General features: G+C 33.2%; 8 protein-coding genes across 11 annotated transcripts; 3 read left to right on the top strand and 5 right to left on the bottom strand.

Annotated features, from left to right (window-relative positions):
* The first annotated feature begins 6,061 nt into the window (after positions 1–6,061).
* PDE329 (calcium homeostasis regulator) lies at positions 6,062–8,215 on the top strand. Its single transcript, XM_078312773.1, has 3 exons — positions 6,062–6,499; positions 7,128–7,292; positions 7,703–8,215. The coding sequence occupies exons 1-3, from the start codon at positions 6,167–6,169 to the stop codon at positions 8,030–8,032; spliced, it is 828 nt and encodes a 275-aa protein (XP_078168899.1). The 5' UTR covers positions 6,062–6,166; the 3' UTR covers positions 8,033–8,215.
* A 302-nt stretch (positions 8,216–8,517) lies between these two features.
* Positions 8,518–10,639, bottom strand: LOC144563073 (protein NUCLEAR FUSION DEFECTIVE 6, mitochondrial-like). Of its 2 annotated transcripts, XR_013514254.1 has the most exons (4): positions 10,399–10,583; positions 9,610–9,728; positions 9,070–9,140; positions 8,518–8,817 (listed from the first exon to the last, which is right to left on the bottom strand). XR_013514254.1 is itself a non-coding variant. In XM_078312445.1 (3 exons), exons 1-3 carry the CDS (start codon positions 10,533–10,535, stop codon positions 8,798–8,800), a joined length of 276 nt encoding a protein of 91 aa, XP_078168571.1. In that variant the 5' UTR covers positions 10,536–10,639; the 3' UTR covers positions 8,518–8,797. The 2 variants fall into 2 exon arrangements, 1 of the variants encoding a protein (XP_078168571.1); XM_078312445.1 differs by lacking the exon at positions 9,070–9,140 and having other exon boundaries at positions 10,399–10,639.
* A 3,942-nt stretch (positions 10,640–14,581) lies between these two features.
* Positions 14,582–17,542, top strand: LOC144563412 (large ribosomal subunit protein eL20z-like). 2 transcript variants are annotated; one of them, XR_013514341.1, is made up of 5 exons: positions 14,582–14,919; positions 15,473–15,563; positions 15,924–16,038; positions 17,126–17,264; positions 17,300–17,542. XR_013514341.1 is itself a non-coding variant. In XM_078312888.1 (4 exons), exons 1-4 carry the CDS (start codon positions 14,679–14,681, stop codon positions 17,183–17,185), a joined length of 507 nt encoding a protein of 168 aa, XP_078169014.1. In that variant the 5' UTR covers positions 14,583–14,678; the 3' UTR covers positions 17,186–17,542. The 2 variants fall into 2 exon arrangements, 1 of the variants encoding a protein (XP_078169014.1); XM_078312888.1 differs by having other exon boundaries at positions 14,583–14,919; positions 17,126–17,542.
* A 1,151-nt stretch (positions 17,543–18,693) lies between these two features.
* GLY3 (glyoxalase II 3) lies at positions 18,694–22,842 on the bottom strand. The gene is made up of 9 exons (XM_078312585.1): positions 22,542–22,842; positions 22,065–22,193; positions 21,376–21,483; positions 20,147–20,281; positions 19,924–19,965; positions 19,771–19,830; positions 19,300–19,353; positions 19,177–19,201; positions 18,694–19,083 (listed from the first exon to the last, which is right to left on the bottom strand). Exons 1-9 carry the CDS (start codon positions 22,782–22,784, stop codon positions 18,998–19,000), a joined length of 882 nt encoding a protein of 293 aa, XP_078168711.1. The 5' UTR covers positions 22,785–22,842; the 3' UTR covers positions 18,694–18,997.
* A 3,828-nt stretch (positions 22,843–26,670) lies between these two features.
* On the bottom strand, positions 26,671–32,580 carry LOC144563664 (pentatricopeptide repeat-containing protein At4g18975, chloroplastic-like). Of its 2 annotated transcripts, none has more exons than XM_078313138.1 (8): positions 32,294–32,580; positions 32,018–32,039; positions 31,808–31,906; positions 31,610–31,720; positions 31,115–31,258; positions 28,718–28,930; positions 27,254–27,449; positions 26,671–26,912 (listed from the first exon to the last, which is right to left on the bottom strand). In XM_078313138.1, exons 1-8 carry the CDS (start codon positions 32,371–32,373, stop codon positions 26,812–26,814), a joined length of 966 nt encoding a protein of 321 aa, XP_078169264.1. In that variant the 5' UTR covers positions 32,374–32,580; the 3' UTR covers positions 26,671–26,811. The 2 variants fall into 2 exon arrangements, with proteins under 2 accessions (XP_078169264.1, XP_078169266.1); XM_078313140.1 differs by having other exon boundaries at positions 31,610–31,661; positions 31,809–31,906.
* A 469-nt stretch (positions 32,581–33,049) lies between these two features.
* On the bottom strand, positions 33,050–36,295 carry LOC144563198 (Peroxidase superfamily protein). Its single transcript, XM_078312618.1, has 3 exons — positions 35,942–36,295; positions 35,660–35,860; positions 33,050–33,780 (listed from the first exon to the last, which is right to left on the bottom strand). The coding sequence occupies exons 1-3, from the start codon at positions 36,221–36,223 to the stop codon at positions 33,199–33,201; spliced, it is 1,065 nt and encodes a 354-aa protein (XP_078168744.1). The 5' UTR covers positions 36,224–36,295; the 3' UTR covers positions 33,050–33,198.
* A 6,522-nt stretch (positions 36,296–42,817) lies between these two features.
* On the bottom strand, positions 42,818–44,292 carry LOC144563334 (putative disease resistance protein At1g50180). Its single transcript, XM_078312804.1, has 2 exons — positions 43,947–44,292; positions 42,818–43,123 (listed from the first exon to the last, which is right to left on the bottom strand). Exons 1-2 carry the CDS (start codon positions 44,235–44,237, stop codon positions 43,109–43,111), a joined length of 306 nt encoding a protein of 101 aa, XP_078168930.1. The 5' UTR covers positions 44,238–44,292; the 3' UTR covers positions 42,818–43,108.
* Positions 44,293–51,473: 7,181 nt separating this feature from the next.
* On the top strand, positions 51,474–52,310 carry LOC144563639 (uncharacterized). Its single transcript, XM_078313121.1, has one exon. It carries the CDS (start codon positions 51,474–51,476, stop codon positions 52,308–52,310), a length of 837 nt encoding a protein of 278 aa, XP_078169247.1.
* The last annotated feature ends 1,237 nt before the right edge of the window (positions 52,311–53,547 follow it).

The raw sequence follows: 53,547 nt of genomic DNA, 5'->3' as shown, positions 1-53,547 counted from the left end.
CGCCAAAGATTTTAATAGGTCTACCTAAAATTGATTCGGGTTCGCCTAAATTCTTAACGGGTCCGCTAGTGACAAAGCTACTCCCAGTGGTGGTTTGAGTGTTATTTCTGAATCCAATTCCAGTCAGACCCACTAGCCCATTAAACTCATTCCCTTCATTAGAAACAACATAACTTTTGTTTCTTTCGTTGTTTTTCTCCCAATTTCGATTCTGATCATTGATTTTTAATTTTTTTGGTCTAAGATAAGGGTAGAGATGCGAACACATATCCTGAGTGTGACCATCCTTTTTACAGTGGTTACACTTCTCATTTTTTGATTGATTTGGGCAATTGTGAAAGCTAGAGTTTTGATTAAAATTGAAATATTTTACAGCTAAGCCACGGGTCTCGTGTCCCTCATGGCTTGTATTTTGTGAACCATTCATGGAAAATCTCCTACTTTTCTTTTGTTGGATTAAACTTTTAATTTGAGAATAAGAATGAAGAGGTATCGTGGTCATGATCGATTTGAGATCTTACGGCTTCATAGCTCTGGTTTAGACCCGCAAGGTACTGAAAAATATCATCTTCCTCAACTCGCTTCTGAAGTGTGTTGTTATTGGTCGGTAGGATCGGAGCTCATTGTGTTTTTTCTCAAGAGCACTAAGGTACTCAGTATGGCTTCTCTACCCTTGTTTTTCTTGTTGAATCTCCTGCATAAGTTGATAAATATGTGAGAAATTATTTTGTGTACATAGCTTTTATCGTTTCTAACAACTCATGTGCTGTTTCGTCCATCATAAAGAGGTCGGATACAACTAGCTCCATGGAGTTTAGTAGTGAAGTGATGATTCTATCGTTTGTTGTTCTCTATTGTTTTGTTGGTTTGTTTCATTAGGAGTTAGATTGTTTGCATCTGCAACTTCTGATACCAGTGATGTATTCTAACATCTCTCGACTAGTCAGGGCCCTGGATGTTGCCCTTGCCCATGAAGCGTAGTTTTTGCCATTAAGCATAGTATTTGTTAGCTTCGAAAAGTTCATTGCTTCTTCTTAAGCCATTTTCTTTTGCTAAAATTTGTTGCAGTTTTTTTCAATTTTTCGGTCACAGAGTCTATCGCTCTGATACCATGTTATTTTTATAAGATGAGAAGAGATACTAAGAAAATAACTTATTATTGCAATCTTATTTTCATCTTTACATGTATCCCTATTTATAGTTACAATAATTCAAAAACTAGCTATTAGAATGCACTATTCCCTATTCTTATTAATTACATAACACTATTTCCTACGTGGCACTATTTGCTATTCTATTAAATAAACTAGCCGTTATATACAAATTTGAATTCTATTTTATATTTTAACAATAAATAAAGAAAATTCTTAAATTACATATATGAATAAATGAAATTTAATTTTTACGATTATAGAATATAAATGCTCTAATACTCATTAATAAAATACCCTTCTCTCATTTTTACGATTATAGAATATAAGAAAAGAGAGACAAAATTACGGGCGCTTATGCTCGACGTGGCAGTCTTAATGGTTAAATCTTATGAAAGAAAATTTAATATACTTTAACATGAATCTCGACATAATTCCATCCATCCGTCTATATATATGTATTCCGTAAATTTTAATTTTGTCAATACTATCAAGAATCTCAATAAGAATCTTACTTAATTTTTCCAACATAATTCAAGAGTATTAGAGTAAGCTTGTAAGTTGTTTTGAATTAGTCAAAATATGTAGCGGTTATCGATAATTGTGTTTTTTTTTTCTCTAAAACAGCACAAGTTGGTCAATAGCCAGCTTAGTTTAGTTTGTTAGTGATTCATCAGTCAACTAACAATCTGTTAGAGTGTTTGTTAGCACTGATATTGTTGTAACAGAAGGAATTATGAGACTAGCAAAGTCTATATATACCATGTAACAGTTACATTTGGAATTAATGAAAAATCAATTCTCCTTTTACATTCTAATCTCTTCTCTGTATTTCGTTATTCTCGAACTGATGACATTTACATAATAAATAAGTGTGCATGTTCGTTGCGTACCTACATCAATTGGGGATATTTGGAGAACCGGATCACTTGCTCTCCGGATGTATATGTCCAGTTTGTCATTTCTAAGGGTGCATGTATATGTCCAGTTCTTAACTCATTTTTAATTCTTAAATTCTCTATTAAGTCCAAGGACTACGTAAATTTTTAAATCAAATTTCCTAAATTAATTACATCCGAGGCAGAGTAAAAAAAAAATACACTTAACTCATTTTTAATTTTTTTAATTTTCTCATTTTTATAAATTGTAGGGATTTAATTGTAAAAGTTGGAATATTTATAATAATCTGTTCATTTTTAGGCCGAATTGTAACTTGGTCGGTACCAAATCAGTGTACTGGTATGATATTGACAGGGACCAAAGCTCAACATCACACATTTAGATAGCAAGCAAATCAAGCAATTCTACTAAGGGGTACGTTTGGATGACACGGGAATAGCTCTAACTCAGGAATAGCAGCTATTCCTAGCGAGCTATTATTTGTTTTTCACGTTTGGATGAAAAAAAAGCTATTCTCAATACAAGGAATAGCTCGGGTTAGCTGCTATTCCGCTATTCCTTAGAAATGTCGGGTTAGTAGCTATTCTGAAATGTCGGGTTAGCAGCTATTCCGAGCTATTCGAGTACAAACATGTACCATGTTTCCAAGTTAACAAGCAATTCACAAAAATTAATTTGTGTGCCAGAGCAGTCTGCAGCATAGACCAAGATGGTCTTGGATATTGGGCCTCAGGGAGACTATCATGGCCAAGATTAATCGTAAATCTCTGCACTTACACTTGATAATTAACTAAAAAAGCAAAATAAAAAAAAAAATTCACTGGACGTGATTGTTAATCACGTCCAGCCACAGCCTATGCATGATTTCATTTTCATTCAAATTGGCATGATTTCAATGGGCCAAAGCATTGTTGGACGTGATAATGAAGAACGTCCAGCAATTTTTTTTTAGTTAATTAATAAATTCGGTAATTAATTTATTGTTATTACTGACTATTATAGTCTATAACGTCCAGATCACGTTTTCTTGCATCGCGAAAAAACTCAGATTCTTTGGATATTTATTTAATTGATTTCCAATTAATAAAAATTTCGGGCCGTGATACAATAAAAGAAAATTATTCCAAATGATATAATATTTGTTTGCGTGTATCTGGGACCACAGTATCAATATTTAAGCAGTGCACGCACTTGTATTGTATACCTAGAGGAACTCCACCTCTCCTCTCAGTCTCATCCCAAGCTCAAAGCTATATATCAATAATGATAGAAATACCTCTCTAATAAAAACAAAATTAAAATTTCTCCTATCCTTCTCTCCGACCATAGCTGAGATTGCCGGCTTAGCCGGCTATGATTATGTGGTCATCGACATGGAACATGACCCAGGTAGCATCTCTGAAGCACTTCAATGCCTCAGATAGAGTACTTGCAACTACTCATCACACGCCGGTGATACTTTGTGTGCTAGATCGAGCAGTCTACAGCATGGACCAAGAAGGCCTTGGATATTGGGCCTCAGGGAGTCTTGTTCCCGGCCCTCGATTGAGAGCGTAAGTGTTGCCGATCGAGATGGCAGTGTCTTATTATTGTCGGTTCCGGTTACGTGGTGTGCATGTTCTCTCCTGTAGTTTTCTTGCCTTCATTTATCACGTAGTAATATTTTTCTATTTTTTTCTCTGGTCTTTGGTGGTTGTGAATGAAGCATGGTTAATTTACTCTCAAATTTCTTAGTATATGTGATAATATGGTATAGATTGTAGATTGTGAATTTTTTTTTTTCGTGATTGGTTCAAAAATCATGAAAATACCGAGTGATAATTTAGATGATATTAATTAAGGATATATAAGAGACTAGTCAAGTGTCCAAGGTGTCCAATGGTTGCCATGAAGATTGACACCCTGTTTGGATGGAGAGTAGAGGAAGGAATGGGAGGTAAAGAATAGAAGGTAATGGAATGGAATAGAAATAAAGATTAACATATTTAACTTCTTCGTGTTTCAATGATTAATGAGAGAAAATAAATTTAGTTTTTCTTTCGGTCTTATTAATTTCTTGTTTGGTTGATTAAAATTTTTGAGGTTAATAAGAAATTCTGTGACTATTGTAGGTTTGAGAAAAAAAATCTTGTATGAGAAAGATATAAGGTTGGGCATTTGTGTCATTTTTTCTAAAAATATTTATAAAAAAATTTCTTTCCATCCGTTACACTCCAATTTGAAAGAGAAACCGATTCTATTAATTATAATAATACAAGGTTAAACTCTTCACCTCCTGTACCCTTTACCTCCGACATAATTTTATCAACCAAACACGATTCAACGAAAAGTTTTTGTTCCTTTCCATTCCCTCCCTTCCTCTACTCTCCATCCAAACAAGGTGTGAAAGTCTGTTTTGATCACTCTTTTAAAATATGATTAATTTAAAACAAAAGGAAGACAAACCAAAAAGCACAATTCCAGCCGGGAGAACAAATTAAAAAATCCCGTATAACCTGCTATTTGCTCATTAATAAGTAATTACTAAACCACCAAGCAAAAGTAAAGGGAACAAATTAATATCAATACAAACTCTTTTTTTAAAAACTTTCACAGAAGCTGCAAAGTCGTGAGGGGGAATCGAACTCTCCACCTTTAAGTATAATAACCATAAGACTTTTCCTAGCCAATTGTGCTACCTCCTCTTTTAAACCTCTCCCGAAAGGGCTCGAGTAATACAAACAGAGGCAGAGGCACATCAAGGGAATGGGGTCAATTGACCCCCATTTATTTTCAAAAAATTTGTATTTGTACATGATTTTCTATATAATTTAGATTGAAATGCTATGGATACTGTAAATTGACTCCCATTCATAGCACAAAAAAATTATATTAACCCCCATAGTTTGAAAGTCTAGCTCCGCCCCTGTATACAAACAGTTCACAACAAATCCAAACTATTTTTAAACCGAAGCACAACACCAAAATAAGTTCAGTTATGACTTATGAGCCCATCTACTACTATTTGGAACAAGTAAAAATTCTTGCACACTTAAAAAAGGGGGGGGTGGAGTTTTTGTTCAAAGGGCTTTGGACAAAACCTCATCCAATGTCAGGTGTAAACCATCCGATCTGTGTTAAAATGGTTTAGATTTACAGAGCCATTTAGAGTTATTTAGTTTTAAATATACTGGCACGAATCTTAAAGCAAATCAAATGATAAGGCACGACTTTAGATAAGATTATTTCCAATTAAAGCCCTCTGGACAAAATTCAATTCCAAAAAAGGGAGAGCATCAGTAATTTTAAAAGTGCATTACAATACATGGCTTGAAAATGAAGATGTAGTACTTGATTAGGATGCATTTAAGAAGGAAGCTCCTTTTTATTTTGCTCATGTATTGAGAAGATAAAGATTCTAAGATTTCTAAATATCTGTATAGATCAGCCGCAATAAACAGTTCTATCAATCTCCTGTGGTATATATGGATTTTATTTCAGTCCCTAGTTCTTTCTCAATACAATATATACCTGTGATAGTTTCAAAAAAGAAAAAAAAATATTAGTTAAACAAAATAAAACACATATTTGAAAACCCAAAAGTAAATTAAAAGAAAAGAAAAGAAAATAAAATAAAATCAGATTAAGTTTTTTCAACTATACTCAAGGTTACTGAATTCAACCTGAAGATACACTGTTCCTCGTTAAAATATCAACTCAAGGTAATTAATCACGCAAGAAACATTAATTCATTAATTTAACTTGGCAACATTTTTTTTTTTTTTTTTTTTTTTTTGGTATCTGGCAACATTAATTTGAGATTATATTTCACTAGAGTTACCAAATCGTCATGTACCAGTGCATCCAAGAAAGGTACCAACTCCCAAAGAACCAAAGATGTTTTCATTTTATAAATAAATAATAGAGTTTAAACTGAAAAATTATATGAATGATACTCTATCAGCGCTGTCAATATCTTTATGCACGCGGTGGACCGTGGACCTATCTAATATCTATCTATCTATCTATCTATCTATCTATCACTTGCTCTTTTCTCTTTGCTAAATGCTAATACAAGGGATAACCTTCAAACTGCCAGTGCTCCTCTCTCTCTCCCTCGCCACCTAGTGGCGCCAATGGCTACTCTCTCTCTCTCCTCCGCCTCCGCCTCCGCCTCCATCTCTTTCCTCCCGCGCCTCTCCTCCTCCTCCTCCTCCTCCTCACGGCACCCCCGCCGCACTATTAAAATCCTGGCATACATGGAGAGGAACCCGAACTCCCCGACCGCAATTGCCTCCAAGCTCATCGGAGCTCTCCCCGTCGTCGGCCTCTTCGCCCGGATTTTCAGCGATGAAGGCGGAGTCGGCGGAGACATCCTTGATTTTGCCGAGTTTAGGCGGCGCGTTGGCAAGAAGTGTGGTATCACAGACTCCCAGGCCTTGTACCAGTTCAAAGAGCGACGTGGCCGGGTACATCTTCTTTCTTTCTTACTTTCTTTCTTTTGTTTTTGTTAATTAATTAGATTAGAGCCAGCTAGAACCAGTCCTTTACTGATCTGCACTAGTGCCAGTACAATTTACCAGTTTCTCTAATTAAGAAAATAGTCCCAACTGTACTATTTACCAGTTCCTTTACCAGTTTACCAGTACGATTGAGCAGTTTCTCTGATTAAGAAAATAATCCCAACTGTACTATTTACCAGTTCCTTTACCAGTTTGCCAGTACAATTGAGCAGTTTCTCTAATTAAGAAAATAATCCCAACTGTACTATTTACCAGTTCCTTTACCAGTTTGCCAGTACAATTGAGCAGTTTCTCTTATTAAGAAAATAATCCCAACTGTACTATTTACCAGTTCCTTTAATTAGGCTATGGTACGAGTAAAATTGAGTTAGGTCAAAATAATATTTGTTTAATTGATTTGCTAGATGTTACAAACTAAGATCTAGGTGAGCAAAATTTTATCTATCTGTAGTAACATGGAGTGACGATGATGCTATTTAACTTTTGTAATTACTATTTTTCATGAGTTATACTTTTTCTAATACTAGTAGCCACTGTGTTGTCTAATGGTTCTCCTCGCATTGTGTCTGGTCAGGCGGGTGACCCGTTTTACGTTCTTTTGTGTTGTTGGTTGGCTGCAGTTGGTGCGGGGCTTTTAAAGACCGAAGAAATATATGAAGGAGTTGCAAGGCTTCGTATCTCAAATGATATTGAGTTTGAAGAGGAAACTTTTCTTGCCATGATGAATACTGCCAGAGAGGTATTATCCCCTAATTTTCACCAAAGCCGTCTATTCTAGGAGCTACTTTTTGTGTGTGTGTGTGTGTTTTTTCAATTTTTGGTTGCAAAAATCTGATTGTTGATACTGTTTTGGTTAAAATGACCATTGTCAATGCAATTCAGGTTGATAACTTCAAATTTGCACATACTGATAGGGTTTCTTCATGGTATCGTACGAGCATGAACTGCCATACCAACTTTTCAGACTGTTAGAGAGAGTTAAATGGCTAATTGTTATTCTTTAATCAGGAAATGAGTTTTCATATACTCTTTAATCAATTGTAAGACAAGAAAGGATAAACAGGAATGTAAATAGAATATACCACCGTAAAAAATGCTGTAATTTCCTTGGATTTCTTGCTCAAGCAATCGAAACATTGTACGTTACAGAAAAGAGCAAAGTCGAAGAACCCTGTGCCACAAATCCCTATGGAGATCAGAGCAGAAAAGGCTCTAGAGGCGATCTATGTCTGCTCTTACGGCAAGGACCCAATAGAAGAAGAGGATGAAAGGCTACTTTGCACCATACTCAATGCTGTTTTCCCTACTGTCGGAAGAAAGGAGATTGAAAGGATAGTTGCTTCCCTTGCCAGAAAAGTGGCAGCAGGTGAGAGCAATTTCCCTGGTCAGAAAAAGGTTTCAAAGGAAGTCATGCAGAGGCAGCTTAAAGATCTCGAGTTTTTGCAGCAGAAAGGGAAATCTCAAGTTGATGGATACTGATTAGTTTTTCAATGAACTTGGTTGGTTCTTTAACCGTGAAATCGTTGGTTTGAGTAGCGGAGAGAGAATTACTAGGGGATTTTGTGAAGCATAGATGTTCATAAAAGTTCTTATGAAATGTCATGGCTAATTTTATTTGTACATATGTTTTGTTCTTTTTGCATTGATAAGTTGTTGGTACAAGTTTATTAATTTGTTCCGGAGGTGGAACTTCGGGCTTAGTGCAGTTGCAAGAGATCTAAAAAATACTAGTGTATCGAGCCCTTTATTTGAAAAAATATATAAAATTGTTCAAAAGGTGGTTGGCTACTTTTGTTTGATATAGAAATGTTATGATGTATTAAGAAACATAGTTACTGTGCAAATATGAATCCTTTAGAACCAAACCCATAATCAACAAAGTGATTTAGGCGCCTACATATGAACTTTCTCATCTCAACAATTTTCATGAAAATCCGAACCAAACAAAACAAACTTGAAGAGAGAAATGTTTCTTCATAGCAATATAACTACTTAGCTTACTCCTTGGAGATAAAATGATAAACAATATATCTAGCACGTTTTCTTAACATTCATTAAAGAAAAAGCAAAGATTGAAATGAGATGAAGCATCTGTCAGGTACCATCAGTTAGCTTAAGCACCAGAGAATGACAAAAAAAATTTAGTATAATCTACCACAAAACTGCTTATTTAAGGCATTACATCACTAAAAAAACAAAATTAAATAAAAGGTGTTTTCTTTCATGCTCTGAGTTTCCACTGTGCTATAGAGTTGCTGCAAATCCTGTAAAAATGTTATTGAAAAAAAAAATCACTGTAAAATTGATAAAAGGAAACATTTTTATAACTTGGCAGTTGGCACTATGAATTATATTTAATCTCATAAACTTAATCTGACGTAATCAGGCTGTCTAAATTCTACAAGATTTTCATCTGATAAAGATATATTAGCCCATGAAAGGGTGCATACGAAGTGCATTACATTTTTATTACAAATATATATTAGCCCACAAAAAAGACAAGAAGACAAGCTCACCTCAAAATCTCTCTAAAGTCTCTTTTGGAATTTTGTATAATGTAATGCAAGCATCAGTCAATTATCATCTCCTGTTAATGCCAGCCATACAATAGATGAGGATTCTAAAACACTGACCAGCATATTCTCCTCCCCCCCCCCCCCCCCCGCTCCATTCATGTCTACCCGAATCATAACTGAGTCCTATTTGAATCAGTGAAACCAATTGTTCAAACTAGGAAACCCCAACTTCAACCCAAATGAGGATATATACATTTACAATTTTACATTCAAAAAACACAGATGCCATGGTGGTATATTGTTTACCAAAAAGATATCCTCTACAAAAAAAAAAAACAGTATAATTCATCCAACAAAATGGAACCCATGGTGGTATAAAATATATCCTCGACAAAAAAAACAGTATAATTCATCCAACAAAACTGTTTTAAGAAGGAAACATATACTATTTACAGAAAATTCAAACCTTGTGACATTTTGGCAATTAAATCTTAGTAAAAAAATAAAAAAATAGAATACAACAGAAAAAAACAGGATTACCTTCAGAAAGCCAGGCCCAAGTTCCAGGCTTCTGAGATAGCATTGAAGTGAGCAATGCTGTAGCTGTAGCACTGTGAAGTGGCATCAACGACTGAGCGCAACCCAACTCTACAGGCAGTCTGAAAATTTAATGCAACAAGGTTCCATTAGCAATCAGTAACTAGGGAATTTAGTCATAATAGTGGATTTGAAAATTCAATAGCAAGACCAAAGACAACCTCAACAAACCACTAAGAATTGATGTTTTAGTGCTCTCTTAATCGGAAAAAAGGTGCTTGTATTAGACCCTGCTAGCCAGGTACTGGTACGAGAAAATTATTTGCCCTTGCTATTTTTTTAAGGTACAGGAATGAGGTATATATAATTGTTAACAGAGTTTTGTTATCAGTTTAAATTGAAAAAAGAAGAAGAAACAAATAGTGCTAGACTCAAATGCTTGCATTCACCGATTTAATCGGTTAATTATTTGTTTATTCAGAAATAATTGTAAGAGAAATCAATAAAGAGGAAAATTTACATCATGCAACTGTTAATATCTAAGTCTTTGTTCCATTTAACTTAAACTCTCTATTAATATCTTGATCAACGCTGCTTGGTATCTAGATTAATTAGAATTCTGGTACTGGTACTGATAAGTGATAAGACTTCCACTGAACCTCTGGAGCGGTAACCACTGGTACTGGTAAGATTGGGTTAATTTGGCCTACTTGAGAGTTCATGGAGCAGTGAATTGTACATACAGCTACGAAGAACTAATGCAATGCAATTGTAGCTGAAGAAAAGAAATACCTGGAGAATGGAGAGGAAAGCATGGGACGAGAAACCCTAGAAGGAGGAGCGGATGATCTAGCGCCACCAATGGAGAAGCTTCTAGAAGAAGAGCGGAGGCCTTGAAGAACCCTGCGAGCGCCGCTCATTGACGCCATTCTCTCTCTCTCTCTCTTTCTCTCTTTCTCTCTTTCTCTAAACCTCAGCTCAGCGGCTCAGCCCAAGTAATAACATGGGAAATATATTCACTTATACCCTCCAATAAATTTGGCTTTTCAGAATTTCTAAACCGTAATTTCTCCAACTTCGTATTAAGCCTCTGATCAATATAATTTAATAGAGGAGGGTTCAAATGTCTTCATTTTTTGTGCCTTTATTTTTAAGAACTTTAATAACTCAAAATTTAAAACATAAAAGTCAAAATAAAACCGTTGGATATGCTCTACATCATTTTATCTATGCACATGTACAAAATTATGACATTTCAACTTTGTTTTGATTGTCATTGAAATTTTGATAATTTCTAGACGTACTAATGTGGATAGTTTTTAGAAGTTGATTTTTTAATAATTGATTCACATAAAAACAAAATCGAAATGTAATATTTTTTTTATGAGCACATAGAGAAAATAACATAGATTACATTCTAATGGTTTTATTTTGATGTTTATGATTTAGATTTTGACTTATTAACACTTTTAAAAATAGAGGCATAGTTGAGGTACAAAAAATAAAGGCATTTCAACCCTCAATTTTTAATAACATTGATTTCAAAATATTTGATTAAAATTTTAAAATTAGAAGGAATAAGATATATAAAGAGAGTAAGGATATGGATTCATATTGTGTAGCGATTCGTACTATGAATTTATATTTTTACTTTTAAAGTTTAAATAGTAGATTCAAATTACTCAGCATGATCTTCTTATGAAAATTACTTGGAAGACCCAATTTTATATTTTTGTAGTTTCTTAATATTGTTATTTTTAGATGGTTCATATTCTTTTAGATAAGTGATTTTCTATCTATTTAAAAAATAATGAAAAAGTTTCTTAAAAGAATGTAAAATTTTATTTCTAAATAAATTTTCATATGAATTATCATATTGAGCAGTTTAAATTGACTGTTTGAACTTTTAAAATAAAAATACAGATCCATAAAACTAATCAATATGTAATATGCATATCATCTATCATCGTAGTCTCACTCTCTAAATAATTCAATATCAGCCAGATTTTAATAATCTAAAAGTTTCATATAATTCACTGTTTATGTAATTTCATGTAGGATTTTTACTTTAGTTAAAAGTACAAGCAAAAATCACAAAGACAAAAAGAACAACAATTTATGCAAGAAATTACATGAAGAAAATATCTGTGAGTTTGCCCCGAAGACCGAAATTTTTATTTTTATCATCTTAATAAAAAATAATCAAATAACTATATAGTCAGAATTTTATTTTTAATACGGCTGTAATTTGAAATTGCAGATAGAAATTAGGTGTCTGTAATTTTAAGTTGAGAATACATTTCATGGTTAATTAGTGCTGGAAATCAAAGTTTTGAGAAAATAAAGTAAATGTGTCCTCGACTTGAAATTGCAGACACCCAGTTTCTGTCTGTAATTTCAAATTATGGCTGTGTGAAGAATGAAATTCTGATCAAATTCTGATTATATGTTTAACTTTTTTTTTAAGATGATAAAAGACTAAAAGTAAAACGAAGGGATGAGTTTGTTTTTCTCATTTTGACAGCAAAATATATTCTCTGACAAGTAAAGAATAAAAAGGAGAAGCAAGAATATTCACAATTCCACATCACTTTAATACGATTCTTGTCACAAGTTGGAGAAAAAAATGTATTTCCGATTCTCATTTACCAAAACAAATAATGTAGAATCTTGATAGACATGATTTTAGAAAAAAAAAATGCTTGGAAATTAATTTTCAATTTTCAATCAATATATAAAAATCGTCATCAATACTCTTAAAACTAAGATTTTAGGTAGCACATAGAATAAACGAGAGCGAAATCAAATAAAAAGTAAATTCTCGACGTAGAATATGATGGGTGTGTTCCACAATTTGTAGAATCTAGCTACTCTAAATTTTAAAGAGAGTATTTAAATACATCATGTCTTTCATATCTCATCATAATAAATGTCTTTTATAATTTGAATCGATTTTATAAACTTTAAAAACAAAGTTAACAAGTATGAAACACGATGAGACACAAAAAAACACATCTTTGTCATGTCTTCCTAGTTCAGATCATTTCTCATGTCTCATATTCCTAAAATAATATTAATTATCGGATTAGACACATCTTTTTAGTATTATATACTTTTTTTTCAATTGCTTGTCAGGGGTTATATTTTTTGTAAAATATTAATTTTTAATGATGAATATAATAAAATAGTAAGATTAGCTAAACGAGTCTTGTCATTGTCAATTGTTAGATTTTTTTTTTTGTTTAGTTCAGTTTTATGATGTTCTGTTTTAAGTTATTTCTTCTTAGGCTGTGTTTCAGAAACTGTGAGCAAAGGGGAATAGAAAGAAACAGGGAGGAAGATAATCAGTGCATCGTCACCTCCGAATAATATTTCGTACACTCCAATTTGGAAGTAACAAATCTCAGCGAAATGCACACCGTGTCCACCTCCGAACAGTGTCAATTCCCTTTGGCTCCCCTCCGCTCCCACTTCACTGCCCCGCTTTTGGTGCAGGTGATGGAGTCCGAACTGGTTACGGTCTGGTCGCTCTTCACCTCCTCTTCCTTTCCTTTCCTTTAATGAAGGTCACTTCTCCTCTATTGGAGCACGGCCTTAGGGTTTTTGGATGTTTTATTTACTATTGGATTGCTTGTGTGTTTTAGTACTATGTGCCAACTTAAATATTTTAGACATAATAGGATGAAGACAATATTTATGGAGCAAAACTATGGTGTGATGTGCTCACTAAGAGGGGTTAGTGTGAGCATACATCCAAAAAACTATTGAATTGACTTCGAACTACGAATTCAAATCATTGAAATCTATATACTTCGTGAGTGATGTATGTTCATGCATGCAAAAAAAAAATTAAGTTTTGAATTTATTTAGTACACAGTCAAGTGGTCAAAACAATAAACATTTTATAAGTTATTTTTTTAATTGTTTTATATATTAATTTTTCATCATTTTTTTTTACCACTTAACCATGTACTAAATGAATACAAAACTTTAAATTTTTTGCATGTACATGCATCACTCATGAAGTACTTGGATTTCAACGGTTTAGATTTGTAGTTCAAAGTCAATCCGATAGTTTTTTAGAAGTGTGCTTAACAACCCCTCTTAGTGATTACACCCTAATTTTGCTGTTAAATTTATGTGCTTAACAATTCTGTTGTTAAATTGATATTTTATTAACTATCTAAAAGATCAAACTTCAGACATCACAGACATAGCAACTTCGGCTAAGACATAGCAACTTCGGTCGTCTGATATTAAATTGAGCCAATCCGGCCACATCTTATAATTCAGGGGCCCTTTAATATTAGTGTGGATCTAGTTCACACGGATTTCAAAGCAAATTGAACGGTCCAGATTCATTAACTCAAAAGATTATTTTTTGAGTTAATGCAGAGGATACGAACTCCCCCAGAAAGGGTATACGTCGGTTACGCAAAAAATGAGATATCTTACGTCGGTCACGACATGTCCGGTGCCTATTCGGGGATAGTACAGGGGCCAGTATTGTTCGAGCTTTGAGATTCGTGCATAACGTTATTGAACGGTTAAAAGTTTCCGAAAAGTCACGAAAAATATGAGATATCTCAGATGATGTGAATTCCTCCCTTTCTCCGTTCACGCGGTCTCTTGACTGTTTCCTATGCATTACAGGATGCGCACTGCACAGTACACGGACGACACAAAATTCTTGGAGATTGCGTTACACGAATCTTGAAAAGATCAAACGGTCATCTGAAAGATGTATATCACACTTTTGCGAGACAAGTACTTGAATTCGTATCCTCTGAGATATCTCAAACTTTGCGTGACTTTATGGAAAATCCCAACCGTTACAATACGTTCTACGCGAATCTCAAAGCTCAAATAATACTAGCCCCCGCGTCACCCCCCCGAATAGGCACCGGACACGTCGGTCACGCAAAATATGAGATATCTCATTTTACTTGCCATCTACAAACACTAGATCCCATTATTTCGCTTGCTTCTTAGCTGACCGCTCCTGTATCCTCATCGCCTATCCAATTTCTCCATTTCCATCACTGAAAAGTTAAAGAAAATTATACTCTTGAATGGAAGCCCAGAAAAAAACCGGAGGTGAGGAGAAATCCCAGGGAGGGCCCACCTTGGCAGAATCAAGCCAATACCAGCAGTACACGTATCAGTTTCAGTCCCAGTACCCGCCACATCAGCAGCAGCACTACGGCACGTTCCAGCCAAGCGGACCACCGGCCATCGGCTTCCCTCAGCCTTCTCCTCCCCCTGGATTGGCCGGACCGGGTTACTATCCCCAAGGGTTCCAACCCGTTTCAGGTACTTACATTTTACCTTTTTTTCTGGAGAGATTAGAAACTCTGTGTGGCTAATGATGTAGATGTAATAATTGGCATATAACCATAGTGACGAATGAATTATTCGGGTTCGGTTCGGCTAGGTAAAAAATTCGTGATTCGGGAATAATTCGGGAATGATTCGGAATTATCCAGACCAGAGATTTCAGTCCTGCGAGAGAGCAAAAAAAAAAATTGTTATGGAAAAATTTTGGGAAAAAATCGGGAATAATTTGTAAAATTCGCAAATTATTGGGGTTTGATTCGGTCAAAGTTTGGTCAACTGAATAATTTGGCGTTCGGTTCGGTATCACCAAAAAAACGAATTATTTGGGTTTAATTCGCGAATCTTGTGACTTTGCATATAACTGCATTGAAATAAAATCAGTACCAGTTGGCTATCCCTGATTTCATTTCCCATTATGATTCTGCCCAATTATAGTACCAACTGAATTCAATTGTTTCTTAATTGAAGTAAGAATCAACTGAAATTCAATTATCTGAATGGCAAGTGTCTTTGCTTTGTGATTATAAAGGCTATGCTGTTGTTAGTGAAGGACGACCCATAAGATTGCACCGCAACTCTGTATGTACTTCCTGTTGCGGCATTGGAATTGGTTGGCTTTTGTAAGATCCTTTCTCTAGTGCATTTTTATGTACTTCTTTTTGTATACCAGAAAATATGTTATTTTAAGCCAGTAAGCCCATATACCCATATCAACTTGGTAATATTTCAATAAATTTCCTTTTTATGAATACCTTTTCTTCAAATTTTATCCTCTCCATGAGTCAATGAGAAATTTAGGGTAATTTGCACTTTTTCGAAAGAAACCAGTGAAAGGAGTGGTACCAACCCATATAGCTTACATTTTGTAGGAGGAATAATTTTTTATTCTCTCCTTTTTCAAGGATGTGCAGTATAAATAGAAATTTACGAGTTTTGCCCTTCAATGTGTCTTATGGAAATTTGCATTGTTGTGATGAAAGGTTTATTGCCGGTTTCTTCTTTGCGGCAATTCCATGGTATGTCGGTGCATTTGTTTTTCTCTGTGTTGGAGTCGACGATAAAGAGAAACCAGGTCTAATTGCTTGCACAATTGCGGTAAGTAGCACTTGCTATGGCAATCCTTTATAAATACATCACATATTTTTTGCAAGTATATTATGTTGAGTAACTAAGAGAGCCGCTTTAAAGAAACCTGGTAATTATATGACAATATTTTTTAATTCCTCCTTTAGAAGTCCTCTTTGTCTTTTGAGGCATCCCTTTGCCCATCATTATGAAATATATATATATGCTAATTAAGCATCTAAGACTTGTACCATTATAAAACATGAAATTTATTTAGTTATCTGAGGTACCAACAGAAGGTTGTCACCATTAATTATTTGGGTTTTCTGTTATAATTCTATTTTTTTTTCCCCTTTTTTTGGAATTTTGTACAATTTAGTTAGGGTTGCTCGGTTTTTGTCAAAATTTGTCAATTTAGTTTGGTCATGAGTTACTTAATTCGGTGAATTGGGTTATTTGAGGAAATTCTGGGGGATTCGGTGTAGCATGGAAGATCTAGATTAGAGAAGATATACACTGGGTAAAAAAAGAAAGTATACTTCGTAGTAGTATTTACTCTGCAAGTTTTATCTAGCTTTAATTTGAATGACAAACCATATAAATAAAAACCTCTGCCCTTCTCTTGTTTGATGAAAGCCTGTTTGAAAGGTGTTTAAATAACTCATCCACTGGTAAAAGGCGCTAATAGAAAGTATTGTGCCCTTGCTATTTCCTCCCATTTGCAAAGAAGCACATTGTATAACATGTTAATTATTTAAGGAAACCTGAATAGTCTGTGCACATTGTATAACATGATAGAGAACCTTACCTGTAATGTGCCATTAAAATAAATTTTATTGTTATTCATCATATTTTAATGCCTAAATTGAATATTAGCAAAGCTGGAATTACTGCTAAAGTTTCGTAGATAACAAAAAGGGCAAAACAAACAATTAAATTAATTGTAATACCTGTATGGTGCAGATAAAAAAAATTAAAGTCCACTTTCTGTTGTTGTTTGGGGGTGGGGAGGAGAATTTTTTTTCATGTTATACATCATTTTGCTCCTGTTTGTTTCTTTTATAATATCATACATGAAATAATTTAATTTAAGGGAGGTTTGATTTATACCATACAGGCCCTTATTGCTGCGGTTGCACTTCTTCTAGGCCTAACAAACGGTTCTGCTATCTGGTGAATGGTTTCTTTGGCATGTATATTTATTGTTTCCGTTGTTGTTGAAGTTAAATCATACCTAGGCCGCATTTGTAAATTCTGTAATGTATTTGTTCAATTAATATGTACGTAGAAGTTGGTATTTTTGTTTTGTTCTATGTTTATTGATATTTTAATTCCCTTTTAAACTATTATGATCCATCTTGCCTTGTCCATGGAATTGGAATTCTTATCATTTGCTTCGATTCGATTACACTTGGTTGCAACTGGGTGTTGCCCCTAGTGTGGTTATGTATGTAGTATGTATCATAAACAAGAATGGCTAATTTTGTAAGTTCAGTTTTGACCGGTACCAATGTGGGTCGGAATTGGCATTGCTAACATCTTTTGTTTTGTAATTGTATGCTCTCTTCTCCTTTTTAGCCCCTTCCTCTCTTCTCATTTCGAGTCTTGAGGTAGAAACATATATAAAGAAGTACAAAGGGTTCTATGTAGTTTGGGAAATTGAATGTGGGGCTGGTCTGGAGAAAGTTTTGGAATTTGGTTTTGATCTGATTGTGTTTGTTGGGGACTGTAATATGTGAAATGAAATTCCTTTTTTTTTTTTGTGATAGGCAACAATATTGTCATTTGCTGGAACATGACCATTTTAGTATATGTCAAGGATATATCTACAGTAGAAAATATCAAATTAACAGAATTATTAAGAGCTCAAACAAAGGATTTAAGTTGGTACAGGGTAGTACAGCACACAGCAATCCAGTATTAAATATAACATCCACAAAAACTAAGAAGATATAACTTAAAACAGAAACAAGTCCAGCAGTAACAAGAGTTTTACAGCTTAAGTTGAACTAATTTTATAACTAGAGCACTTCATAATTATCTGCTACATATTTCAATTATTGAAGGCAAGCGTTGCAACAGTACCGAAATTTTTATTAATAGGAAAATAAATATCTGACAATGGGAAAGAAACTGGCAGAATTTTGACATCTAGGAAAAACGTGATAGTTTATAACGTCCAGAGGATGTTATAAACAGTCATGGCCTACTTAGCAAAATTTAATTACTCAACTAAATAGCGGAAAAAAAAATTCTGGACTTCATAGTCCATCACAGTCAAAGAATACTGGACTTGATGTATTCTCTGGACTTCGAAGCCACAGAGGTATGAAGTATTCTCTAACCATAATGGACTATGAAGTCCATAATCTTTTTTTTTTTGCCGTTTAGTTAGAGAGTAATTAAATTTCGTTAAGCTGATTGTTATTATTTATAATGACCTCTGAACGTTATAATCTATCACATTTTTTCTAGATGTCAAATTTATGTCATTTCCTTCTCCATTGTCGATATTTATTTATTTATTTATTTTTCTATTAATAAAAATTTCGGTGGCAACAGTATGTCCAGCTTTGATACAGTACTGTTCTCCAATGCCCATGTGACCCATCAGCAGCCATACATGCGTGAGAAGCTCTCCTCCCTGGCTCAATTCCACACGTTAACACAATTTTGTTGCAACAATTTGTGTGCTTAGATTTTGCAATACAAAGACTTGACTAAAACAATCAACACAATTTTAAAGCTGGTTTCCTAAAATAATCAACACACTTAACAAGATATAATATAACCATTACTAAAACAAAACACCAACCAACGCAGTGCTGCTTATTTCTCAGAAGGAAAAAAAGGTCCTGAAAAGGAATTTACAATGAAGAAGAGGGGCACACATACTGGTCCGACCGCATGGCCTTCTTTACATACCAGTCAAATTTATTCATCGTTTCTTAATATGCAATCACTTCTCGATGGTTGTTTTCTTTGCTGTTCATATCTTGGGCACATCTTGCAATCCACAAACCATATTTGCTGGCACTGCCACATCTATCATCTTTGGATAAGCTAAGTTCAAATCTGTGAACAGATAAAGATCGAAACAAAAAACAGTTGTAATTTTTTCTTAAAAACAACTTGAACTAGAAAATATATAGCAGCTAAAGTACTTACTTGCCATGATGTTCTTGAATGTATCCTACAGAAGAAATTGGCAACAGTGAAAAAGCAACAACAAAAATCCTGACTTAAGATACCATAAAAATCAACAGAGGATAGAATTTTGATATAATTTACCTTATCCTTTGTCAACCTAGGATTATAAAGCAACTCCTCTCCTACAGTAGTGACCTAAAAAGAGTGATAAATATTGTTTTTAAAGCAAGAAAGTCGAGGAAATGCTCAGGCTTAGAGCATGTACATCTCAATTGCAAATCAATCACAATGGCTGATGTGGCAATCTTGCTAAAATAGGTCCTACAAGCGGATGCGGCAATTACAAGACCTATTAAAAAAGAGATGTGCAATCGAAAATGGCAAATGCTAATATTATAATGTAATAAAATATTTTATGGGTTCCACCAATTGAAATCAGAGAAGATAGCAGGGATAAAGATGGTATACATGCTGAAGTTGGAATTTGTGCATGGATAGAAATAGAGAATAGTCCTTCCTACTAGCCACAAAGTGGTAGTATACATCTCATGTAAACAACTTAAGCTGAAGTTAAAAGAAAGTAAAGCACCAAGTACTAAAGACTTTATGTACCGAGAAACCCTTGTAGTCATGAGCAGGATAGAGTAGAGTATCCTTGGGCAAGCTCAATATCTGTTTTACACCAAAAGTTATACAATAATTAATTGGCAAAACACAGCTTTGTACTTTCAATAGAGCATTGCTTGGGATTTATTATCAACTTGCCTGTGAATGCACTGAATTATATAACTGCTCAGCACTTCCTCCCTGTAAAGGAAATAAGTTAAAAAAAATATCAAGATAAATTCAGATCAAAGTGGTAAACTGGTAATTTACTATGTTAACAAAATCTAAGATGTCAATTTCGTCTTAAGGCAATGCTTGTTTAGGTAGAGTTTCAAGAGACATGAGAAAAAAAAAATAATAATAAAAGAGAAAAAGAGATAACCTGGAAATCGGTTCTACCACAACCACGAATTAGTAGTGCATCACCGGTGAAAGCAATCCTAGGGTTTGGTTGATCAGGTCCATCTCCTGTCACATAGGTTAGACATCCTGCTGTATGCCCTGGCGTAGCACGCACCTGTATGGAATTTAAACTTCTACCGATAATATGGATTTTTTGAATATATGACATACATCACAATCCAAAGTTGCTTCAAAATAATAACAACCCTTAACCAAAAAAAGGAAGACCAGTAACACACAGTATTTTTTTTTTAGAACTGCAGGTTCTAAGAGAACCATGCAAACCCATAAAATCAGAAGCAATACTGTATATGTCTCTTTAAAATATGAAAAATATATATATATTCCATATATATATATATAGAGGTTGGCTAAGATCAAAGTGGTAGTTCCTGAGCTTTGGTGCTACCAATTCGTTTTTCAATTTTCAAAGTTCAAAACGTCGATCCGAACCGTTGAAGTCAATTTCTATATTAAAATATGCTTGGAGACCAAATTTTACATTTTTCTGAATTTTTTTACTATTTATTAAGCCACTTTGAAAATCGCTGATTCAACGGTGGCTTAACAAAATAGTAAAATCAGAAGCCACCGTTGGATCAGCGATTTTCAAAGTGGCTTAATAAATAGTAAAAAAATTCAGAAGAATGTAAAATTTGGTCTCCAAGCATATTTTAATATAGAGATTGACTTGAACGGTTCGGATCGACGTTTCGAACTTTGAAAATTGAAAAACGAATTGGTAGCACCAAAGCTCAGGAACTATCACTTTGATCTTAGCCAACCTCTATATATATATATATATATATATATATATATATTTGTACCCCTACTTTCAACTACTGAAAAAGATGATTGAAAATGCCTCCATTTCGATAGTTTCACTGTTCATAATCATGACAAAAATAGGTGAATTTGAGCATCTAGAGGAAAATTCAAAGAGGGGAGATTAAAACGGATGAGTCCCAATCTGCTGTAACAGTTGGTAATGACACTGGTGGCATTGGTCACTGACATGCGGGACTCACGGTGTGGCTCTTTAGAGGGGACTTTTACGGCCCACCTGTCAGATACTCAATGGCACCGGGTGCCGTTACAAACTATGGCAGCGGATGTGAACTCAAAAGTGATGTTTACTTTCTTTCGGGGCACCAGGTATTCTCATACTGCAGGGTTATACATTATCCTTAAAATTATTGACAAACTTACCTCAAGAAAAAGATCACCAAAATACACTTTGTCCCCATGCTCTACAAAATGATCGGCCTTTGCATTGCTAGCTTTAGAAATTAAAGACTTCGCACCAGGTACCTTTTGCTGGAAATAGTTTCATTTTTATTAGTAAGATATATATCCAAAAAAAAAAAAAACAACAACAGAAGGATTAGGTCAAAAAAGAAAATGAAAAGAAACTTCTTCAAGCTTTATAGAATATCTCATTTGCAGAGTTATACATTTATATCTTTCATGTTTTTCAAGGCCAATAAACTGGAAATTCTAAGAAAGAACCAATTTAAAATTATTGAAAAATCTTGTAACCCAATTATGCTCTCCATCAAGTTAGCTTCATTTTGTAACCTAATTATGCTCATCATTGCAATTAAGGCTTAATGAAGGTTCAATTGTGGCAATCAACTCAAATTAGCCTAGTTTACAGTTAGCTGTGCATTCAAAAACCAGCAGGAGAGGATACTGAAAACATGATTTAATTATAACATTTGGGGCCAACGGCCAAAATTGCAAACCATTATCCCACTGGCGCCGTTTCTATATTTTTGTTCTTCAATATTTTGATTTTTTTGGAATCAATTGTTCTTCAAAATTTCAAAAATTCACCAGATTGATTGCAGTTTCATAAAAAAATAGGTAAAATTTTACCGAGAGAGAGAGATGGTAACCTTTATGATGCCTGTACCAGTGACATGATCAGCATGCACATGAGTGTTCATGGCATAGATGAGCTTCAATCCCAACTCTTTAACAAGTGTCATGTCTCTCTCAACAGTTCTATCAACTGGGTCTATCAACTATTGTACAACAATTAGAAGACACAAAGGTACAGTGAAATTACACTAAACTAACATTACTAACATGCTTTTGCAACAACCAAATAAGCATTTCAAATGAAGACAACTGAAATAAACTTACCAGTAAGACACACACACACACACATCCTCTGAGGTAACTGAAAATTTTCAATTTATCTAAAGCCAGGCATATTTAATTCAGTATTACTGTTGCTATAATATTCGTGCAGAAAGGATTTGAATGGTTCAGATTTTTCACAGATCAATTCAAAATTTGAGATATCTCAGGGGATGCGAATTGCCCCAATTAAACACAAAACAGAATAAGAACATTGTAAGGAATCTCACCACAGCGGGTTTTTCAGGGTGAGCAAGATCTGCCAATAGATAAGTGTAGGTACTAGATTCCTTCTCGAACAATTGCCTGAACAAAAACCTCTTGGAATCGCCAGTAGCGGTGGCCATTGCTCTGTATATCACTCTACTACGGTTTGTTGAGAGGAGGGGAGAGAAGGAAATGGAGGAGGTTCTTTTGAGGCCAACGTGAAAATGCGAAAGAGAGGAACGGAGAAGTAGTCGAAAATTGAGCATTTGAAGAAGAAATTTGATCAGAACTCAGAAGGAGAAAGTAAAAAAAATAGTTTATAAAAAAAACACGAAGATCAGTACGGGTAAATATTTTAACAGAGTAGTTTTGTCTTCATGCAGCGCACGGCCCATAGAATCAAAACAGTGCTGCGGCTGCCCATAGAATTGAAATCATTAGTTGTATGTGCTCCTGTCTTTTATTCTGGTGGTATCTAATGGAGTAATTACCTTGCTCTCTCTATTAATATTATGATATCTTCTTTCATTCAATTTGACTTCTCATATTTTAATTTATGGCTATGCCTTTGTATATGGTGCGGCTTATGAGATGGGACAAAAGAGTTACTTTCATATATATGTTAAATGTTTAAATATTTTTTTATTCAAATAAATAATTTGATATGTTATATTTTTTATTTATTATTGTTAAAATTTAATTCCTTTGTTATTATAGTTCCGTACATATTAAGTCATTTTCTTTTATAGTTGATCTAATACGTGGCACTCGAAATTTAACAAATAATCTTCATTAAAAGTAGATATATAAAATATTGATATATTAAAAGTTAACAAATAATTTTTATTAAAAATTGATATAATCTTCATTTCTCATTTTTAGAGGAAAATATTGAGATCTCTCTAAAAAAAATTTACTGACCGCCTCGCCTCTGGGTGATTTGGTCAAAAAAAAAAAGTTGTCCGCCTCAACGCGGGGGGCGGTCTGGTAGAAAAACCTGGCAGCCTCACGTTTGGACGGATATGACATATTTGAAAAAAAAAAATTCGAGGGCAAATTTGATATTATCTTTATTATTTAGGATATTAATAAAAAAATCGGCTGCAAATGGTTAGTGCTCTGCATGAAGTAAAAACTACTCTCTTAAAATCTTTACCCGATCAGTACGTAGGCCGGGCCCTTTACAAATTTTAAAGGGCGGATTTTATGTATACCCCTCAAAAATCTTGAAATTACGTATTCACATCTAAAACTCATAATATCATACTCATCCTTTTAAATTTTAAAATCACATATTTACTCAACTTTTCTATTAAAATAATTTTAAATTTATAAAGTAATAATTTACTATTAAAAAGCAATTTCCCAAGAAAACAGGGAACTTGTACAAATTTCTCAAATGCAGAACTACAGAAGCAGATTGTGACCAATTTTATTTTATCTAGTTCCATTATTAGCAGCTCGTTAGTTACCTTTGCATAGCGCCATTTTTTTTTTTTTCTCTTCCACCAATTTTTTCCTTTGTTACAAATGTTTCATTTGTCGATAATTGACAGCAATACTTGAAATATTACTCAACACATGCACACATGTAAACATAGAGCAGTTTTGATCGAATACATCATTTTTTACGGAAATAAAATCTATAATGCATTTATAGAAAATTACATGCATATAAGATATTTTTATTTTTATTTTAGGACACATTTAAAGTGATTAACTCACCAAAAACAGACATTTATGCTTCAAACAATATATAAACATGAAAAAAATTTAATATTAGAGCAATTTTGAAGGCATAAACTAATTTTTACGCAACTGTAATGTAGCACTTGTAGCAATTTGCATGCGTAATATATATTTTTGATTCATTTTTAGACATTAAAAGTGATTAAATAATCAAAGTTGACAGTTATACTTCAAATGTTATTTTGTTTGTCGACAAAAAAAATATTTGAGCAATTTCGAAAGAATACATGAATTATAATGCAACATGAGAAATAATAATTGATCAATAGCAAATTGCATGCATATTAGATAGTTTTGTTTAATTCTGCACACATAAATCGTCAAAAACCTGCATAAATTATTATTAGAGTAATTTCGAAAGCATATATCAGTTTTCTTTATGAAAAATAAGCAGCTGCAATATATCATTTACAACAATTGCAGGCGTGATAGATATTTTGGATTATTTATGGAGCCATTTCTGCTGATCAAATCATAAAAATGATTGTTATATTTCAAATATTATCTAATGCTTCAACAAATAATTGCTAGAGCAATTTCAAAATAATATATCAATATTTATGCGAACAATGTTGGCTTGTGCCGTAATCTATTTGTATGTTTGATTAGATTTGCAAAACATATATAAATTGCATTTTACAGTTTTTCTTCTTAAGATATTGTGCAGGTTTATGGCAACAGAAGATTCAATAATTACACATCAATGATGAATTAATAAACTGCTATACAACATCAAGGGTGTAGTTATGCAGTACAAGACATTGGACGACAAAAGCATCATCTTAAGATTATGATATTTAATATGTAAAATTGGTAAAATAAGTTTGAGAATGAACTATGTGAGGTCTACCGTTGCAATGGTCCAGGAACCGTTGCAATGGAATAAATAAATCCTTAGCCAGTCTGTGATGGTTTAAATCGATCAGAACTGTCACTTGAGGGTCAGCATTCCAGGGGATTTCCGTTGAGGGAACCGTTGCAACAGTCCTTGACCGTTATACATAAAATCCACCGCTATGGTTCCCTCAGTCCAAACCTGTGCAAATTGACCTACTGTTGTAACGGTCCATGAACCGTTGCAACGGTCGGAGCAACTTACCTCGTTTTTATCAGCTCTCTATTCCAAGATTTGGACAAGAACTCTAGCCGCCCCCAACTTTAATATTTTGAATTCCTAGATCTAGAGAAAGCCGTTGTTGCTTGTGCACTTAAACTTCAATAATCATAATCAATCTCAAGCTTATTCAATCAATACAACAACTCTTAGAGTGATCCTGCGAAATCAACCACTCACCATTGAGCCTTAGTTGCTCACTTTGTTACCTTTGAGCCTTAGTTGCCCACTTTGTTATCTTTGAGGCTTTAGTGCTCGTGAGCAGATTCTGTGCTCGGGCCGTGTGACTTCCCAGAAGAATGTAAGGGCTCATCGGTTCTACCTTGTACTCCTTTCTTATTAGGTAAAGAAAGACACGCCATCTTGAAGGTCGCGGGTCTCAGAGACGTAGGCGTTAGTGCCGAACTCCGTAAACAACTCTTATGTCAAGTGCCTCTAAACTCTACTCTTTATTTTATTATTTATTGTTTTTAGTTTAGAACCAAGTTATTCGAGTTTCCGCCGAGAATAGCTCTAAGACACACTAGGAGAACTTATAACTTAGATTAAAAGGTTTAAAAATGCTCTATTCACCTCCTCTAAGTGTCTTTGGAACCAACAAACAAAAAATAGTAATGCATTTAAAGAAAATTACATGCATATCAGATGTTTTCGTTAAATTCTAAGAAACAATTATTATCCAAATAATATAGAAAACATGCACAAATTATTATTAGAGCAACTGTGAAAGCATATATATATAAGTTTTTATGGTAAGATAGACCCAGTAACAATTGACATTATATATATATTTTTGATTAATTACAGAGTCATTTCTAATAATTAAACTATCAAAATCGAAGTTTATATTTTAAAATAATCTAATACGCGAACATATAATTATTAAAGCAATTAATTTCGAAAGATGTTTTTTTTTCTTTATTTCTGAACATCTGAATTAATTAAAACGTCAAAACTGAATTCATGACAGTAAATTAATTAGTTCTAGGCTTCTTAATAAAGCCTTCTAGTTCTAGGCTAGCATCGCAATTTTGCTTGATAGAGGTTTTGTCCGTTATTTCAATATGTTAGACTTCTCAGTTCTCTCCCTCCTTTTTGTTTTACTTTATATTCATGTTGACATAAAGAGTACTTTTATTTTATTTATCCATATTTTTGTACGAGTTACTGGTACCAACTAAATTCCAAAAGAATAGAAATTTCTCACGTTGTGTTCATCAATCCTATAGCAATCACTATACCAGTTCCATTCCAAAAGAAAAGAACAATAACACTTTTAAATGTTCGCGAGGAATAAGTAATTTATATATTAACTTTAAATAAAAAAAACATCTAAAACATTACAGAACAAAGTAATCATTTTCCTGACCTTGACAAAATTATACTAACACTTTAGATGGTAGGATTGACAAAAAAAAAAAAAAAAACAGCTAGGAGTTTTGAGAACATTGCTTTTGAGTTTGATCATCTGAAGGTCCAGAATCAACAGCCATACTATTCAACGATTTTACTTTGCTGTTTTCTTTCTTATCTGAAAAGAAGAAACAACACCATCATAGATTCATAGTACAATTTTTCTCATATAATGTTATTCCTTTGTACTGGAATTTTTTTTTTTTTTTTTTGTGGGGCTTACTAAAACACCATAGATTAAAATCAATGATGGCAGATACAAAATAAAAAAAAAGTAGACGCACTTTCTGCCATTGACAATCAATTAAAAAATAAAAAAGGTAAGAAACAAACATACACCAGGGACATGCATGCAGAATTACACAGCTAAAGTCAAAATTCAAAACAAGCTAAAGAAGCCATCACGCAAAAATGAGAAAGGGATAAAAAAATATATTTGTATTCAAGTAACAAGGTAACCTTCTTTGTTAGTCTTCTTAGAATGCTTATATCTCCTTTTATTCTCATCTGATGACTTGTCAAATAGATAGCTATACTCCTTCAATAGTTTATCCTTTTCTTCTGAGAGGCCAAGCACCTCATATGCATCTGCAACTTTCCGTACAATACTTTTTCTAGGCGGCTTTCGGCCATATGATTCAATATGTCTAAACAGCTATGTAAAATAACAGAATAAAAAGTTGGGAAAAAAGAATAAAAAGGCTAATTCCAGATCTTCTTTGCGCATAAAAAGTTATTACTTGGACTTTGTAAAAGAACTATTTTAATAAAATCCTCTTAAATTAACAAAAATGAGTCCTTTTGAGAAGTACTAAGACTCGACTTGTATAAAATTTGCTCCTCATAGGTGATGAGAGCGGTGTGCCATAGTTTACATGGGGACTATCAATTAAATGCAATTTTTTTGAACCTTTAGTTTAAAAATGATACGTGTTGTTATTTTTTGCTCTTGCTATGCATCATCTATGCCAATTCAAATAAGAAAAACCACCAGTGTCAAAGGTTTAAGTACCTTTCTAACTAATAAAATTCCAGATCTTTTTCCTAGTGCAATTTCTCAGTGACACGCAATGTTATTACATGCAGTTTCTATGCGGTATGTGAAAGGTCACCGCATACCGCATATGCAGTATGTGACCGCATATGCGGATTTTAAAATGAGAATTAATATATATATAAACAAGTATGCAGCAATATGCGGTAATATACGGTAATATTCAGTATCATACAAATAAGTATGCGGTAATATGCGGTTAAATATGTGGTAATAATATGCGACTGAATATGTGGTAGTAATATACAGCTGAATATGCAGTCGAATGTGCGGCCGCATATGAGAAACCGCATATATTGACCGCATACATATTTCTATGCAGATTACAACCAAATACGCATATGCGGCCACATAGACTGCATTTTATTTCACTGGTAACACGGGACTTTACAAGTTTCTCACAAAAATGTAAACCCTAATAGGCTTTAAGGAAAAGCAGATGGAAGAGAAAACACACCGAACTAAAAAGAAAGATAGACCACGAAAGAAAGAATGAGGCTATGGTACTATGCATAGTGCATATTAGTCCGTAATATGGATCAATATCTTCTTTTTCAAATTCTAAATAGTCCAATCTAAACCGTTGAACATGAACTCGATATGAAAATGTACAACAGACTAAATTTTATATATATTTTTTTAGATAGGTAGAATATCACTATTTTTGAACGGTCTAGATCTTTAGATCAAATTATTTTCTACCTATCTAAAAAAATAGTAAAAAAATTCTAATAAATGTAAAATTTGATCTACAAAAACATTTTCATATGGAGATCATGTTGAACGGTTCAGATCGATCGTTTGAACTTCAAAAACGGAGATATTGATCCATAGTAGGTATCCTCACTCTAAAAGAAAATATAAGGTACCTTTACTAGTCGATCTAGCATGTTGTTGCGGTAATAAATTGACAACATAAGGTCGCAAAAATCCCACGACACAGAATGCAGATCGTGGCCAATTTTACTCTTCCAAATTTTATGAGCCTCTTCTGCTCTATTGTCTTTCTCTAGTGCTGTTATTAGCAGCTTGTATGTTCCCATTGTATTCCCTTGACCTTTGCTCAGTATCCATTTTAGTACCTATGAAAATTGTACAGACAATTTGATGCCTTTTGTGGAAATTTCATTCTTAATACGAAATATCATCTATTATGCACACCCATAAAAAAAAGGTACACCTCACATCCACCCAACAAAACTTTTTTTTTTTGAGTGAGGTTATGGTAATATGCATATTACGGATCGATCCGTACTATGGATCCATATTTCTATTTTCAAATTTCAAACAGTTGATCCAAACCGTTAAACATGATGTCCACATGAAAATGTACTTGTAGGCAAAATTTACATTTTTCAGAATTTTTTTAGATAGGTAGAAAATCACTGCTTTTGGATGGTCCAGATTTTTCAAATCAAATGATTTTCTTCCTATCTAAAAATAGTAAAAAAAATTCTAACAAGTGTAAATTTTGGTTTTCAAGTACATTTACATATGGAGAAAATGTTGAACAGTTGGATCGACTATTTTGACTTGAAAAACGGAGATATGAGTCCATAGAGCAGGCCATTTTGTAATAGGGAAAATTTCTGGTGTACCATTCAAACTTTTAAAATAGCCAATATCCCCATGAATACATCATAATATCCAATATACCCATACAAACTTAACTTCCTTTCTTTCTTGCCCTTTCATTTATTTTATTTTTAATTTAATTATTTTAAAAATTGAATTGACAATTATATCCCTTCTATTTCAATCCTCCTCTCTCTTCTATTTAGCTGCCTTCTTTGTCTAGGATGTCAAGCTTCGTTCAGTATATTAGTTTTCTCAGTTTTTATTTTACCTTCCTTTCTGGGCCCCTCCTCCATGGACCTATAACTCCAGTTTTCTCTACTTGAATGGAAGAAAATTAAAATGCGAACTAATAAAGATACACAAAAATAAGGACGAGTAGATGATTCGCCAGTTCACAACTTCATTCTTCTCAGATTCTGTGGAAATCACCTCATAAATGATTCGCTAGTTCACAACTTATTCTTCATTTTTATCTGAAATTCCTTGTCACGAACCCAACGTGAATTGTGGATAATAGATTTGATTTTGAAAACTCAACACTCAAATTGGAGGAGGAGCGCTCAAGCAAGTCAGAGAACTGTGCAGCTTAAATAGTTTGAGCCGCAACTGGGCCCCTCACTTAAATCCCTGCCTGACTGGGTTCATTGAAGAGAAGTGTCGCTGAAGCTTGGTCCCCATTTTGTCAGTACTGGACAGAACGGGCAACACCAAACTAGAGATGATGGAGGCTGAGATTCTTGTTTTTCTTTATTTATTTTTTATGAAAGAGATTCTTGTTTGATAAGCATCGCCAATATAAACAAAAATAATGAGTTAGGTCAATTTTAATGAATTTTGAACCCAATTGTATTTTCTCTCTCAAATTTGGCTTGCCATTTTATTGTATCTTTTATCCAGTTTAATAGAAATTTGTTTGATTTGTGCTTTCAGTTTGTGTTTTACTTCTTGATTGATCTAATTGGCTGTAAGAACATGACATTCCTTTTCTTGATTTTTGGTGCTTGGAAATCGATCCTTGAGAAAGCTTAACATCTTGGACGAAGAATGAAAAATAGCTAAATAGAAGAGAGAGGAGGATTGAAATGGAAGGGACATAATTGTCAATTCAATTTTTAATATAATTAAATAGAAAATAAAATAAATAAAAGGGGATAGAAGAAAAGAAGTTAAGTTTGCATACACATATTGGATATTATGATGTATTTATGGGGATATTGGCTATTTTGAAATTTTGGATGGGTACACCAGAAATTTTCCCTTTGTAATATGCATATTACAATAGCCTCACTTTTTTTTTTAATGTCTTACACGAAGTGTCTTCAATATAAAGGCTTTAACCAAGTCTTAGGTAAATCTATAATTGAATTCATGACTGGTGGCAGCAATGACAATGCCTAGAAACCATAAACAAACACTATGAGAACATTTTTTACAACTTATCGGTGAATATAATACCAGGTACCAGTCAGGTCACAAAATGAATATCTGACTGGTACTAACCATGATAATTTGGAATTTGCATTCAAGCAACCGTAACCTGAAAAACCTGAAACCAAAATAATCCCATGCCTAGGATTGTCACCCAATCCTCAAAACCCAAGTTCCATACAGGTCAAAATCAGGTACCAGAGATGTGAGAATTGATTCATAACTGGTACCAATAATCTATGAGGCCATGAAAATAGTACCTGAACAATCCGATGCCATTGTTCATGCTTTTGAAGAACAACAAGGGCTTGTCTTAGTGAGGCCAAAGGAAAAGTTGGCTCCATGGCAACCCATGCATCTAGGGTTCCATAAACAGATTGCTTCGAGTCCTTTAGGTCAAATAGCTGACAAAATTGCAAACAACAAATAAAATGAATAAAAGACTAAATTTTTTTTTTTCATAAAGTATATTATATGACACTTACATCATGTTGAGACCAATGATTGATTGTTTGTTTGAAAATTTCAATCAGACTGCCACATGGGAACAAATAGGTAGCAATAAAACCAAATATCTAGCCTACATGAACCCACAATTTAATCTGATTTACACACATGGAAGAAGAAGAAAATAAAACTGTACCAGACAGTACAAGACTGATAATAAGGTCACACAGGTCAGTACTGGACGACTACCTGATATAAAATCTGCAGCAAGTGGAAGCATAAAAGATATCCAGTGCAATTTTATGTACCGTGTTGATAAGAAATTTTCTCTTTTCAGCTGCTGAGATTTTCCTTCCAACCGGTTTAGTTAACATTCCACTCTCTCTTCTTTGCTCTTGATTATTTGTCCCATCATACCTCTATGAATATCCATGTCATATTAGCCTAGAAAATAATCTGGAGAAATAAAAAGAAAAAAAACAGGAGAATAGTTTCACATATCCAACCTTTAAGCCCTTGTTTGTGAATCCAAATTGTTTGTCTCCTAAATCTTTGTTTACATTGCTATGATTAGGTGCATAATTACTGTAATACCCTGCTCCTATCTGGCAAAGAACAAACAACAATAGGTCAAGGGAAAAAAAAAATAGAATTCCAGCAACCACTGATCTAAGTATCTAACAGATTAGATGCTTGGTATGTCTACAAGGAAATACCTTTATCCTTTCAGTCAAACTCCTGCAAGAATAAAAAACAAAGAAACGGTAACAAGATTAAATTTTTATACACATTTTATATGGTTTGACACTCATGAGCAAATAGCTCCTTTCTAATACGGAGAACAGTAATTCTTATTTCCTGAAATGAAAGATAATTTTTCCTGTGATGAAGTAACCAGCACCAGTTCGGATCAGTACTTCGCCAATTGTAAAATTAGCAAACACCAAATGTAATAAGTAAATCAAATTACACACAACAAAGAAAACACTAACCAGAAGCATCCCAAATTATCTCCTTTAGATATCAGGTGACAAGCATATGATCTCCGTAGAGTACCTATTACACGATACATCGAGAGAGAGAGAGAGAAGACAACACTATTACACGATACATCGAGAGAGGAGAGAGGACTCGCTGGAGATGGTCTGGCGGTGCGACATTGACCCCGAGAGATGAGAGGAGAGGGAGAGGAGGGGCGCGATTTAGGTTTAATCGCCTGAGAGAGAGAGAGAGAGAGAGAGCGGATCGCGTGAGAGAGAAAGAGGAGGGTCGGGTTGCGATTTAGTTTGCAAGTAAATTTTCACTTGAAGATTCAGATTGACCTATTTGAACTTTAAAAACGAAGATACAAATACATAATACGGACCAATCGCGCTTTGAATAGTACCATGGCCGTACTCATTTAAGAAACATGTACCCAATTTAAAACATTAAGCCAAAATAGGTGTTTGTTGATTAATTTGAATAATATATCATTTTTGTTTGAACTAAATTTAATTTACAATAAGAAAATCTCATAGGATAAAAAAATAGACCTAATAATGGCAAGTAGTAGTCAGTATTTTAGATTCGATGTGTACTTTACCAAATGCATTTTATTATTCATAATGTGCATTCTTTACACAAGGAATAAGTTTGTATATCTATTTTTTAGTATTTTTTAATTTAAAATGATTGTTTTTAGATAAGCAAAATCTAGATAATATTACAATATGTAACAATGCGTGCTATAAATTCAAAGCCTCAACTTGTAAAAGTGTGAAATGAACTCATAAAAAATCAAATAAAATGAACAATGAGAAAGAATCTAAACAAGACAAACCATTTACAAAACATATCTCAGAAAAAAAAAAAGGTTGGAGGAAAAGATCCCAAAAAGGAAATAAAAATAAATAAATCAAGAACTAAGGTGCTTGCTACAATCCTTTCTAATCTCCCCCCTCTTTCCTTTCTTAATTCTGATAGTCCCCATTTTCTCCATTCCGGTGCTAAATGCGTCGAAGAACCTCGCCTTATCCCGCCCCATTTCCTGCACGATCGGTCGGGTGCGTGGGTCCAAAAACAACGCCTGGTCTGTCGCCAACACGCCCAAATTACTCTCCAAATTCCCATAATACGCGTGATCAAAGTCGAACGGTGTCTTGACATCACACGGTGCAACCACATCCACATTCCCGCCAAATTGCGGGCATGACATGCGCAATGCCTTGAGCAAACGTGCGTCCATCGCAGGATCAGGGCGCTTGGTGCCATGAAAATCATACAATCGACTTGCAAATTGATCGCAGTGTGAGTACCCAATGGTGTGGGCACCGGACAATGCGACCATGTCGGTTGCAGTTAGGCCTTTGGAGGAAAATAGCCGTAGGAGTTGGTCGACGGTGGAATTGGTGCGCGGTAGGTTGGGCCGGACCTTGCCGGCTAGCGACACCTTGCTATCCTTTCGGCCTTTTTTAACCGCATAATACGGGCCTCCAGCCTGCAATTTTTTTGGGTCATAAAAGGCCTTATATGTTGGAATTAATATATTGCAAGGAAAATAACTAAATAACAGGTTTTTGGGCTTTTCAGTTAAATTGTAATAGAAATAGTTTTCTCCCCTTGATAATAAATTACTATTATTTTTCATCCATATATAATGATAAGGGAAAAAAATCTGTTTAATTTTTAAAAGTTAAAATTTTACTTTGGAAATCATCACTTTATTATTTTTTTTTTGACAAAACCTCAGAAACCTTGTATAATTAACTAGGAACATTTGACAGCTAAACCAGAGTCAACAAAAGAACAGAGGGAGAGACGAATCTTCTGGCAAATAATTGTTTTGTACAATAAATCTGAAATGTGACAAGGGGACAGGAATCTGTGATTGGGATTGACTTTTCTTGGTTTTATTAGAGCTGGTTTCATTACACCTTGTTTGGATAAAGAGTAGGGAAGGGAGGATAAAAAAAATTCTCTTTAATTGTGTTTGGTTGATAAAATTATGTTCGAGGTGAAGGGTATACAAAAAAAAGTTTAATTTTGTATAATTGTAATTAATAGAATTAAACAGAAATACTAGAGAAAGAAAAATTAAATTTATTTCTCCTCATTAATCATCCAATCATGAAAAGATTAAATATGTTAATCTTTTTTTTTTTCAATTCCATTTTCTTCTATTATTATACTTCATCCATACAAGGTGTTAGAAAACATAAAGTAAATTAGTGTCAAAAAAACAAAAATGATGGCAAAAATAAACTACTGATAAAACAAAATTTATAGTTTAAATGGTTATATTTCAAATTTCTTTGGATTAGGGGATGCTTAAATTCTGATGCAACAATAAATAAATTTAGTGTTCTATTAAAATAGCTTATTATTTTTTAAGCAAAATGAAAATTACAGGGACCACATTCAGAAACAAAACAGCTAATTAGACAAGCTGGTATTTCATTGCTTAATTTAGACTTATTATTAGGTGACAAATGAGCTTCTTTTGTTTGTATTAAGGTTTGTCTGTGCTTCCTCTACAATTTGTAAATACACACATGCAATGTAATATAAAATAAAGCATCTATATATTCTTTCACCTTATCAATTCCAGGATAGAGATATAACCTTTAATTAGTTGGAAATCTAAGATGTAATTTGTTCTAGAAACTATTACAACACTAAACAAATAATTAGTAAACAATATATCAATAATATTACCTTAGGTTATTTGATTATTGATTCGGTTCCTTTAATCCTTGTTCAAACAGTACTGGTTATATATATAAAAAAATATATTCTTTTTTTTTGAAAAAAATATTTTTATATTTTTAAAAACAAAAATGCATGCCAATAAAAAAAAAAAGTAAACCTAACTAACTGTCACTTTAAGATAGTCACGTGTGCTCCACAACCACAAAACAGGTTGCAAAACCAAAAGTATTTTATCTTTTTCTTCATCCCATCAAGGCATTAAAAAAAAATATCAAAAAGTTGAGTTACCTTTAGACCTTTACCAACTGTAAGGGAAAAAGATTAAAAGTAAAAAGTTTACTCTGTTTCCTAGTCATGCTCTCAGTCCCAAAACATTATTTTTAGTGGAAAAAGATATACTTTTTTTTTTCCAATTTTTTGGGTACATTTTTCTTGCCAGTATATAGTATATATCATATAAAAAAAAATTAAGTTGAAGCTCAAACATTATACCATTGTGCTGTCATGTATGAATATATCAGTGTGTTAAGTTATTTGTTGTACGCTATCCAAACAAAAAATAAAACTAAAATTGACCTATAATAAATTCATGTTCATATTGATAAATTATACATAAAAATGGCAATTAATTAATTTATAGGCGAATATATATATCGATGAACACGTACCAAACGAACAAAGTCGCGAGCCGCAACGGCGAGAATGTCAGCACAGGAAACAACTCCGGGACACTTGTTCTCTACCGCTACTTTTGCCATGTTCACCGTCTCGAAAGCCTCAGCTGCCAAGTTTTTATTGTCGTCCATCTCTCTCTCCACCTTCGTCGTGCTTCCTGGTGTCGGGGCGATCAATATCGAAGCATCACAACCCTACAATCATTATGAAAATGCACGCAAATTGTAATAATTAATTAATATTTCATACAATTTATTTTAAAAAAAATTACATACTTCGACGAAGCAATCATGGAAGAAGAGGCGAATGGTGGCGGCACCAGCAGCGGGTGAATCACGGTACCGAGTTGTGGTAACAGAGGAAATGATCTGATCAATTTGAGGACATGTCTTGGAATAGAAATCCAGTGATAAATCATGGTGAACTGGTGCTCTTCTCCTAGTGGCATTATTATTATTTGGATGTACCAGTACTGCTGGTAATGCTGGTACAAGAGAAGAGACGAAAAAGAAGGAAATAATTAGAAAGAGATAGAGACTAGAGATGTGGTTTTCCATTGGAGAATTAAACCAAACTAAAGAAAGAGAGATTGTGTTTTGGATTCATGTTTTGAAGAAGACAAAAGAAATAAGAAAAAAATATTGGAATGGACAGGCTAAAAATTAATTGGAGAAATCAGATAATCCAAAGTCCGTGACCAGAGAAGTAGCTAGAATACAATTGTTGTTGCTCTTCTCCAGTTCATACAATTCAATCTGCAGCTACCAACAGCTACCAGTAATATATTTAAAAGATTCCCTCTGGAAAAAAAATAATAGTATGAGATAAACAATAAACGATATACTAAAACTGAGATGTAATGTTTTTAGTATATTGTCAATTAATTGACTGTTGATTGTTTATTTTAGCAATTTTTATAGTAATTTTATTTTATGTTAAATCAATCGTTTTTTATAGAGTTTGATGGATGAATGTGACTGAAATTTATAATATTAAAGGCATGAATTGCGGACTTGGTACAGTGGTACGAATTCTCGTCTCTCTTTCAAGTTGATGCATGTGCAATTCTTAAAAATAAATAATACTAAACAATATTAAAAACATGTTGGATTGTATGAAAATTGGTACATAATCATATGCAAGCATACAACAAGTCCATAAAAAAACAGGATAGTCTGATTTGAAAAACGAATGTCATAATTTAAAACTAAATATTTTATTTTAAAAAAATGTCAAACTAAGATGTTGTCATGAATAAATTTCAATCTATAGGTAAGTACACATATAGAGATGTACTTATCTAAACAAACAGTCAAACACATTTAAAATATATGATATTACACACAATCCAACAAAAAATTAATCTCCATTGAAGGGAGATCTCCATTACAAGTGAAATTTAGAGGAGATTGGTACTCCAACTGCTCAAGTCAGTTAGGTCAAATTTATGGGTTTCCTCTAATTTTGTGGCTGTGCGCTAAAATTGGCATCATCCTTCGTGGAACTGAGATCACTTGCTTCCGGGGGTGTAGGAATTTCCTGCCCTTCTTAGTTATTGTCGTGTGGGGTCGGTCACTTTTAATTTTTAAACTGAGGGTCCACCAACAGTGATTCTGAGACAGGAATTTCCTGTCCCCAGAGGGGCAGAGGATTCGATCTCATCCTTCATGCTCTTATGGGGCTCATGGCTCACAAGCCAAGTTTTGATGTTTACCTAAAAGACAAAATTTATTTACATAGGGATCCTTATAAATTCCTCAAATTGCAAATTTATTCTCATTTTCCAATATTCATTTTAGGCAAAGGCTTCTATGGACATAAGGACCTATTTGTAAAATGAACATATTTTTATTTTCAAAGTTCAAGTAGTCGATCCGAACCGTTCATTTTGTTCTCCATATTAATATGTGCTTGTAGACCAAAGTTTACATTTTTCTGAATTTTTTTACTATTTATTAAGATGGGTACAAAATTCAATGGTCTGAATTTGATAATTTTTGTATCCATCTTAATAAATAGTAAAAAAATTCAGGAAAATGTAAAATTTGGTCTCCAAGCACATATTAATATGGAAAACAAGATGAATGGTTCAGATCGACTGTTTGAACTTTGAAAATAAAAATATGTTCATTTTACAAATAGGTCCTTATGTCCATAGAAGCATCACTCTTTATTTTATCATCTCTGCTTTCTTGGTTAATATTTTGTAACATCTGAAATACTACAAAATAAGGATTAAGTTTTTATTCTCTGGTACCCTTTTTGGTGACTCAAATTTTGTTTTATCTGATTTTTCATTGTTATTTGAACTGGAATCACTCTCTTCAATTCAAATTCAATAGTGCAAAATATATAAACTAATTGGTGAAATTAATAAACCCACTCAACTATAGTATGTCAAATTAATTATTTTGTAATGATAATTTAGAATGACCTCCTATAAAATATACCTCACAAAATTAGTTGAGCCCAGCCCAATAAAATAAATATGAAGCCCACTCTGTGATTTGCAGCCCAACTATGAAATGGTAAAATATGCACAACCCTTCCCTGATTAAATTAAAAAATAATAATAATATTACAGCGTGCATTTGCATTTAGAGCTTCCACGTGTGAGCATGTGGAGCATGGCATATGTTGAGGTTTCTATGATGTAATAAATTTTTTACAGAAGATTGAAAATATAAAGATAAAAAGGAAAGGAAAGAAAACCCCAGCATAGTATTATGGGCTTTTCCATGTTTTAAGGAGGCAATAACTATAGCCCATGTGAATTTATTGTATAGAATTATAGATGGATGCATTTTAGATTCTTCTTTCCTGTTCTTGTATGGAGCTTCCTGCCAAGTACTTATCAACTCCCGCCACAAAATGGCATTCCTCATTTATTCCTTGTTATTCCTTGCTATTATGATTCCTTGTTATTACCGTTCTTGAATATGATTCCTTGTTATTAGGGGTGTTCATCGGTTCGGTTCGGTTGAAACCGAACCGAACTTGGCAAACCAAAGTTATAATTCGGTTTTAAAAATAGAACTGAACCGAACTGAATTAGCATTGCAACCGAACCAAACCGAACCAAAGTTTTATTTCGGTTTGTTCGGTTCAAACCGAAATATATTAATTTTTTTATTTAAAATAATTGATTTATAATAAACCGAAGTATATTAAGAAATAAACTGGAGTATTAAGAAATAAACTAAGATATTTAGAAATAAACCAAGTATTTAAAACAATTGATTAAGAAATAAACCGGAGTATTAAAAAATAAACCAGGGTGGTTCCGATCAAATTCATATTATATGAAAGTTCGGTCGGTTTGGTTTTTTCGGTTTTGAAAATTTTCAAACCGAACCGAACCGAAGTTATAATTCGGTTTTGAAAAGCCAACCGAACCGATCCAATAAACCGAAATAACCGAACCATTTAAACCGAACTAATTCGGTTCGGTTCAAAACCGATTAAACCAAACCGTTTGAACACCCCTACTTGTTATTATAGTTGGAGGATTTCTGGAAAATTTTAGTAGGGAGACTGTTATTACGTCCCTTTAATTTTTTTATGAAACGGTTAATTGTTACCGTATCATCTCTAATGTATGACACGCTAAACTTTATTAAATTGTCTAGCAAGGGTTTATTAATCCTTAGAATTATAAATTAAATCTACAAGTTGTTAAACTGATATATTAATTGCATTGTATAAACTTAGTTAAAATTCTTCTAAAATAGAAATTAAAATTGATAATTTAATTGAATGCATATAAATGTTGAATTGTTTTTTCATGATTACATAAATAAGTTAGATAATAAGGTGCTGTGATAAGGTGCTTTGCGAGGTAAAAAATTGTTGCCTTTTTGGTCTCCAATTAATTTTGAATTTTCAAAATTTGAACGATTAATTAATCCGCTTGTTCAGATAGGTATATTAAAAATATTATTGTTAAACTAAATTATTTATATTATTATTATATTATTAATTAACATCAAGTTTTAAACCGTAATTATTGCGTCATCCCGGAGAGACTTAAAAAACATTATAGCTTCGAAAACAAATGGATATATAGCGCTATAGTTTTTAAGATCTGAAAACATTATTGCCCTGCTATAACACGCTTTCAAAACACTAATTAAAATCATTTTTAGTTATAATGAATGTTTTTTTGTTAATTTTTTTTATAAAATATATGTTGTAATTAAGGTAATTGCTTATCAACTTTTTTGAAAGATTTGATGCAATGATTCGGTTTTTTTAGACATTTTGTATGAATCGAATAATTTCTTAATATATGTAGATCAGCTTTTTTTTGTGCATACAAACTCTAGGGTACCGAAGGTTCTAGGGCTGCTAATGATCAAGGTTTGGCTCAAATTCGGCTCGACTCAATGAGAGAAGCAAAATGACTCGGCTCTAACTCGGTTCGTTTTTGAAAGAAAAAACTCAGATCAGCTCGACTCATGTAAACACTTGGCTTGACTCGGCTCGGCTCATACTATATTTGGAGTGACAATAAATATATTCAAGTCCCTTGAAGGTTCAGATTGAACACTTCTTGCAAGTATAACGTATAATTACTATAACTAAAATAAACACATAATAGTTTTTAAAATAACGTCATTCATTTTTAAACTCAAAATTTTGTCACCCCTAAAATGTAATGTACTTTTTTTTTTCTCCTTGAATGGATTCTTCAACGTACAATGTACACTCTTTAAAATAAAACAAACACTTACTTATTTTAGTTCAAAATAAAGATATGATAACTATTACGTACTTAAATACATTTTAATAACTATCAATTTATTATTTGAATTATTAATAATTATATTCATGTCCTCAGAGGCTCATAATAAACACTTCTTGAAAGTAGAATGTATACTTACTATAACTGAAATAAATAAACACTGTAGTTTTTGAAATAGCCTCGAAGGCTCAGCTCGGCTCGGATTCGGCTCCAATTCCTCATGTCTTGTATGCTTCTGTTATCAACCTGTAGTTTTTTTTTTCATTTTGTGTACCGTTCTTGCTTGCTCCCAGGAAGCCTCCCATATCTCTGGTACATTGAGAGCCGGTTTCATGAAATGCTTACCAAGTAGAGATGCTACATGGAACCACACTTCTACCGCATAGGGGCATAAAAAAAAGCAAATGCGGCAGTGATTCAAAAGGGCAATTTTGGCATACTACACAATGTCTGTCTACCAATATAATATTCCCCTTCTCCTTAGCACATCCCGGGTCAGCATCTTATCTTGCAGTACCATATATGCAAATATTTTAACTGTAGGTGGAACCTTGCTAGTCCAAATAGTGCAAAATGGCCATTTTATTTTTCCACCAGAAGATATCAGTGTGTAGATGGATTTTTCTGTGTAATTGGCGGAGACCTCCCAATTCCATCTAATCTCATCATTGTCAGAGGTTAGGTGAAGCTCCTGGAGACCATTGTCAAAGGAGTAGTCACCATTTCTCTTTTCCCATGCTTCCTTTAGAGAAATCAGCAGTTCTGACACCCCCCCCCCCCCCCCCCCCCCCAATGAATCCATCCAGTAAGATATATGCTTACCGTCACCTATTTGTTAAGAAAAATCATTTGTTACATGATATTACAATTTAACTGATGCTGGAGTACAGACCATAATTGAAACAAACCTAGTAACTACATATTGAAAGACTGAAATAAAAACAAAATTGCATATCACTATGCTTAATTACTACCAAAAAACTACATAACTATCTAACAGTATCCTATTATTGGATTTCTAAAGTTCCAAGTTGAAGATCACATGGTCTCGGCATGGCTCTAGTTGTAAGAGTCTTGCCACTGTTCCATCTACGCCTTGTAAGAGTCTAACCTGGTACAATGTGCTACCGTTTCAGCTGCAGACCATACTGGTAAGTCTTAGGTTGATTTGTTTGAGCTCTTTTGTGCAAGGTCAATATTTTTAGGATGCAGCGGTGTCACTTTCCATAGACTTAGTGGTACATACATTTCAAAACTAGCACACAGTCTAGCTAATTACAAAAGCTCCAGAGATTAAGGTACCAGCAACTGCTCTATTTTTTCAAATCAAGAAAATAACTCTTCTTTTTTAGGAGAAACACCCTTAGGTTTGCATTCATAAAATTAAAACGTCTAACATCTTATCTATTACAGGATATTAATTTAACCTAAAAAGAACTTAAAAATAAACTGCTTGAAAGATAAACTTACCTACAGAACCTTAAAAGAAATATAATAAAACTGGTAAAAGGAAAAACAGGAATTGAAAACGCCTAACTTAAAAACAAACTACAAATTATTCTACTCCTAAAAACACCTCCTTATGTGCTCTGCCAAGATATGTTGCCTTAGAAATTAAAATTCTCTGAAACACTGTTGCTAAAAAATGAGGTTGTACTAGTACTTTCCTTGATACATAGGTCTGACAAGGGTATTGTGAAATTTACACAATGAACCCTATTGTTTCTGAAAATCACATAATGCACTCAAATCTGAGACTTGTACCAGGTTAACAGAAAATTATAAATTTATAAGTTTATGTAAGGCTACACAAAAGAGACATTCTTTGTAGAAAGTAATTAAACATAAACTATACAAAATGAGATAATTCTTCCACAAAAATGGAGACTATACACAGTTAAAAATAAATGTACTGAATACTTTTTTTTTTTAAAAAAAAAAAAATTTCGTATTACACTACTACATAAATGGCGACTATACACAGTTAAAAATCATATTAATGAAACACGTTTCTGCAACCGTGTCCGCGCACATCATGTATGAAAGTGTCAATAGATTGGACACGGGTGCAAAACCGTGTCTATATAAACTTTACATACACGGTTACTACAAGAGAATCGTGTCAGATCTAAAAAAAAATGCGCTAAAACAGAAGATTTACACAAGGTCAGATTAACTGTATATGATAGCAAGTGTTATATACACAATTCCACCAAAGAAACTGCGTATGATTCAAGGGAATCATACACGGTTGCTTCATATAAACCATGTATGTTACCCTCTTACACGGTTTGTTTTTAAGAACCGTATATGAATTGTAATTTTCTTTTATACAGTTGATAATGGGCTAGCTCCATATTCGCTAGTTATTAAATATACAATATTACACATTCATATACATCCATAATTCAGAAAATATTTAACATTTACAACATACATAAAACAATATTAATATTCAATATTCAACATTCAACATACAAAACATACAGAAAATAATATTTAATATTCAACATTTAACATACATAAACATCCATAATTCAACAAATATTCAAGAGTAGAACTAGGGTGTTCTTAAGTTCACCAAGGGACCTTGGTGAACTCAAGTCTAAAACCCATCGAAGTCTCTTGGTGAACTCAAGTCTAAAATTCATCGAATCGGCTTCAAATGACGAATTCAAATCGTTGAAACCCGTGTACCTTATGAGTGATGTGTCTACATGTGAAAATTTTAAACATTCAAATTAATTTAGTATAAAGTCAAGTGGTCAAAATTAGAAGGTTAATAAATTAATTTTAAATGCATTGATCATTTTTTGACCACTTGACTCTATACAAAATTAATTTCAAAATTAAACTTGTTTTACATGTAGACGCATCACTCGTAAAGTAGGCGGATTTCAACAATTCAGATTCGTTGTTTGAAGCCGATTCGATGAGTTTTAAACTTGAGTTCACCAAGAGGCTTGGTGAACTCAAGAACACCCTAGTTCTACTCAATATTCAATATACATATACACATACATGTTCCCAAATATATATTCAACAAATATTATAATACTTAGCAGTGTATGAATGATCATGTGGCAGTGTCTGAAAGATTATGTGGCGTGTTCTCAAATAGACTGTTGAGTTTGACCTATCTTTCGTATTTAGCTTACCTTGATGTTTAAACTCTTTCGCAAACCGCAACTTATTTCAAAGAGAGTTTGTGTAAGAGATTAAACAACAAAGAAAGCTAAGTATGAAAGGTAGATCAAACCCATCAGTGAGATTTTAGAGACATGTATGAGTCAGAACAAAACCCTTTCTTTTTTTTTCTTTTTCTTCAATCCAGCCACTTCTAATTTTTCCTTTTTATTACAACCTTGCTCACTCCTTTTCCTTTTCCTATTTTTCTTATGGGTCAACGGGGTTCTGACTCGTACAACCTCCTCCTGAGTAACCAACTCATCAATCCCTTCTAGAACCTTCTTCAACTCTCTACTCATCTTCAATCGAAAGATAACTGGATTTTCAGAGGAGAAAAAGACACTTACATTCCCGATCTTGTGGCCGCGTCTCACGGCATCCTGGCGTCGGTACTTGTCAAGAATGTCGTCAGCATCAATGGCAGCTGATTTCAGCTTGGTCAACCAGGATCTCACCGACGGTTTAGTATTCCCACGCTCCTCGGCGTCGGTAAGTACATCCTGGACCTCAAGCAGCTTGTCTTCGAGCCTCTTGCTCAGGTCAACCATGCCCCACATCTCGCTGATTCTTTGCGCCAGTAAGTCTCCTGATTTCTTCACCACGATTGGAACCAGAGCTGATAGCAACAGGTCTGCCATCGCTAAATTGGAAGCTTCCTTACTCCTTAGTGACAAAGTTAATTTTAAGGGTACTTTTTTGGTCTCTCAGAGCAGAATTGTTTAGGCGAGAAGAAAGATCAGAATTAATTGAGTTTATGAAAGGGAAATGGAGGGGAAATTTCACATAATTGATAATTCTAATTGGTGAAATTAATAAATCCAATCAACTATAGTGTGTCGAATTAATTATTTTGTAATGATAATTTAGAATGACCTCTCACAAAATTATTTGAGCCCAGCCCAATAAAATAAATATGAAGCCCATCACATAACTCTGTGATTTGTAGCCCAACTATGAAATGGTAATATATGCTCAAGCTCAACCCTTCCCTGGTTAAATTAAAATAATAATAATAATAATAATAATAATAATAATAATAATAATAAACAGTGTGCATTTTAGAGCTTCCACGTGTGAGCATGTGAAGCATGGTATATGTTGAGGTTTCTGTGATGTCATAATTTTTTTTACAGAAGATTGAAAAAAAATAAAGAAAGAAAGAAAGCCCCAACATAGTATTATGGACTTTTCCATGTTTTACGGAGGCAATAACTATAGCCCATGTGAATTTCTTGTATAGAATATAGAATTATAGATACATGCATTTTAGATTCTTTTTTCCTGCTCTTATATGGAGTTTCCTGCCAAGTGGGTCCGGATCTACTAAAGTAATCCAGTCTTTGGGTTTTGGATCGGGACCGTCCGATTCGAATCCGTCACTCGAGATTGTTTCGAGATTCAAATTCATCTCTCGAGATGTATGCGCTCTACTTCAGATAAATTATCGCGGATTCAAATCAAACGGTCTCGATTTAAAACCCAAAGACTGAGTTACTTCACTGGATCTGAATTCCTGCCAAGTACTTATCAACTCCCACCATTTTATAATCAAAAGAAAAATATTTTGTTTGTGTTTTTGACTCATGATGTCAAGTATTTTTTTTTTTTATAAACATAAAACATCCGCAATATGTTACAAGAAAAAAAAAGGAATTTTTTTTTAAAGCAGTGAAATCAAATTACTATTAGTTCACACTAATTTTAAAACATCAATTCTATACACACTAAACATCTTTAAAGAAAAAAAAATTATAGCAAACCGTCCCATTGTGTGACAATCAGGGTATTTTTCAATTTTTTTGAAAGTCGAGAGTAGATTTGATATTTCTTTCTTGGAGGGTATTTAAAAAAAAATCTGGCATGAGTGAATCGCTTGATTAAGTTTCAATGGTCCAGATTACATTTATAGAAAATTTGCACAAATAATTATTAGAATAACTTGGAATGACTATATTATTTTTTAACGCCACTAAAATATATATATTTTTAATGGCACGCTGAATACGGTAGACGTCGACCTTCTAAAATGTGATCTAACCGTTTAAGTCTTTGACTGTTATAGTTGGAGGATTTTTGGAAAATTTTATGTCCCTTTAATTTTTTTTTATGAAACGGTTGTTACTGTATCATCTCTAATATATGACACGCTAAACTTTATTAAATTTTATTAATCATTAGAATTAAAAATTAAATCTAGAAGTTGTTAAACTGATATATTGCATTGTATGAACTTAGTTACATTCTTTCTAAAATTAAAATTAAAATTGATAATTTAATTGAATGCATATAAATGTTGAATTGTTTTTTCATGATGACATAAATAAGTTAGATAATAAGTATATATGTCCAATGTATCTAAATTCTTTCGCACAAGGAGTTGTCATAAGGTGTTTTGTGAGGTAAAAACTTGTTGCTTTTTCGTTCTCCAATTAATTTTGAATTTCAAAATTTGAACGATTGGTTAATCCGCTTGTTCAGATAAGTATATTAAAAATATTATTGGTAACCTAAATTATTTATATTGCAGAATTTTTAACTTTTTATTTATAAAAATAAAATTTATTGGTCTAAATAACTCTAGACCATTTCATACTAATGGTTGATTAAATATGTAGATCGAATTGACGACTCTATTACCATTCAAATTTTGAATTTTAAAATTTTTAATTTAAATTCTAAAAGGACATAACTAAATAAGACAAAGGAGAAATAGTTTGATGAGGAAAGGCGTGCAAGTAGTCAAACCAATTTACCACCAAATTTTAATGCAAGCAGGAATAGTGTACAAGTAATAGCAAAGTGCCAAAAATATATGCGGCCTTTGATTCCTTTAAATAATTAAGTAAACAACAAATATCATTTTTGGTTCTATCTTACTTTTCTTGTTTTCTCGCCGATTTTTATATTATTATTATATTATTAATTAACATCAAGTTTTAAACCGTGATTATTGCGTCATCACGGACAGACTTAAAAAAACCTATAGCTTCAAAAACGAACTGATATATAGCGCTATAGCTTTTAAGATCCGAAAATATTATTGTGCTGCTATAACACGTTATTCAGAATAACACTGATTAAAATCCATGTAGCCATTTGCTCTAATTCTAATTTTGAATCTGATAAAATTTGGGACAACTCACTGGATTTTCAAGCTATTCTGATCTCTATCAATTAATCGTTAAAACCATACAAATATGTAATATTTTTGTATATAAAAATTATGTTATCTGAAAACTAGACTTCAATATCTTTACTTTGATATAAAGAACACAATACTCTATTTAGTCATTTGCTCTAAATCAAATTTTGAATCTAGTCAAAAATTGGATCTGCTCACTGGATTTTCAAGCTATTCTGACCTCTGTCAATTAATCGTTAAAACTGTACAAATATGTAATATTTTTGTATAGAGAAATTATATTATCTGGAAACTAGACTTAATACTTTTAATTTGATATAAAGAACATAAAAATCCATGTAGGAATTTTCCCTAAATCAAATTTTAAATCTGGTCAAAAATTGGGACTGCTCACTGGATTTTCAAGCTACTATGGTCTCTGTCAATTAATCGTCAAAACCGTACAAATCTATAACATTTTTGTGTACAAAAATTATGTTATATGGAAACTAGACTTCAATATCTTTAATTTGATATAAAGAACACAAAAATTCATGCAGTCATTTGGTCTAAATCAAATTTTGAATTTGATAAAAAATTGAAATGGCTCATTGGAAAAAAATGGACCTGACAAACCCGTACGAACCGGACCAACCCGTGTGGGTCTGGACCATGGTCCATGGTACGGGTTTGGGCAAATCCCTCCAAATTGAACCCGCCGGACCCAGCCCGTGCCAACCCGTAGACCGAGGGACCCATGGACCGTTAAGACCCATTGATCGGCCGAGTTTGGACCGGACCGGCCCGTTTGCTAATCACTATTCAAGCTAGCATGAATTCAGCCGAAGTCTAATGTATAGCTTGTAAAGTCCTACAAAATAAGAGCATTAATTATAAGATGGTTTTTGATTCGAATTACACTCTCTATTTTCAAAGTTTTCAAATTCCAAACAGTCGATCTAAACTGTTTAACATAATGGATATATTAAAATGTGCTTGCAGATCAAATTTTATATTTTTTTGAATTTTTTTTACTATTTATTATTTTACAAAATTGTTATTTTCAAACTGTTGAATTTTTGTACCTATCTTAACAAATAGTAAAAAAAATTCAAATTAATGTAAAATTTCACCTGCAAGTACATTTTAACACTTGAACGGTTTGGATCGACTATTTAAACTTTAAAAATATAAAAATATAAGGAGTAATTCACAAAAAAATTTGGTGAATTACTGTTCAATTATAAATATAACAGTATAATCTCCTCTAATTATAAATATAACAGTACATGCACGTGGGAATAAAGAGCCTGGCTTCTTTAATTTTGTCGTTCTTTCGCATGGAATATATTTCTTTAATTAAGGTGCATTAATTGTACATGCACGTGGAAATAAAGAGCCTCAACAGTTCTTTTCTTGTCTTCCATTTGCATGGAATGTATAGGTTTACTTAATTAAGATGAATTAATTGTCTAATTAAAGTGAGAAAAAGCCAGAGAGAGAGAGAGAGAGAGAGAGAGAGAGAGGCAATACCAATTTGAATTGCTTTTACCTTCGAATATATTAATGCCTTTGCTTGTGAAGTGGGTTAGAGACATGCTTTTAATATTATTCCCAATTTATCTTATATATAAGAGTGATTACCTTACCTCGGTGTTTCCTCGTTGCCTAATAAATAAAATTAAAATAAATTACGAAGACAGTCGTTCTCTCTCCTCTTTTGGTACTTATCTCTACATAATTTTCTCTCTAATTCTCAGCATCTTTTATTTTATACTAATTCTTATATGTCCAAATCGTAATTGGGTGACCCAAACAGATGCAGATCTAGAATTTTTTTTAGGATAGGGCACTAATCGGATTCAAATAGCTAATCAGATTCAAACCCATTAACTTATCAGGTACACAATTACAACTCAATCTCTATAACTATGTTTATTATAAAATCTGTTATAATTATAAAATTGATTGACACAGTATTGAAATATTTTTAGTAAATTGATTAAAAATTTGTTTGGCACAATTCAAAGTGGGACTGCTCTTAGCCAATTAACAAATTGAAATCAAAATTTAGATATACTTTTAAACAAAATATATGTGTTGAATAATAAAAGACATAAAAAGTTCGGCCAATCTATTTCTTAGAATTGTAGTAATAAGTCTCACCGTTAGATCTTTCTTGTTCTCTTATTCTCTTTCCTTCTATTTACAAAATAGAGTATCGTATATCCGAAAAAAAACGAAATACATAGAATCGACCAAAACTCAGAAAGAATCGGTTAAAAAATCAAACTAACTCGAACCAAGATAGGCACTATATCAAACCAAGGGTAGGCACATTGAACAATTAGTACTGAATCGAGATAAAAAAAATTCAAATCCAGAGATAGATAAGTGCCTACTCCAATTTGTATATGGATCCACCATTGGACCCAGATCTCAATTAGTGGATCGATCATCCGGTCAGTATATAAGTTTACACAACAGGTTCTGTGTATATATATACACTTACTAGATCGATTTGTTTGTGAATTGTTGTGTTGAGAGATTTGTTAGTTTCATATCCCACTAAATGGTTATTTTAGTCATGTTACTTAGGCCCTTATCCATTACTAAGATTTAATTTCCGTTCAATTTATGTAGATCATTTTAAGATTGAATGATGATTTGACTTTTAGTTTAATTTCAATCTTTAGTTAGACCTGTTTGCTTAAAACTTCGTCTAGTACTGTTAGTCAAATGACATTAATATTTAGATTAAATATTTAATAACACAATATTGTCAAACTGGAAAATAGTATTATTTATAAGTTGTATTTTACTTACTAAAATTAATGTGGCTGAAGTTTTAAGTTAGTATGAAAAGCGAAAAGTATATCATTGTCATGAATTATATATATATGTATATATGAGAACGGTTCCAATATCTTATCATGTCTCATATTTTATATCTTCGTTTTCAAAGTCTAAATTGTCAATCTGAACCACTCAACATGATATTCATATTAAAATAAACTTGGAGACCAAATTTTATAATGTTTTAAACTTTTTTGCTATTTTTTAGATAGGTACAAAATCATTGTTTTTGAACGGTCCAGAAATAGTGATTTTGTACCTATAAAAAAAAAGTTGTAAAATAATTTCAAAAATAATAAAATTTCATCCCCAAACATTGTTTAAAACAAAGATATGAAATTTGAGACATAATGATATATGAAAGCCATGAGGTATTGGAACCCTCCTATATTTATATAATTATGGTTAATTGATAAAATTATTGATGATAATTTTTTTATTTGTACTTATAACTATGTAAGTTTATTATTAAGATTACATTGATTTTAAACCGTTTTATATAATAATTTTTTTAGTATTTCATGACAAGTTCGATTTATACAATAATTTTTATCGTTTTATTTAATATAAAATTTATATTATTTTAATTTAATTTATAATTTATAATTTAAAGTAATGGCATGAAAATAATTATTTTTGCATTTTATGATACTACGTACTTGATATATTTAATATATCTATTTATTTATCATATTCTTGAATAAAAAATTATATAAACTATCAATTTATTCGATAAATACTCATTATTCATTTTGATATTCATTATCTTAATGAATAAGGGTAGAATATATGTAAAGTTAATACTTAACGGATAAGAGTAGAGTGTGGACAGAACATAGATAATTAACTTAACACTAATTTTATATGGGTATGAATATGTGTAAGAAAATGCCTTCACGTTTTCACGTGAAAGCAAGCAACAAATTATCTAATCATGCCTTAACTTTTGATTAGTCTGGATGCATGTTGTTTAATTTGTTGCCATGCTTCTTCAGTTAACATATATATGTACATAATAAATATTTAATCACATTAATTCTACATTATCTCAGAACAACTTCTTTGTGGACTAATATAATGATGCCCTTCAACTGTAGAAGAAAAGATGGCTTTGAAAATCGAAACCGGAAACGAAATTAGTATGTCGAACATCGAATCAGAATCGGCCCCCAAAGTGAGAAATAGTTCGATGCGGACAAAAACTCGCTTAAAAAGATCCCAAGTCCCTTGATTTAAAAAAATTTCTTCATGAAACTCGCGATGCGCATGACTCGGACTCATTTCAGTTCGGCTCCAGCCGATTCCTGCAGGTAGAATCGGCCTCGAACCAGTCTGAGTCACCGAGGTCGACAGTACCCAGATCAAAAGAAATTGCAGTGTGGTTTCTGCAGTTAGAATCTCAAGTAGACAACCAGGACATGTCCCTGCCAATCGAACCAGAATATCGATTAACAGATGGCATCCGTGAAGGATGGCCATCGATCGATACATGGTAATTGGCGAAGTTGGGATCGATGATTTTGGGTTCTCTTTCTTACCTGAAACCAGAAAGTGGCAATTTGTTAAATATATGGAGCGGTGGTGTGGTCTCAACATAGTTTCATACCTTGAGCACATCCAAGAGAAGGAAGATGATGTCTGGAGCTTCTATATTAATGGGATCGATAAACAATTTCGTGCTGAAAAGAGCAAACGTTTCATAGAACACCTACTGGTCAATAGTTGTTTCTTAATATTTGCGATGGTTGTATTAACAAAGAACGAGAGCCTATTTAGTCGTTTGGGTTTAGAAATTGAGGAAATTTATAATCCAAACTATCAAAGGTCGGGAGAGTGTTATAATTTATTACGATTTATAACTCGAGAGCAAATGCCGACCCAACGTTACATGTTGACCATGGACTACCAGATACCGTGGTTTGTGGTCGAGGCCGTATATAGAAAGCATTCAAACCTAAACAAAATTTTTGATATCCCAATCCACAAACTTGCGCTCTTATGCTTTGAAAAGTTCTATCCCAGATCAATGCACAAGTCCAAAGTGCATTATGATACCATTACCCTCGCCCCAGATGGCTTCAAACATCTACTACACATCTTCCATTGGTCTCGAAGTCCAGAAGGGAAGTTTCGGACTATATCCCGGCCCTTTAAGAAGATGGATAGCTTCTATATACCTAGTGCATCAAGCATGCACTTATCTGAAACTGTTTTCAAAAAGCATGCCGATGGCTCTATTGATGTGTCTTACTCTCACAGGAGATTATCTGGAGTGATGAAATTAGCACCCTGGCACATTTCCGAATACAGCCCTAAAATCTACGAAAGTCTTTTAAGATTTGAACGGGGTTACGGCTTGTTTTGTGGATACCCCTTCACAGCTTATGTTGCATGCATGGTTTGTTTGCTACAAACAGAAGAAGATGTTCAACTATTGCGAGCCAAGGGTATCATCCCAAGCACAAGGAATGACGAAAAGGAAGTTTTGAGCTCTGTAAAACAGTTCAGAACTTTCCTTTGCGATGATGTCCCTATGTCGAATGACCTTGCCAATTTGTCTGCGAAGGTGATGGCAAATCATCAAAGAAGTGTCATTAGATACTATGGAGAGTTCAAGAGCCGCTACTGCTCAAATCCATGGATAACTGCCTCCGTCATTGCCGGCATCTGTTTGTTTGTCCTTACTTTTCTTCAAACCATGTATGGTATGCTTAGCTACTATAAATTACAATGATTGCGCTAAGCTAAGTATACACTTATATTTATATATTATCTTGTATCTTTTTCTTTATTTCACAATATCATGCATGTAATTAATGTAAGTTGTAAGTTGTGTGTGTACTGGTGGTTTATCTTTATGCAATTCACTATGTTGCAATTCTAATGTATATACCGACAGTATGCTAATTGCTAAACCCCTGACTAGGTTAGAAAACCACGGATCACACTTGGTGCAATTTATCTATGTCAGCGTCGAGGTAATTAATTAACACCCATATATATATAGAAGTTGGCAAAAATCACAGTGCATGGTAGTTTCTGAGTCTTGGTATTACCAATTTGTTTTTGCGATTTCAAAGTTTAAATAGTCGATCTAAAGTTTCCATATTAAAATGTGCTTAGAGACCAAAGTTTTCATATTAAAATGTACCGTATGGTGGGGCCCACTACTTTATGGCTTCAGATTAACTCGAAAACGGTGCCTATTCGGAATAGCGTAGGGGCTAGTATTATTTGTTCTTTGAGATTCGTGTAAAATTAAAAGAACGGTCTAGATCATCCCACTCTACAGAACAATGCATCTGAAGTAATGGAAATAAATCTACTGCGATCCTACAGGATCGCAAGCCCCTGCCATTCTTAATTTCAACCGTTTATATATTTTGTGATTTGTGCACAAAAACTATCTCTTTTTAAGATTCCTACATTCTAATAAATGAATGGCTGGAATTGGAATCGCAGAACTTGCGATCCTACAGGATTGCAGCAGATTTGCTTCCCTAAAGTACACTACTACAAAAATGGTCATTGTACACTGCACATTGTACACGGATTTGATAATTTTACCTAAAAACCGTGGAGAAATTGTAATTTTTTGGAAGCCCGAAATATCTGTGGGATCTCTACACGGATGTTTATTAAAGAATCAGTGTAGAAAGCCTTGAGAGAGCTACACGGACGTTTATTAGGAACTGTACACGGATTATTATTTAAATAACAGTGTAGAAAGCTTTAAGAGAGCTACACGGATATTTATTAAAGAACCGTGTAGAAAGGTAAGAATTGTACACGGATGTTTGTTTAAATAGCAGTGTAGAAAACTTGAGAGAGCAACACGGACGTTTAATAAAGAGCAGTGTAGAAAGGTGAAAATTGTACACGGTTTTTTGTTTAAATAACAGTATAGAAAGCCTTGAGAGAGCTACACGGATTTTTAAGTAAAAAATCCGTGTAGAAAGGTTATTCTAGGG

The sequence above is a fragment of the Carex rostrata genome, chromosome 12 (genome assembly GCF_964058835.1).
Source record: "Carex rostrata chromosome 12, lpCarRost1.2, whole genome shotgun sequence".
In the NCBI taxonomy this organism is placed as follows: domain Eukaryota; kingdom Viridiplantae; phylum Streptophyta; class Magnoliopsida; order Poales; family Cyperaceae; genus Carex; species Carex rostrata.
Note: the sequence above shows the minus strand (reverse complement) of the source record. Positions and strands in the feature narration are given on the sequence as shown.

What these genes read in the sequence shown, in the direction of transcription:
- PDE329 (XM_078312773.1), top strand. Translation starts at nt 6,167, where the DNA reads ATGGCTACTCTCTCTCTCTCCTCCGCCTCCGCCTCCGCCTCCATCTCT. An exon ending in TCAAAGAGCGACGTGGCCGG is followed by an intron (nt 6,500 to 7,127) that starts GTACATCTTCTT and finishes GTGTCTGGTCAG; the next exon opens with GCGGGTGACCCGTTTTACGT. An exon ending in TGATGAATACTGCCAGAGAG is followed by an intron (nt 7,293 to 7,702) that starts GTATTATCCCCT and finishes TGTACGTTACAG; the next exon opens with AAAAGAGCAAAGTCGAAGAA.
- LOC144563073 (XM_078312445.1), bottom strand. Translation starts at nt 10,535, where the DNA reads ATGGCGTCAATGAGCGGCGCTCGCAGGGTTCTTCAAGGCCTCCGCTCT. An exon ending in CTTTCCTCTCCATTCTCCAG is followed by an intron (nt 9,729 to 10,398) that starts GTATTTCTTTTC and finishes TTAAATTTTCAG; the next exon opens with ACTGCCTGTAGAGTTGGGTT. An exon ending in TTGGGCCTGGCTTTCTGAAG is followed by an intron (nt 8,818 to 9,609) that starts GTAATCCTGTTT and finishes ACATTTTTACAG; the next exon opens with GATTTGCAGCAACTCTATAG.
- LOC144563412 (XM_078312888.1), top strand. Translation starts at nt 14,679, where the DNA reads ATGGAAGCCCAGAAAAAAACCGGAGGTGAGGAGAAATCCCAGGGAGGG. An exon ending in ATTGGAATTGGTTGGCTTTT is followed by an intron (nt 15,564 to 15,923) that starts GTAAGATCCTTT and finishes TTGTGATGAAAG; the next exon opens with GTTTATTGCCGGTTTCTTCT. An exon ending in TAATTGCTTGCACAATTGCG is followed by an intron (nt 16,039 to 17,125) that starts GTAAGTAGCACT and finishes TATACCATACAG; the next exon opens with GCCCTTATTGCTGCGGTTGC.
- GLY3 (XM_078312585.1), bottom strand. Translation starts at nt 22,784, where the DNA reads ATGCTCAATTTTCGACTACTTCTCCGTTCCTCTCTTTCGCATTTTCAC. An exon ending in TTGGTGATCTTTTTCTTGAG is followed by an intron (nt 20,282 to 21,375) that starts GTAAGTTTGTCA and finishes AATTCCATACAG; the next exon opens with GTGCGTGCTACGCCAGGGCA. An exon ending in ATGACTACAAGGGTTTCTCG is followed by an intron (nt 19,354 to 19,770) that starts GTACATAAAGTC and finishes CACTCTTTTTAG; the next exon opens with GTCACTACTGTAGGAGAGGA.
- LOC144563664 (XM_078313138.1), bottom strand. Translation starts at nt 32,373, where the DNA reads ATGTATCGTGTAATAGGTACTCTACGGAGATCATATGCTTGTCACCTG. An exon ending in GATAATTTGGGATGCTTCTG is followed by an intron (nt 32,040 to 32,293) that starts GTTAGTGTTTTC and finishes TTATTCTTGCAG; the next exon opens with GAGTTTGACTGAAAGGATAA. An exon ending in TCACAAACAAGGGCTTAAAG is followed by an intron (nt 31,721 to 31,807) that starts GTTGGATATGTG and finishes GGATATTCATAG; the next exon opens with AGGTATGATGGGACAAATAA.
- LOC144563198 (XM_078312618.1), bottom strand. Translation starts at nt 36,223, where the DNA reads ATGGAAAACCACATCTCTAGTCTCTATCTCTTTCTAATTATTTCCTTC. An exon ending in TCCATGATTGCTTCGTCGAA is followed by an intron (nt 35,861 to 35,941) that starts GTATGTAATTTT and finishes TAATGATTGTAG; the next exon opens with GGTTGTGATGCTTCGATATT. An exon ending in CTCGCGACTTTGTTCGTTTG is followed by an intron (nt 33,781 to 35,659) that starts GTACGTGTTCAT and finishes AAAAAATTGCAG; the next exon opens with GCTGGAGGCCCGTATTATGC.
- LOC144563334 (XM_078312804.1), bottom strand. Translation starts at nt 44,237, where the DNA reads ATGGCAGACCTGTTGCTATCAGCTCTGGTTCCAATCGTGGTGAAGAAA.
- LOC144563639 (XM_078313121.1), top strand. Translation starts at nt 51,474, where the DNA reads ATGGACTACCAGATACCGTGGTTTGTGGTCGAGGCCGTATATAGAAAG.